The sequence below is a fragment of the Plectropomus leopardus genome, chromosome 9, assembly GCF_008729295.1.
Source record: "Plectropomus leopardus isolate mb chromosome 9, YSFRI_Pleo_2.0, whole genome shotgun sequence".
Lineage (NCBI taxonomy): Eukaryota > Metazoa > Chordata > Actinopteri > Perciformes > Serranidae > Plectropomus > Plectropomus leopardus.
In genome coordinates this window covers 7,009,004-7,081,092 of record NC_056471.1, presented here as the reverse complement: position 1 = coordinate 7,081,092, position 72,089 = coordinate 7,009,004, and positions in this window count along the sequence as shown.

Here is a 72,089-nt window from a genome sequence, read left to right as displayed (position 1 = left end):
ATTTCAACACTGCAAGCATGAAAAGAGGGTTTGGATTCAGGGAGGAGAAATGATAAAAAAATGATGCTTTAAAGCCTTGAGACAGTGCAAAAAAGGTTTAAACTACATGTCAGAAAGCATTTTTAGCACTGTGCATATTTACATTTAAGCATGCCAAGGGTGGCGGTTTTACACCTTCCGTTTCTCTCTAAATTACACATGCATCCAGAGAAATTTTAGTGAAGAGCGTGTTTGCCAAATACAGCATTTTAAAGCATTATGGAACCTTTATTTAACACTCCCTTTCTTATGTGGGTTGACTAAAGACATGTTCGTATTTACAGAAACAGCCCAGAGGACCAAATTAATTTCCCTAGTTAATTTTGGCATGTTGTGCCAATGTGTGCCAGCGATGGTAAATCCACTGTGAGCCTTTGGTGTTTCTCAGATATTTGGCTCCAAGCTAATTTGCATAAATTTACATGTTAAATAAGATGCCTCAAATAAGGGCAACATTATGCAAATTCCTCAAAACTAGTTATTAAAGCTGTTTTTTCTTGGTTTAATTTAAGACAAGCCTTAGTTCAGTAACTGAAAGACTGTCATATACTGTAGGTCACTGCAACAATGAGCTCCCAACCACTGTACACGTTCATTTGACTCATTAGTTTGACATGATTAAAGGAACCCTGTGAAAAGATGAAGGAATGAAGTATAGATGAGAGAATCACGGTAATACTATGAGTGAATCTCTGGATAACTTAAAGCTGCAGTAATTCTTTCTTTCTTTTTCTTTTTTTTGTGGATAGATTTTGTTCTGTTTTGGTCTCCACCAACTCTTGAGCCGAGCATGGCAGAGATTCCAAATTCTATACAACAGAGCTACCCACTTGAAGATGTGTGCTTAAATGCTCATTTAAGTTCAACATAAAATGGCCATGGATGAAGTGTTACAGTCTGAGAACCGGAGGAAATGGGAGGACCCTGAAGTGAACACAGACAGAGTGAAAGGATAAAAAATGGGTTTAATGGTTGTAGGTGGGGAGGAATGGGAATGGAGGGAAGGGGATTCCAGGAGGTTGGTGAGGCTGGTGAGGCTGGAGGATGGTGGAGTCCAGAGTGGTGGGGAAAACAAGGCAAGATGGCTAGGCCATGGGATGCTGGAGGTCAGAAGGCACTGGAAAAACACACACAAAACACGAAAGACCTTAGTTCCAGAAGAAACAACACAGTTTGTAAAATGGAGTTACAAAAAGTGAAGCAGCCGATCTAACCACAAGTTAGGCTGAACAATCTGGCACCGAAATCAAGTGCAGCTGGAGAATATATGCCGGGGTTGATTGCAGATGAGATGCAGGTGAGGAAGTGTGCCATGAGCTCCAGTACTCGGAAGTCACGCCCAGCCCCTGCAACACAGCCACAAAAAAGAGAGACCCGCCACAAGCACACAAAAACAAAGTCCCAAGAATTCCACCCAAAAAGTAAAACCACGACATGGAGCCCTCTTTGCATACCCTGCATTCATTTTGTCGTGGAGCACATTTTCTGAAAACTAGAAGTTCAAGCAAGATATAACCACAGGATATGATGAAGGCAAGGTAAGTTTATTTATATAGCACCAACAAAAGAATTTTAAAAATGGTGGAATAGAATTAATCCATAATATAGAAAAAAAAATTCTCCATCCGCATGTTGCAATGTATGTCATAGCCTCACAGACCACCACTGTCTACAATTCTGCCTCCATTAAAAAGTACATTATTACATCCTCCTTCATGTACGTGTGGGTGTATCATGGAGCCTTAACTGATGATGGACTCTTTAGTCAAGGACCTCTAAAAGTATTGTTATCTTTAGTAGTGTTTACTATTGGACTGTGCAACGGTTCTTGGTAGCCACGTTGTTTGAATTTTTCTTGGTACCCACCGCTTCTTGCAGAAAAAGAGGGGATGACAAACTGGATCATTTTACTAAATATTGACAGTGAATTATCTCTGAATGATGATACTTCACCGCTTCAGTGTCACCGCAATCTGCTTGGAGGTGGTTGGGCATGCTTTGATCCAACTCCGGAGTCTATCTTGGTTGCGAAACTCACAGCATTTCAGCTGGTAATGCAACTGCAATTCAATGCAGCATGGTTTGACTCTGCACTCTCAAAATGTGCCAATTGAAAAACCCTATATGCTTGCCACTAACTTTGTCTGCTGTGTAGTGCCTGTAGAACCCAGCAATAATTAATGAACATCTTAGTGTGCAACACCATAACCAAAAAGTTCTGATTGGATTTCAAGAAATCTGTTGGCTTTTTAAATATATAGGCTCACTGACAACTATGTCAGTATGGGGAGTTAAGAAATCACATACTGATATACTTCTGTTTCCTATTTTACATTTAATATTACTATTCATTTGATGTGCAAATTATATTACAGGTATAGTTAACATTTTGAGTTCCACACCAATCCTGTTTTAATATTATGTGTCTCTACATGTTAAGCTGGTAAACGTTCTTCAAAGGTTGGTTGTCCTTTTCCTTAAAAAGGCAATTATAAAGCTTTAATTTGAAGAACATTGATTGTAAGGAACAAAACACTGACTGGTTAAGTCTTCTCGAGTTCCTCCCATTAGATACATTTTATTTCAGATTCCCCCTGTGGCCACTCTTTGGGGTGCCACTGTTTGGTGCTGGTCATGTAGTGTACCATGCAGATATCACAGCTTTTCAGTGGAAAACACTTGTTTGTTGCAGCTAACAACACGGCTAATGTAGTTAGGATACATGCTATGAAAATAAAACAATGAGGTGAAATATGCTAAAGCTCTTAGAGGTGAGAGACACTGCAGAGTCAGGTTATAACTCTGTGATGTCATTATTGTGAGCGAGTGCTCTTACATTTCACTTAATTCTTTCATACATCATTTATACAAAATAGGAATCAATACTGCTTTAAGGGAGCACACCCTCAATGATTAAAAGCTTGCTATGTAAGTTCTTTGCTACACACTTTATGTATGTTTCAACATATGTGAAATGGCTTTCCTGTGACTCACAGGAGTGTATAAAATGCAACACCAACAGACTGCAAAATTGATTGAGTCATGTAAGTTGCCTCAATGAAAACTGCTTTTGTAACACCTTTGACTTTTTAGACAATATGTTCTCCACAGGTTGGGTATTTAGCAAGGAGTATAAATCCTGGGTAACTCTGTTGATCATGTGTTTCTAGTATTTAGTTGCATATAACAGATAATATACTTTTAATAGACAGCAGTGCTGCCCAATATCTCTCTCTCAGATACAGCATTCAGTGCCAGAATGGTAAAAAACAAACAAACAAACTTAACAAACAAAATTTAAAAAAATGTAATTTATCTATAAGATAAATGGGTTAGAAGAACTACATATGCAATTAGGAATAGGATGCAAAATTATTGCAACATCTCACGGACCTATTTTTCTTTCAAAATACCTGCCAGGGCTAAAAGAAAAAAATGTATTTAGTTTATTTACCTACTGTATTTAATTTGCATGTGACGTAGTTCTATTAGCACATATATTGTATTTCACTTATGATAGAACCACGATTCCCACAGTTCACCCAAGCAATTTTATTGGTCAAAGATTTGTGCTGACAATGATGTTTGAAAACAAGAACCCCCCCCCGTTTGTTAGCCTCATGTGTGTTCCCCGCTTCAGATACAGCTTTACAGACAGCACACATGTGGTGGTAACTGTTTTCTAAAAGACGCATCATGCATGAGGGTGTTTGTCAGGGTGAACTAGCTGTTGGTTGCCTCACACGTAAAGGACGAAAAAGAGACACACAGAGAGATAAATAGACCCCGGCATTTTACCAACACACACACACACACACACACACACCCCTCCCCATGCACACAAATCCCTGCAGGCAGGCACCGTACGTGTGTGTGACAGCATGCTGTGCGTCATGCTGCTGTTGGGCTATACCCGGGGAGAACTGCAGCAAACACACAGAGTAAGCTCTGAGGATGAGTCACCGGAACCTCCAGCAGGGATTTGACCTGCCACGCTAGTGAAGTTACTGTCTAATACCTTCCATCAGTTAAAATTTTACAGCCAAAAACACACATTGGTATAAGTGATGGTCAAGACTCCCAGTCCAAGTGTGGCTTTGATGAAACATGGACCCACCTGGTCCATCGGGGTACTTAAGGAATCCAGCGAAAAACAAGTGTTGGAACAGGAAACTTAAATGTTCCCATTGGGCAAATAAGGTCCCTGCAACATCTAATAGAGATAAAGAAACTCCCACAAGGGAACAATAGAGATACATTCACAAAAGAAAAAGAACATGCAGGCTGGATTATGAAAACATATGTTATCAACAATTTCCACTTGATAAGTAAAATGTATAAACAGGAGTTACAGGGGAAAAATGTATCAAAGCAGCCACAGTAGACATTAGGTTTAATCAGCTGTTTCCTTGAAGGGGCTCTGGGGCAAAATAATAATAATAAAACTTGAGATAAGATTCAATAAAATCAAGCAAGGCAAAACAAAATCCAGCATTTATTATCATTGAGGTACCATTTCCATTTATAGTCAATTAAGTCAAAGGTAAACATATGTAGAAAATGTTCAATATAAATAAAAAATGCATGTGAAAAAAAAAGAATTTTCTGTGCAACACAAATTCGTGAAAGTATTACAAAAAAAGCAACAAGCCACATGTAGCAGCAGAAGTGGGATGTGCAAATATGCGTCATATTCACGTCTCTGTTTGGCATAATTCCTCCAGGGGTTGCAGATATGACGTAAATGTAAAACCACATTTTTATCTGGTTACAGTGCATCCCATGGGAAATTAAGCAGTTTCAGAAAAGAAGGTTTGTTGAAGTAAATGCAGACATGTGTTGCAGCAGGATATATTTGGCTGCATAGCTTTTTGGTTGCTAAGTGCTTTTTTGTCTCAAGCTGTCTTGGAGGATATAAACAACTGCCTGTGATGTGCATGGAAATGTGTGGTAGGTTGCTCATCTTAATATTATTTGCATTCATGAGTTTGGGATGGAGAAAATCTAAGTCTGATCTGACTGACCTTATAGTTCCTATGTATAACATGGTTGGACAGCTAGTGCTGTAAGTGAGCAAAAAAAGTATATAAAAAGTATCAATACACTAACTCCTGTGGGAAGAGTTTCACAGTGAGAGCTCTAATGCATCCCCCAAATGCCAACTCCCTCTGCGAAGATACCCTGACCAATCAGTAAGTCATTTGTGCCATGACTGTGCTGTGACAGGGACATAATCCCTCAACAGCTTTCCACCCACAATAGAGTACACAGTTCACTCTTCTCTGAAACCTACCTGCAGGTGTCTGATTGCCTTCTCATTGCTGACTGTATCCCCTCTGCACCATCATTGTTCAGATAAAAAGCCAAAGCACTTAAACTTAATGTTGTAACCAACTCTTCATGCCAACCTACTTGCAGGGTTATTTTGTTGGTCAATTGCTGTAAACCTACGGATGGTTATTAATGTAACTACAGTTCTATGAATCCAAATGTTGGAATCCAAGATTGTCATTTTCACATTCCCAGGTTGTCAAATACTAACACTTTGTCACGCCCCCCTTTGCATTTAATAATAATGCGCGGCACAACCTTTAGCATCCGTAGGAGACACACCGCTGTCTCCTGGGTGAAATCCATTGTTACACATGATTAATGTGAAATTTGGAGACTAGGCCTGATCGACGCACAGAAACCATGCTCAGAGATATCTACATTCATGGTGCCCCATTAGGCACACACTTCAGAGATAAGAACCTAACTAAAACTACTTTGTTGCAGGGGGTAGCCTCTATACAGCTACCTGTCACAGGGTTAAGGGCTCTTACTGTTGCATCTATGCACCAAAAAGTAGCTGGTCTTGCTAGGGAGCGCTCTGTCTAGAGACATAGTTCTGCAGGGGGACCTTACTGCTCACATGGGTAACAATGAGAAAACCTGGAGGTGGGAATGGATTGGCCTTAACCAGCACCATATTTGAGCATTAGATCCATTCTAAATGTACTTGGTAAGGATTGATGATAGATATATATTTGTTGTATCATCATAACCATGTCTTGGACACTGTTAAAGAGAGGATTAGAGGTGATGATTTCACCTTCTGTCTTTTCCCATGTCCAAAGAAAGTCAAGAAAAAAAGGTTTCCGAGCAGAAATCAGTCTGTGTTAACTCTTCAAAATATCAGTTCTCTTTTATGTACTGTACAGACAAACACACATACCAGTGAAACACATGTATTTAGAGTGTGCAAAGACAAAAAGTATGGGTCTTGCCATTGATATTCTGCAGGGTCAGTCTCTGCTTTCATTTGTATTCTCTGTGCCACCCCCTCATCATTGTGTTGTTGCACCAGGCTACCTATCAGCAAAGTGGCCATCAGAAGAAAACAGTGCTTTGCCTGCTCCTGATCCTAATGGAAACAAATGACCAAAATAGCATCTAGGTCCTGGATATTCGAGGACAAGGCAGGGTGACATCAAAGGTGAAAGAGAAAAAAGGTATGAAGGGACAGAGTTTGACAAAGAGAAATTACCCCAAACAAATGTGTTAAGCATGTCATTCAGTAAATATACATGCTTAAAACATAAAGCATTTGCTACCATACATTTGGTATGTCATGTTCGTAGTTATTAAGAGTTTTTTTTCTTAGTTTAAAATACAGCCTGTCTGGGTCCACAGCACATCGGGGAGGCTTAGAGGGGAACAAACAACAAGCAACTTTTTTGAAATTGACTGTTGTTATTGTTGCCACCCTTCTAAAAAATATAATTGATACCTAACATGGAAGTGCTACTTAAGTTACACACAAATTTTATTTTTTTTAATTGTTGTGTGCCAATTTTGCAAAGATCAAATCTGTCAGTCTGGACCATAATGAGGGACAGACTGATCAACAAATATTTCCATTCCTAAAGACTCACATGGAAAAAAAAAGACTGCCACCGTTCCTGCTAATTAAGCTTCGAAAACCTGTGAAGCAACAGATGAAGATGTAGAGTGTATGAGTTAAATTGCATCACATGGCAAAGAATACACGAATGGGTGGGTGAGAAAGATGAAGTGCAAGAAAAAGACATTAGGGTAGCAGAAGATAGACATCAGAGAGGAGAAAGAGAGCGACACTGCAGACTCAGATATGCTCCCACACACCATCACCCTGTTGCACCGGACCACATACTAGCAAAGACCTGACCATCGACAGGAAACAATGATTGCTCCTGGTGGTTATCATGACGAATTAGAAAAAAAAAAAAGGATAGAAAGCCTGATTCATGGACAGAGGGGCCACAAATTAGCTCTTACTCCTCCATTTTGCACATTCATGTGAAGGCTGTCCCAGTTCATGTTGAGATAGAGGGGTAGGGCAAAGTGTTAGGGCTACACGGCCCTTCAAACAGAGGTTTTTCAAGGGCACACTTCAAGAGTGTTTTGAGAAATCACTGGTAAGATGGCCGCACAACTAACAAAATAAATCATATCCTCATTGATAAAAATGTGAAAATTATAATAACCATCATATCATCTTAGTTTTATGTGTTTTATCATGGACTCAACAACAGAAATTGTTAGTATTTAGATGTCTCTGTCATTAATTAGTAAGCTAGATAATGCTACATTGTTATTGCAGATTTGTGCGTGACAGTCCTGCCTTTTGACACATTTCAGTACAGTGTTGCACCCATCCCTCTTTGATGTCAAATGACGCCCCAAATATAATGCAAGTCCTGCACCAAAGTTGCTGCACTTGTTACTGCTCCTCTATCAGTGCAAACGGCACACTGGCATGGTACGCAGGAGCCCAGGTTGCTAATGTTAAACTGCAGAGCACCACTTGTGGCCTAGTAATGGAGCAGTGTCCTCTTTTTAATTTAATAACTAATTTGATCAATTAATAGCATGAAATGTTTGGACAACCCCAAAAGATGTCTATAACCAATGCATGAGAAATCACCACAGCAGAACACAGCTTATTCCCAGTGTCCAGCAACATTCTTTTTTTTTTTTTTTGCCTAAACGTTGTTTTACCTAAACGCCAGCATTGGAAAATTAATATCAATGACATATCAGGGTCTTTAAGGTTTGTCCGGTTTCATAGGGGAAGATCTCAACCACTATCCGGTCTTACTCTGGTCTGAGGGAAAGCATTGCATGCAAAACCAATGAAATAAGAAATAAGAAATGGGCCTGGACCAGAGATGTGAAGGGAGGAAGATACAAAATATAACTAAGTGGAAAAAGAAAAAAAGGGGGTTTAAGCTGTTTGTGTATGAAGAAAGGGGCAATCATTCCCCTAAATAATGGCAGTTGATTGTCTCCAACAGACAGAAAATGCATCCTTATGCTGGGATTAAGTGAAGCAAATTTTTATTAACAATTAAATATCAAAGCGCCCAGAGATCAAATGGATTGTTCAGTTCCTGAAAAGAAACAGACTGGAAAATAAACAACTTACGTTTTTATTTTTTTATTGGATGTTGTTGATGAAAAAGAATAAAGGTTATATCTGGTCTTTGTACGCTCAATTATCTGGAGGCAAACTCTGAATGTGTCTTCGATGAGTGTTTTTGAGTGTGCTCATTCTGGTGAGATGTCTTCTGCCAAGTCCTATAAGTCTAATAATTTGATTGTTGCTCCCTTAATAAAGCGAGAAGTGAACCTGTAATAGGAACAAATGGATGTATGAGAGAGCTTATCTCAACTTTGTAATTGGAACAGAAAATTCTTTTCACTGTCAATTTCAAGTTGTTTGTGTCAGACAAACAGCTTTTTATTGGACAATCAAAAAAAATTGATTTTTATGTTGGTAGAACATTTTTTTATAGAAAGTCTTTGTGCTCACACTTGAGTTGATAGTTTTACAGACTAAGGATTAATACTTGTATTTTACATTCATTTATGCTTGTTGTATAGAACTGCTGTTTGTTTTAAAGACAAATGACATGAATCCAATTTGTCAAAACTGTAAAGAGATTCGAAGAATCCATTAAGACCAAGTGCACATTCACCATTGCGTGCACACTATATCACACTCTGTCCCTCTCCTACAAATCCCTTCTTCATCTGCTCCCTACTCTTGTCTTCTTCTCTTTATCCCTGTTCTCCATCTGCCCTTTTACTTTGTCCATCTTTCTGCCACTAACACAAAGCAGACCAAGGCTGCAGGGTGTCTATTCTGAGAACCCCCAAGCCAACTTTTCCACAAAGAAAGTTTACTTTTTTTTTTTTTTTTTTAAGGTGTCCATAAAGTTTCTCTGTGTTTCAAATCTTTAAAAGGCTCTTTGGAAAATGTCCTTTAGTTTTCAAGGAAAGTAAAACAGCGTTTGCATCTTATTTTTCTGCCATATCTCAACATAACTGAAGGTGACACCAAATTAAATTGCGCAGTGAAGTAAGAGTCGTTTTCCTAAACTGTAGGCACAAAATTTGTGTGCTGGTAATCGTGAAGTAATACACATTCTATACCAGATGAAAAACTTCAAGTGATACAGTGATACAAATACAGCTTGTAGCTTAATAAACACATAAACATATACACCCAAAGATAACCTCAGCAAAAGTCTATGGATAGACATACATTACATTCACTTCAGATGAGGAATTACTTTTTTGTTGATATGAAAAAAGATCACTGGAATTTTCTGGCAAATTTCATTTAAATTCAAAACTAAAGATACCAGGAGCTGGCCCTCCTGTTATCATTATTGATCTAACTTTAGAATCTCAATTAATCACCTCATACAAATCTTTCCCTCCCTGTTTCCTGTTATGGATTTCACAATAAGGAATGAGTTGAAATGAACCTGTAGGCATGGATCACTAGACAAAAGCGTTCTGCGTCCTCTGACTCTCCTTCCTTCTCTACCTTTAATCTCTCTATCACTCACTCTCTTCCTGCTTTCTTTTTCAGCAGAGCGCCACTTTCTTACAGTATCCATAGCAACATGGATTACCTTAAATCTAACTGTTGAAATAAATTTTAGGACCAAGCTCTTACAGCGCTGCCTCACACTAGCAACATCTTCATCGTCCTCAACAATGCATATTCTTGCTGAGCTTTTTTTTTTCTTTTTTTACCATCTCTCTTCTCACGGCTTTTCATATTTCTATTTTAGAGCATGTCCTTGATTAACCAGTGTGAAATACACAATTTATAAGTGAGCTTTTTTCTAATAGAGAAAGCTTTTTTTTTTTCTTTTTTTTCTAATAAAGACAGCAGATTTTTAAAAAAAATTTGGTGAAAGGACACATCAATTTTGACAGTTTTAATGAATTTTATTCAATTTTTTAGTAAATACAAATTCTCCTTAAATGAATGAAACAAGAATTTAGAGTTAAGCCTGACGATTATCTGTTTTGTTCTTTCAGGAAACTCTTGAATTGTGTAGTCTAAATCAACAAAATGACAGAGAGGACAGAGATATAAAGGAATGTGGGTTCAAACAGAGGAGCACAATACCTACAGGTATTTATTTATTTGCTGCATTAGCATTGTAGCACGTGTGCGCAAGTGTGTGCAAATGGTGCATAGGCGGGGACTGCCTATTGGTCTGTTGGTTCATGATAAGCCCAGTAGTCTGAAACATGTCCCATTGGACCAAAAGTCCACTTATTCAACAACCCAGAAAAATAATTTTCATTTATCCAAAGGTTCCAATGACAATTATTATCCAGGATGATGTCGTCAGACCTTCAGGCCTGACCTGGTACTATCCAATAATTGTAAAAGTTAAGTCAATTTCAAGTCAATTTTATCACAAAACATGATTTGCCTCAGAGGACTTTACAGTGTACAACATCCCTCTGCCCTTAGACCCTCACATCACCCAAGGAAAAACTCCCAAAAAAGAACGCCTGTAACAGGGAAAAAAAAAGAGGAAGAAACCTCAGGAGCGCAGCAGAGGATGATGAGGGATCCCTCTTCCAGGATAGACAGACATGTAATGGATGTCATAAATATCACCACAGTCAGGCACAGCCAAGGTTGCGGCCAGGATCCGGGAAAGCTAGGAAACAAGGGAGCAGGAATGCTCTGGAGAGGCAACGGGATTAGCATAGTGCAGTTCAGGCTCCGTAGTGACAGTCCCACATGGCTATTACAGATGCAAGGCTAAGCTAAACTACTGAGGCTTAGCTATGCTAACAAACAGCTATCAGATATACAAGGCTTAGCAAAGCAGTAAACGTAATGCAGTAAAAAGACATGCGTGATTTTCAGATGGCAGGAGTAAGAGAAAGAAAAGGAGCTCAGCGTATCATAGAAATCCCGGCAGGTTAAACCTATGTCAGCCAAACTATGGGCTGGTCCAGGCAACCTGAGCAAGCCCTAATTATAAGCTTTATCAAAGAGGAAGGTCTTAAGTCTACCCTTGAAAGTGAAAATGGAGCGTGGTAGCTGAAGGCTCTGGTTCCTATCCTACTTTTGGACACTTTGGGAACCACAAGTAAAGGAGAGATTAGATATCGGTCTATAGTTAGCTAAAATCTCAGGATTGAGAGTGGGCTTTTACAATAATAAAAGTCAAATTCATGGTGGCGCCACAGGAAAGGTCAAAGGATCATGAAAATCAAAGTTAGTCATCTTAAAATACCTATGTAGTACATAACAAGAGAAATGGGAGCAGTGTAATGCAGTACATTTTATAGTGCATATCATCCAAACACACACACACGCGCGCACACACACACAAAGAACTTGACTTGTGGAAAAAAATAAGTGCACCATCTGGGTGTGCAGAGGGGATGTTCAAGCAAGTCTTGTCTGGGTGTTGACTTCAGGTGCTCTGACTTCCGGAGAGTGAAAATAGCTTGACAGTAGCTGTGTCACACTATGCTCTCTCCCCACACGTGTGGGTGGAGTACACAAGTTGTGTGTGTGCACCTCTATCTTTTTTCTGTTACGGCGACTGCATGCTGTGTGTGTGTGTGTGTGTGTGTGTGTGTGTGTGTGTGTGTGTGCACGTTGCAACCTTGTTATCCCTGCCCACAAGACCTGTGTCTTGAAAATAGACAACCCCCCCAAGTTTAAATAGCTCTGTCTCTCTACCTTATATCACCTGGTAGTTGGTGGCGTGTTTGTGTTATGTGTGTGAGATACTGTGGTGTTAGCCCAAGGTACTAAAATAGCTTTACTTAATCCCTTAGGTTTCAATAGCTGTCGCCATACTTTATATCACCTGAGCTGAGCAGGGGGAAGAGAAGCAGGAAACAAAAAAAGAGGAGGGGAGGGGAAAGACAAAAGCAAATAGGAAAATGGGAGAGGAGATGACAGATGATGTTAGGGCATTAGGAAAATAACGCAAATAACAAATCAAGTGAGTAAAGTTAACACAGACAACAACAGGGCCACAATCTAAATCCATCTCTCTTGATTCGTCTCCTTTTCTCTCAGTGCAGGACGACAGTCAGTCACTCAATCCTTCAAACAGTGAATCTTTATCAATTATTCACCCTCAGCCTTTGTACTTTCCACTACAGATTGCAGGCTTATTGCGGAGCCCTGTAATCACATCTCCCCTGAGCCAGCTCCAGCTGAAATAGTAATGGAAGATACGTAACATCTAAAGCCACAGCGTGTTTGGATGTCATCCTATTGTCAAGCCATCAACACCTACAGGGCCTCTCATCCTGCTATGACTCACTCACAGTGGCCTTGCCTTTAAAATAGCCTATAATGGCCCGAGGAAAGGCCTGCTTAACAATGTCACACGCAAACAGCCACAGTCGGCGTATGGACAAGTGTAAACAAAGGCCAAACAGATCTGTTGAGTTTTATTTCTGCACCGTGGACACGCAAAGGGAGAAAAAACCGACACGGCCGCTGACACTCCTCCAACTCACAGCTCTGTCAGATTTTTACTTCTGCATTCATCTATCTCTCCTCCTTTCTGAACCTACTCCTCAATTCCTCGTAATAATATGACGTCATAGAGTCAAAATTTTAACATCTATAGCAGCCGACGAAAATCATCTTTCTTATTGGCTGAAACTGAAAGAAAATCTCCATCTTCACTGATGGTGAGTGGCAGTTAATGAAGTGATTTTGCTACTAGGTAGATGTAGGTTATTGTGGAAGAAGTGGGTATACTCTCCAGTAGCTTTTTGGCTGATAGGTGTACCCTGTGTATATTCTCCACTGTCGGGCAGACCAACCCATTCTCACTCGGAAATCTTTATATACTGCTGCTTTGTCAGTGAGTGTTGAGAGCAGAGTGAAGCACAGTGTGTCATAGATTTATCACACATTTTGGGGGATTCAAGTGGACAGAATGAATTTATGTGCAAAATAGTAGCGAGATACAATAATAAAGTGACTGTGCATATCATTTATCAATTGAAAAAAATGTAATTTGTCAAATTATTCTCTTAACAGCAACTTTGTTTAAGTGTCTTTGGCTTAAAGCTGCAACTCGTGAAGTATCCAACCAATGGTCGCCGTCTCCAAACTAGCCGTGGAACCCTGGGGCTACTTGATGCTGTTTTTTGATGTGTGCCCAGCTGAGCTGTGAGCAACTGCAACCAGTCAAGCAGAGCTGGCACAGCACGAGTGATTTCCTTCTGGATAGCTCAGCAGAGGGAAGGTGCTGTTTACCTCGAAGACATGTTGGATGTGCGCTGGTTCACACAAAGTAACAGCCCGTGGCGCCGAATTCTAACATCTCACTGTGATCATCTTCCTGTCTCATTCCTCCCAGAAATGTTTAATACTAATCTAATGTTTTAAATTCTGATGTAGAGCAGATCATTTTTTCACATGTACTCTTAAATACACATATTTATGAACATAATGTAGGCACAACTGTCCACACACGAACATGCCTACACACTCAGCTTGTGTTTCAACAAGTGGTGCATTGACATAAATAAACTAACAAGCCAGCGTGTGTGCGTGTGTGTGTGTGTGTGTGTGTGTGTGTGTGTGTGTGTGTGTGTGTGTCAGCTGTCAGTGCAGGGTTACGGAGTGATGATAGATTGTCCAGGGGTGTGTTAAGGTTTTGTTTGAACCCCTTTGAGCAGTATAATTTTACACAAACAGCAGTGTGTTTTGTGTGTGTGTGTGTGTGTGTGTGTGTGTGTGTGTGTGTGTGTGTATGCGTGCATGTGCGCATACTTTTACTTTACCGTACCCTCACTGTCTCTAAATGTTATTTAAATTAAGTTTCTGTAGAACAAATTACGCTCTGAAGCTATTGCGCAGATTTGTCATCATAATAGAGGCTCTATCTCCACCGCGTGCTTGTGTTGCTTTTAAGGAGGAGCCGCACAGCTTCCTTTGAATCTCAAATTGCTTCGACAAATCACAGCTGAGTCGAGGAGGCACTCAGACAAACTTCAAAAGCAAAGTGAAGGAAAAAATGTCAGATTTTTAGGAACATTGTGGCACTTTATGGGTGACTGTAAATAGGAAAGTTGCTGAAGTCATTGTCCTTCACCCCGTTGTATTTAGATTTACAATGAAAAGAGCACAGCAGCGACTGGAAAGAAAGCACTCCTTCTAAGCACTGTGATTTCTCATGAGTATGCCAAAGAGCAACCTTTTTTCATCTCAAGTTGTGAACTTCTTTGGAATGACTGCAGTATACAAGAAACCTACAATACTTCCTGTATTTTATTAGCAAAACAAATTATCTTCTCAAAAAAGACACAACACAGTCGGCCTGGTGGTCACAATATTAAAAAAGAGACAAAGTTCCAAAAAATGTTGTTGTATTTTAAACTGTATTTAACGGTAAAAGTGGAGAAAAATCGTATACTTAAATTCATACCATACTTTAACAATTGAGATGTACACTTATATATTTTTTTTTTTTTTTTTGGCCGGTGACCACTCTTCTAACATAGCCAATGGATCACAGAATGCTGGACTCAAAAATGCACAGCTCACACAGGGGCAGACACAAAAAAAAAACAGAGTTTAATAACAGTCCAGGTCAGTAGGTAACTAAAAAGTCCAGAGAAACAAATTCAAACAAGAGCAGGCTTGAGACAAAGATTTTAAAAAAGGCAAGCTATGGTCACATTCAAGGAGTCTTATTAGACAAAGAATGCAAAGACAAGGATACACTAGGGAACACTACAAACTGGCATGAGGGAGAACACACAGGGATTATACACAGACAAACAGGGTTAACAAGATGCAGGTGAGGCCAATTAGGGCGGGGTAAGACACAAAGGAGCAGGATCTGGAAGACAGAGACCAGGGTAAGTACTACAAAATAAAACAGGAAATGGTGATGACAAAATAAGCAGAACAGACCATCTCAGAGCTGATTTACACAAAGTTTATTTTGGTTTGTGGTTAGTTCTAGGTCCTAAAATAGCACATAAAACACAACTGACTCTGGGATAATACAGGACACACAGTGTTCCAACAGAGTGAGTGTTAATACTCTGCTCATCATGTTTGCTTGCATACAGGGGGAAAAAAGGGGGATTTACTTGACATTAGAAAATTGGGCATGGAGTAAATATAGATCAATTTGTAACATGATTACCAGCACCAGCAGCTTTAAATGATTGTGACTGGTGCCTATATTTTTTTCTTGGGCCCTTGCATGGAAAAGAGATAAATGGGGCTCGAGCAGTCCGCTGCCCTAGCACACAGCCTCAGCTTGGGCGGCCTGCACAAGTAAATCAAATCCAAATTTCAGTTTTTACAACTGGTAAGTGGCCCACAGCAGGTTAGCAGGTCTAACCTTTGTAACAGCAACAATAAAATGTTTGCTCTACTGGTGGGAAGTCAGGGTGGTCTGGCCTCCCATCCTGGAAACCAGCCATTGATCAGCACCATGGACAACAGCCTAAGTTCCAAATATATCAGTCTAAGCTGATTCAAGAGCCTGCCCCAGACTTTAACCACCACATTTTCTCAAAAAAAAAAAAAAAAAAAAAAAAAAACAACAAACAAAAACACCTTCCTACTTGAGAAAGCATCTGGGCCCTGGTGCGCTTCCCCAGTAGTACCATAGATATTTATGTGATTAACTGACAAAGATATCAGCAGCAAAGACCATCAGCAAGCAAGAAAGATGTTACATTTGCTGCCCCGTCAGATGGATGACGACCAATCAGAGGCACATGAATGGAGACATAAAACTGAATTCTGATCTTGTTGAGGTTTTTCAACCAGTTATTTTGGAAAACATTAATGGAGAAGGATGAGTGAGTAAATTCAATAACATTATTTATCCTTAATCAGCAAACTCAGTAAAAAATCTGTCACAACTGAAAGGTAGCATATTTAGTTAGATCTTGTCTGTCATTCCCAGCATGCATTTGCAGCCCCAAATCAGCGTGTGTGTTAGGCTGCTTGTAAGCATGATAAAGCACACTAATATGCTGATCTGGGCCAGCTTGGGGTTAGGAGGTAGAGCGGTCATCCACTTATCAGCTCGATCCCTGGCCCTTGCAGTCAATATGTCAAAGAGTCCTTGGTCAAGATACTCAACACTGCTTTGCTGAAGGTGTGTGTGTGTGTGTGTGTGTGTGTGTGTGTGTGTGTGTGTGAATGTTTATCTGATGAGCAGGTGGCACCTTGTATGGTAATCTCTGCCACCAAAGGGTGAGTGATGACTGACGTAAAGTGCTTTGAATGACTACGAAAGCTCTATATTAATAGTGTCCTTTTCAACATTTTTTAAATATACTGTTGGTTTTTCTTAAACAATTTTGCTAAAATAATATTTATTTATTTATTTATTATTTTTTTTAAGCAGCCATGTTAGTTTGACCTCAAGTCATGACTGACAAAACATACCTGACTTTCATAAAAGAAGCTGATATTTGACAGAACGTCAATCCCATTTTTTCAGGTTGCTCAGTTACAGCCTATAACCGAGTGCAAGATTAGAATCTAACTGAGGTCCACTGACAGAGGAAGGCACTTTATTTTAGGCTAAATAACAAGATGTAGCTTTCAAAAAAAGTGCATAATGCAGACTCAATGTCAATATTTTCTTAAATAAAAAAAGGCTTACATCAGAGCAGATTCCCTCCAAAGCAGCAGTCCTCAAAATACTAATGAGGCTGAAAAGTGGCTGCAAGACGTGACTGAAGCAATTCAAGGAAATAAATAATCCCAGGAACATGGAAGTAAATAAATAAAGAGTTTCCAGATGTGAAACAGGTTCCTAACTGAAATTAATTGCCAAGCAGCTGCAGAAAGTAGAGAAAACCCTCAAAGTGTGTGTCTGTGGTGACTTCAGGTAACGGGGCCGTGACATTCTCGAAAGTTCAGAGGTGTCTTAATGAGATTGAGGTCTGCACACAGAGCCAGCAGGAGAGAGAGGGGGTAAGTTACACACACACACACACACAGGGCAGAGAGGTTTGGGTACAAAGACACACGATAAGAAAGTAAATTAATTACCCTCCGTATTGTCCAATGTGATTCAACACCTCACACATACACAGTACCATGTACACACACACACACACACACACACACACACAGACACACATGCACAACCCAGCAGTATCACATGATGCTAGAGGAAACACAGGTGATCCGCTTAGTTCCTTTTTGGATCTACTTCCACTGTAAAGGATAAGTATCAATTAAACAGCAGCTGGTTAGATCAAATGTTGTTTCTGTGTGTGTGCATGGCTGTGTCTATGAGAAACCTGCTTTTGTGAACACTGACCTGTGTTAATACTTGTGCCTACATGTCTGAGTGTGTGTGTGTGTGTGTGTGTGTGTGTGTGTGTGTGTGTGTGTGTGTGCGTGTGTGCTCATGCAAGCGTGCGACGTGCAGCGTGAATGCGTGCAAACGTGCGGTCTGCTTGTGGTCTTGCAAAACACCCTTATGACAATTTAATGAATTAATCAAAGCTTATGGGTTTCTTGTTGTTGGATCATGTTCAGCTTGTAGCAGGTGATACGGGGCCAAGAAACACTGACCTAAAAATAACAAAAGGAGCTGATCCACTGACATTGGGCTGAGGCTATCATGTTGATTTGCTCTGGATTGAATGCTGGCGATGGCAGGTGGGACTGTGCATCAATTGGAAGCATCATGCAACTGTACGCCTGCCTTTGTGTATATTCTCAGTCATTTTTTTAGCAGCAGGGTCAAAAAATTATTATATAAATTTGACCTCCAACCCTTTCAACCACATGGGTTGTTTGCCTCTTCCCAAATTTGACTCACTGGCAGATCAACACAAATATGGCATATATGACTGTTAATAGTTGCACTTCTAAACACACAGCTTATGTCGCAGTGGCCTTTTGCTGTTTGTCGTCCCCTTTCTCTTCCCTTGTCACTCTGTCTGTCCTATCTAATAAAGGCACAAAAAGCCCTTAAAAAATATATTTAAAAAAACAAAAAAACAAAAACAACAACAAACTTAAATATGAGACATATTAAGTTTGGACAGTTTTGACCATTCATCCACTGAAGCTTTGAACACCCTGATTTTCTGTTTCACATCAAAGGTGCTAGACACAGAGTTAAGTTGTTAAGGTAAAGGCTTTTTTATTTTAATGTAGCCCGGTGTTCAATGGCCTGTCAACTTAAATTTATAAGGAAATTCAGGTTCAGATGTTTCATTGTCTCAAATGTGATTTACAGCATTTATTGAATTTATTGAACATCAAATTTACAGGAGCATAAGCTCTCACACTCCACTATCTTACTGGTATTATTATCATCAGTGTCCATTTTCATGAATTATAGTAGAATCTGAATGCACAGATGAAACACATAGGCTATTTTTAGATTCAGTGTGACTTACATTTTTGGTTGAAACCTTAGCTCTGTTGTCCATTGTGAATACACGTCAACAAATCCACATAGAAATCATAGTAAAAACATGCTCCTTATAACTGCAGACCTTCTGGAAAATCATCACATTTTTAAGTTTTCTATATGGGTAAACTGTAAAAAACAACTGCCAGTGACTAATGTGACATACTATAACCAAAATGTAAACAAAAACAGGTTAAATCTGACTCACTCTCTCATTTCCCCAGGTTTGCCACACGCTTTTCAGAGAAGCAACAATTTTATTACTTTTGCACCCTGGATTGACAAATGTGAATTCCATGTAATTTTTCTCCTGACTCAAAGCACTGTAAAGGACACTGAGTCCCATACAATGCAATGGAAGGAGCCTATTTCCTTTGTTTTGCTAATGTATCTTAAGATTTTCACATCCTGTATGATGCACTAAATAAAGCAAAGATTTACAACATGACTATTATGTGTTACCCTTTACCCTTAATACTTTTATTAGTGGGAGTTATATCTGTGCCACAAAATGGTTACCAATGTCCCATACTGTCCGTCTCATCCCTTGACTAGCCTTTTTTTTTTTTTTGTAATACGGCACGTTTGGAGTCAACATAAGAGGCAGGACTTCACCTCTCTATTGGCCAATGACTAAAAATGTACAGGCTTATTAGCCATGCACAAAGCACCAAGTTGTATGTAATCATGCAACCCATAAAATTTGCTCTGTATTCAGTCTGAACACGTCTTTATCCTCTGAACATAATCATATACTATATTCAATTCACATTCACAACAATGATAAATTAATGGAAATGAAAGAAAGTTCATTTATCACATCAAATGCTTATAATTGATACTTTTCAGAGCAGCTTTCAAGAACTAGCTCACTTTGGCAAATTGTTCACATGGAGACGGACTTGGAGGCACTGTGACCCCTCTGACCTTGTATGTTTTGCAGTTAATTTTAGATACAATGTTTTGTTGTACTCCAAATGCCTGCCATCACTTAACACCCTTTCACCTACAATGTTTTCAACTGCACATGCTCGTGTCAACTTGATGTGGAACTTTTAAAGTCAGGTTTTCTTTACTCATAAATAAACCTTGAAAACAAGTAGACGACCTACTTAACGCCTGCTTAAGTATCACCACTTTTCCTTTTTATGGCATGGATGTTTGTGGTTGTGTGGGCTGATGATGATCGTGGTTACAAGAGTATGAAGAGCAATGTGGCCCTATTGGAACAGCTTATTCCTAATATCGGAATCCATCTGAAACCTCTCATTTGTAATTCTAAACATCGCCAGTGGGCCATCGATGCAGTCATTAGCCTTCCAGTATTAATATGAATGAAAGAGGGCAAATTCTCAAGTGAGAAGAATGTGATTGAATCTGAAATCATCCGGTGAATAGAGGGTTATATCTGTCAGTCCTGTTAGTAGAAGTAAGGCTACATCCACACTAGTACCTTTTCACTTCAGAATTAAACTGGTCTCCATACAAACAAGTGTTTCAGCACTATTTGAGGAAAAAAAATCTGTCTAAACTATGAATGTTGTGGAATGTTCATGCAAGTGCATCTTCAATTTGTGCCGATGTGAGCTAAAACACCAGAATTGTGGAAAAAGGTCAGACTATGTCCAAAATAAAGCTACATCAGTGCTACATTGACCCAGTTGGGAAAATCTAATTCCAGTGATTGACAGCCAGCCATGCTGCACTTTATTAGGGCTTGTGTATTTATTTATCTTCCCTGGCGTTCCAAATAGTTCACAAAAACACATATGAGCAATATAAGTAAGGACTGAAACTCATCCTCATTTTATAAAATGTGATGTTCTTGTGAACTCTTTGAATCTTGAATTAATGAGGGAAAGAGGTAGGTGTCTTTTAATGCAATATCCAGAGGAGACAAGCTGTAAAACTGTGTCACATGCAGTTCATTTTTTTAACAGCCTTCTGGACCTCCATCCCAACCTTTGACTGCAAGGATGTTAGCAACAATCAGTCATTGTGTTATCTGTTCAATAATACACCTTATGTGTTTTCAAAGCATGGTATAAGGGGTTTCTTAAGAGGGGACAGGAGGAGAAAACACAGATAGGGGTTCTGAAATAGCTCATTTAATGTTGAAATCTTACTTTGCAAGTAATTGGCTTTGTAAGACATTTGCTTTTAGAACTTATATTGATTTTTTTTTCTTTCTGTATATATACCCTTTTTGTCTGGAGTGAATTCTCGGCCACACACAGTGGGAAAGACAGGCCTGCTCTGCCTCTTTCTCTCTACATCTGGTTCATAGTATTTTAAGAATGCATTGATATGCGTGGCACTGCTCTGCTCCAGCTTCATTCATTCTCACTACATTGCTACAGCAAGGAGAGATAGCCAGAGGAATGAGGCAAGAGAGAGAGGGATCTATGTATAATGAGCCCATAGGTGTGTGGGTTTGTGTCAGTTGCATAAGAGATATACAGCAGAGCAGATGTCCGAGCTTCAATCTGAGTTGACCTGTAGATCAGAGTTGATGACAACCAAGCAGCAACCTTGAGGGCTGGAAAATCAAGCCAATGCAGTTCCTTGAATGGCAACTTAGGGCTGGCTCCAAGAGCGAATCCCCATAGACACCAATGCTAAAATGCCCAACTTTACAGCAGAAAGAATCATGTTACGGTTTTCGTCTCATTAGCTTATGTCCCATGGAAACTGTATGGGGCTGAATATATGTATAACTCACACAATTACATGTTATTTAGTCTTAAATGTATGCAGAATTAAGGTTGTGGCTAATTTGAGTGACAGGTGGGTGCTGTCTGTTGAAAAAATTTTTTTAAAAAGTTAATATTTTTGTTTTGTTTTGGTCACCTAACAAAGTCTTATTCAGTGTTTGGTTGTACTAAAAGATCCTCTAGAGAGTCAGAAATGTTTTTATTTATTTATTTTTTTCTGGTAGGTACATTTGTTTTATTGGTTTTCAGCCTTATTTGAAAATCATCATTGTCATCTACGTTTGTTACTACTAGCATAGTCTGCTACCTACACTACCACACTGCTTTGTTATTAAAATACTCACCATCAGCCACCATGCTGACTTTTTCTTTAATTTTTATCCCATGGTAGTTGCTTGGAGCATCAAAAAATGCTGCTGCCCAATGCATTTCATTCCCCTGCTAAAGGATGCCTTAGTGCATCAGTGCCCAACACCAAGGGCCCCTGACCAAGCGTCAATATTTGATAGTTTGGTAGTGAGAACAGGTAGTGACAATTACCATCCACTTCTGCAGGTCCCCTCAGCAAGTTTTAGCACTTGTTCCGCTGCCCCAAAGTGGCAAAGTTAATGCATAGTTAATTTGATTGGTGTGACCATCAAACAGAATCCCTTTTGAAGTAAGACCAGAAAATACAAAAGATGAATACAGAAATATAAATACAATAAAATATGGCATAACACATACCATAAAACAGTGAAAAAAGAGTAGAGATAACATAACCCCATTCCATGAGCACACACAGAAAAAAGTAAGTAAAAGACTAAATAGAAACTATAAATACAGTGGCATAAAAAGTGAAACATAAAGACTCAGACAAAAAATCCCAAGAAAACATGTGGGTCTTAAGTTTAGCCTTAAAAGTCAATAAATCAATTGCCATAAATAATCTCAATTGACTGATAAAGCCATGACAATGGCTCTGTAGGAGGGAGGATGAGATGAACAAATATTAGACAGTGACAGTCATGATTTACTCTTAAAGAAGTTTGCCAGAACTTACAACTCAGAAACACTTACATTGGGTTTGATACCTGGCTGCCTGGCCAGCCTGCATTGTGAAACTCTTTGTTCACCCCTGCTCTGAACCCCAGCTGACATGCTGCGTACCCTCAGGAAATGACAGATACCTGTTGAAGACATGGCCACTCACACTCTTTGTCAAACCCCAGAGTGCACGACAGGGACGCTGTAATGCTCAGCAGTGCCTGGCTCCCTCTGGGTCAGCGGGAGCCACTGGCGCAATGAAGGGGAAATAGATTTGCCTCAGTGCCACAGGGGGAGACTGCTCCGCCACCCAGAGAGCGCCTGCAGCATTATTAGGACATGCAGTCCTACACAGTCCTGCAATTAGAAATGGATTCCCTTTTCCCAGTGAGGACCAAGGCTTGATGACCCCCATGAGCTACAACCCAAGCCAACAGCGGCAGTTATCCAACTGAGTATTACTGCAATGCACCAACTATATTGCTTAGGATGGGTAAACTACCTGGCAAATGTGGCTGTTAAGGAACAGGCTTGGTTTTGATGCTTTATTATTGCAAAACAATCTTTTTTAAGTTAACAAACTAGTCATGACCTGCTCACTGCAACACCTTTTAAGATTTCCCCATTTACCCTCCATTACAGCATCTGTTATGACTTGCCCTTGCAGCCTACAATTTCAGGTTCACTGGAACACTGTCGACACCTGCTGCACCTGGACCAGAGTGCCATATTTTTTGTTACAGTCCCAGGTGATCAGGTGCCAGTAGTTCTTTAGACCTGCTACTTTACAAATCATTGGCACAACTTGCAAAGAGCTGCCAGATTTAGATAAAGATTCTCAGGGATGGAAGCAATTCTCTTTTTATGTGTCTTTTCAGAATAACTTTTTTTTTTTTCCACAAAAAAATGTACAGTTTCTGGGCCTGAAATGAAAATTCATATCTGACCAGGTGTCAGTATTTGAAAAGTTGGGAGTGAGACTGTGTGGAGCATTCAAACCAATATTAACTTGATTTCAGTGACAAATTGGTGAAGACATCCATGCCCCCAAGATGAATAATAACTTTGCTAATACATTTTTTATCTCATGCCATCATCAGGTCAAATGATAATGTGATCATTTGTCCAGTAGCGAGCTTGGTTTATAACAAAAAATCAATAAATAAAACAAAATCAATGACTTAAGCTGCTTATTAGGTAACATGCAAAACAAAAATTATAAAGAAAATAGCTGTTTGATAGTAGCATGTTGGCATTGGCATTGGCATGCTGACATTATCTTTTACCTGAAAAAACTGCTTTGCCAGAGTACAGGGCTGTAAATATTCTTAGTCTTGATTGAATTAGATTTTATTTTCTAAAGTGGATTCCGGCTCTTCCCATGCTCTCTATAAAGTAACAACTTCACATTAATAGCTGTGACTTTTCCTCACTGTTTCCTCATTTTGGATAAATGATCTGAGAGTAATATTAATAGTATGCAGGTTGATTGAGGGTGTTTCAACATCCATTTATGCCAAATTGCAGAAGTAAACATGAACGGTTTCACATTTGCATAATTTTATGTTGACTGCCTCATGCTGTGATTTATTACAAAGAGGGGTACATGGTGCAATAAAATATGTGATGTAATGTGAAAACCTATGCTTATCTTAGACTTTAATCTACACAAACCATTATGAATTTCAGGACCTTGACACTGCAATGCAAATCACACCCACAGAGTCACCGAGCGTAACCAGGACCTGGCAGAAACACAGTCCACGGGGCATTCTTGTCATGACTCTGAATGGATGTCATAGTAGAGGAAAAAAAAATTCTTGAGGAATAATCTGAAATTCTGACATGAGCCATGGCAACATGTACAACCCCAAAACATCAACTGTCAAGCAATGCCACTTTTTGTTTTTTTTCTTTTAACAAAGTGGAGGAAATTAGGTTCAAGTACCCTCTGTGATATTAACGAGCAAAACAGATAACTTTTGGTTTCTAATTCCTTTACACCCTGCTGTAAGCTGGCTGGAACAAGCTCATACATAAAAGAAAGTGATTAAGAGAGAATATTTTAAATAATGTTTAAGTCCCTCACTAGTGACCTCATAGCCCTATTCAAATGTCAAAATTCTTATGAAAAGTTCATTTCTGAAACCTATGTGTGACTTCCTCCAGTGTTAACGATTCCTGTCAAACTGATTTTCACTCTGGTAGTTTGCATTATTTTTTATATTTAGGTTTTAGCCCTTTAGTGTTTCTAGGCTTTTTAAAAAAAATCAGTTTCTGGTTTTTATTAGTTTTTTTTGTCTTGTCGTCTTATTCTGTTTACTGCAAGCTGCTTGGCCCTCCAGTTTCCTTTGCAATTAATACAGTTAATCTAATCTAATATAATGCATATATTTTTACACACAATATTTTACTTTTATGGCCTGTTTTAGTATAAATTCAGTGTATCTCTATGGTATGTGCAGCATTGTGAGGAAATACAATGTGCAATTGTTAATTTTTTTTAATCATTATAATTCTGTGCTTGCATTAATTCAATGTAACCACAGAATTATAATGATTAAAAACAAAAATAGCAAATGGCATGTCACACAATTTCAAGAATATTCCAGTAATTAATAACAACAGCACCAGCATAATATTGACAGCAGGCCCAGGTACAGGTGCAACAGACAATCTGTACAAAGGGATTACAGACTAAGTGCATGATTTACATGCTCACAGGAAAGCAGGTTATTGGGAGGAAATTGGAGAATTTGCTTACATGCACTTCAATAACCTGGTTATAAACCCACGTTTCCATGCAGTAATCAGATTTTCCCCAGCCCCCTGCTATAAATTGGTCTATTTTCAGTCTCATAGTGATAAATGACACTGCAGCCTGAGAGTGAAAGATCCTCCTAATAAGATCACTTTTACGAATATTACCTAAAATGTACTTACTTAATCTTTAATATGTTTGTTTTATTGTAACTTCATGTTTTGGTCAGACTTGGATCATTATGGTTAAAAAGCAATGCAACACCATCCAACAAAGTGCCTCTGTGACAAATCAAATATGTGAAGCAGTGCTATTCCTGGTAGATGACATTTTAATGATGCATTTCTACTATTAACCAACATAGAAGTTGGTTGCTGCAACAGAGAAGGACAGTATCTGTGTTTTTGTGGCTTCAATCTAATGGATCTATTGGATCTAAGTGGCCTTCTGGATATCATTTCCTCCATTAACCATTTTATTTTCTACACAGCCGTTTATATTCGCCAGATATTGCTGAAGAAAACCAACACTAAACAGGTAGCATGGGGTGGATATAAAGCCAATGTCTGTCTTATTAACATATATTGCCTAACCCTTGACAGATATGGTTTGTCAAGCAGCAGCATTAAAGGGTATGTTAAAGCACACTTAGTTGTAAAATTATGCAACATAATTTGTATATGACCCACGTCATCATCATCATGCGTATAACCCATGTAATGAGAAAGGCTGCCATTACATGACCAATGCACTGAAGGGAATACAGAAGGAATAGTATAGAGTGAAAGTCTGCTTAAGGACTTGTGTTTGGGTGATGGATGGTTTAAACAAACGCATGACTTCCCCAGGAGACAGCTGTTCAAAAGCTATGTGAAGCCAAGTGATCTTTGAGTTATTTTAAGGCACACTGTTAACATGTTGCTTTTCTTTAACCCAACCACAGCAACTTTACTTTCTGAAACCTTAAGACGCCCAACCATGTATCTTTCCAAGTCCCAATCTTTGTAACTTCACCAAGCTTTACCAACGTAACGTTATGTTAAGTACATAACTTTACGTCAGTATCATGTGTGGTGTGCTAATTTCTTGCCTTTCATACAAAACAATTGTTCAGTCATTTTCATAAGATACACTTTTGTATAAGGCTAAATTAATCTGCCTGCCATGGTAATGCAATATGTCTGATTATTAACTACATTCCCATTCTCTGTTTGAGAAAGAATGTTAACTGAAAAACACTGGATGGATTGGGATTTTAAATGCACTTTCTTCAGAAATGTGTGTATTTTTGTTTCATCCAACTGTGATGCTGTCTTCACTGATGCTTTATTTTTCAACCTTTATTTATTCACAGAAGTTTTTGTCAGAATACCCCGGCAGCGGCAGCGTAAGGGAGCTGCGAGCAGGGCTTTTTTTTTGATTTCCTGCCCATCTCCATTCTACCAGTCCAGGACTGAACAGGCATCCCTGAGGTCACAAACCACTATTCAAATCTTGGTCACCACTGTCTATGTGCTGGTTCATGTTAGATACACACTTGCAGATCACTGACAAGTCTACTCTGTTTAATTTCCCATACAAAAGGAGATATGAACTGTCAGCCAGACCTATCTATCCTGACACTATAATTACAGCACAGTGAAGAGCGGGAAAGCTTTAAAATACTGAGTAATCTACAGATACGATCACTTGCCCAAAATAATATGAAAGAGGCCTTCATCTACATTTTATGTTATTGAAAATATATATACAAGATATCCAGTCATAACATGTGGTGCCAACAGTCTGCCCAGTATAAGCATCAGCCCCCTCTGTTTTGATTCACCACTGTCAAAAATAGTCTCATGGTTTTAGCCCTTTCTCCGTGATGATGACTCATGTAGCCGAAGGGGTAGGGTTTGACCCTCTCTGTCCATTCACATTTAATGACAACCAAGTAACTAGACAGTGAAAAACACTTCTTTGCTGCATTATAAATAAGTGGTAAATATTTGGAAGTCATGTAACAGCTGCAGTATATATATATATATATTTATATATATATATAGCCTCTTACTTCTGTGCTCCTTAAGTCATAAAAGGCAAACTAAAGTGGGTAAGTGGAAGCTGCTTTGCATGTATGCATGTATGTGTTTTTGTGTGCTAGTGATGACTAAAAGATTAGGGAAATCAAACGTGGTAATTATTGCCTGTTACTTTGGGGAGAGGTCAGGGATGACATTAAAGCACAGGGTTGACAACATAAATATGGCTACGGGACTGTATTTCTCTGTGGCACACATATTTGACAAAGCCTGAATCTATTTTTATTCAATCTGTGTGATAGGTGACATCGGCAGGGCAGCAACACACTCACACAAATACTCTGAGGAAGCTGTATCTAGTTATTATCTGTCTCTGACCCTCATCATTAGCTGCCTGTTCTTTAAAGTGCAATGCATTACCACTCAAATCTATTATGTAAGTACATACAACATATTGCATTACCATGAAAGTATTTATTCATTTTTTATCAAGCACCATACACATTTATGTATGTGGAGATATAAACATGCAAACACGTGTGTCATTTTTAAATGCATCATTTCTGATCTAAACATAATTTGTTAATAAGCGTTATTAACAATTAGCAACCTTTGCCCCAAGGCTAAAAAATGATGCAAAGTGGCAAAAACTGCAGTCCATTGACGGGCCACTTCAGGCTAGCTCCAAAAGTGAGTCGGTCCCAACCATTGACTGTATATAATGATGGACAACATGACAACTGCCCCAAAGTGACATGACAACTGCCCCAAAGTGCCCACTGGTGTCTGACTGCAGTGCAGGTCCTAAGGCATGTTAGTGAATGGTTATAGGCCAAACTAAAAACTAAAATAAATTTTTCCCAAAGACAGTTTATGTCCCTGAAGGTAGTTCGCATCACCCTGATGTTTGTTTTTATGATAAGTGCGGTTTTAAGAGTTTTGAGAGTTTTAAGAATTATTAAAAAATACAAAAGGGGCAATGATTTTGCAATGATTGACAAACGTGACAGCCAATCTGTGCACTCGCATACAATGAGGCTGCTCACAGTTGGTAGGATGTGTGTTTGGGCGGAAACTCCCCCACCACTGATATTGCACAGATAGTGCAGTGACAGATATTGCATTTATTGACTTACTATTACAAGTACTATCATTATAAGTAATTATCTTTGCTTTTCTTTTTGTTGTGCTTGTTTTTTTGCACTGTTTTTATGCATTTCCAGGCAGATAATCCACACTAACATATCTTTAAACCTCTCCTTCATCTGCTGGAAAGTCCAACAGTTCTCTGCTTCTGTGTGCTTAGTGATTAAAAGACTATTTTTAGGTTGATGAGTCGTGACAGAAGCATAAAGACATGTTGTCAATGTTGTCCTTGGTGCTGAGCACAACAATGTACAATCTTTCTCTATCTTTCTTTCCATGTCGTGTCTCCTTCACCTTTTCCTCTTTCTCTCTTTCACTGCAATATTCTGGAATGCCCCCCGGAAGTCTGTACGTTGTGAAAGAAGGCAGCTGCTTCAGAGGTTTTGATAAAGCGATTCTTTATTTATTCCAAGAGGGTGGTCTCTCACACCCACACACTGAATGATATTTCCCAAGGTAATCTGGCAGCCAGACTAGTACACCTAACATATTGCTGTATGTTTCATTTTAAATATTTAGCTGACTGTCTGATTAACTGATCCAGAACAATTTATATTGAGCGAGCTGATAAAGCTTCATTGTCTCACTCACATATATTTTTGTTGTTAAGCCTCTTCACAGGTCTTTGTGTTAGTGGAAGTACCTGGAAGTTGTTTGGTGACTTTCTGGTTCCATATTATTTGGGACTGTTTGCTCTTGATTTTTCTTGATTTAGAGTCTTTCTGTATACAAGGCAAGTTTCTAATGATAGGTCGTTTTGTAGTTTGTACATATATTGAAACACAAATGTGCAGTTTGTACTTATACAAAGAAATTAGACTTGTTTAGAATCATCTGACCTTTGACCTCCTAAATTACAAAACTTTACACTGGGGGCAGAGGTTTTCTACATTAAAAAAATATCCCATTGCCATATAGGCAAATGGAAAATACATACATGTATTGCTTATACAGTGACCCTGTGAAGTATTTTACAAAAGAAAACATCCATTTTTCTAGTATCACACTTTAATGCTGATTGACATTTATTAACAGTAGTGCACAGCGTTGAAGGCAGGGGGGAAAAGACTGCTAGTCAAAAATGTGTGTAAGCCAGTGATACTGAAATTGTGGCCTGTTGGCCCACGATAGGGTGCTGGGTGACTCGTTGACCATTTTCTCAGTTAAAATAATGTCAGTTATTTGGTGCTGGGCAGGTCATGTACAGTAAGTTTATCACCCCCCCACACCCCCAACGGCTGCCTGCAAATGAAGTTGGGTACAACCGTACTGGTTAATGCAGCTTTAACACATACTTACAGATGGAGATAAATGTTTACAACCACCATAACATATTTGACAATGATTTTGCTGTAGGCCTTTTGCTCTGAAAAGCTGGAGCTTTGTTAAACTTGACGTAGAAACAGAGGCCGTCAAATATCAGAAATTACCTTGTTTACTGTAATTTCAACAGTGTTTCAACATTGAAATGATCACTTATTGGTATCAAGAGCCGTTACCAAAAAAAAACAGAAAAAAAACACCATCAGTATATTTCAAGGTCCCCCTTTTTTCCTCTGCCCTAAAAGATGAGTAAAAAGTTCACCAAACCAGCTGAAAAACTGCTTTATTTGGCACTGAGTGAAAGTGAACTGACTCCATGGTCCTTGTTACAGATGATGGAGAAGGAGCCAGCAAGATGTTTCACAGCGTTTATGGCTGTTGAATGTTTGATGTTAGCCGAGGCAGCTGTGGCAACGAGGAGAAAAAATCACTGTGTGCTGAACTGTGTGCGTGATAGACATCTCACCCTGATCTGACCCCTGTGTGAGCCAAGACTAATGCTTTCACACACACACACACACACACACACAAACACACACTCATATACACTGACTGTGACCTCAGGTGTTTGTAGATTGATACCAGTGACTTGCTCCACGATTTATTCACGAAAATGTCAAGTGCAGGAAAACATACGGTGGTCCTGACACACACTACTTGATTAATAGTAGCTGCATAAACCTGGCGGTCAACCGCAAACATGATTGTGTGTTTGGATGTGTGTATGCATTCCTTAGGAGTCTGGTCTTTGTGTCCTGCATACAGTATCCCTGTGTGTATGTGTGTGTGTGTGTGTGTGTGTGTGTAAAGCCTTTTCTGTCTGTCAGTAACAGTGGTAATGCGAGGCGGCAGGAAGCTAAGAGGTTTCCTACACTCCGCCACTGACCATATGTCACTACATACACTGACAGAGATGAAGAGATGAAGCAGAGATGGAAAGAAAGGCTGAGGGAGCAAAAAAAAACCCTCATGCGTCAAGATGCCAGTAGATGTTGGGATGGCCAAGTGGAGCAGAAGTGCAATGGAAAAAGAAGGGAATTCACAAGCGGAATGGAATAGGAAAACACTTTAACCCCCAAAATCATATATAATACAGTTATTGAAAATATATGCACAAATTCAGATACCATCAGATATTACACACTGCATTACAGGAACTTTTATTATGCCTCTGCCTGTGCCTATTTCCCTCAACTTTTGGCACCAACCATACATTGAAAGAATGTCTTCACATTTGGTGCAGACATTCACTTGGATAAACTGATTAGATTTGGTGGTCAAAGGTCAAAGTCACTGTGACCTTGCATCCTTCTCATTCTCTTGAATTAAATATCTCAAGAAGGCCTTGAGTGAGTTTCCTCAAATTTGGCACAAAAGTCCACTTGGATGCAAGAATGAAATTCAGCAAAGGTCACTGTGACCTCACAAAACCAGTTTTTGGCCAGAACTCAAGAATGCATACACTAATTTTGAAAACACATCTACACATTTGTCATGTTGCTATGGCACATGCAGGCCCTCTGCAAGGTACATTTTTGACAAAAAAAAAGGGAACTGATCTTGAGGAATCAACTTGTACCTGATGATGGCCAACCAAATTTCAGACATGTCAGATATTCATCCTAACCTATGACAGCTGGTTGGGAACTGTTGATCTGGCCAAAATTAGTACTGCCCCCGCACCCACCCCTTTTCTGCTTAAGTTTATTAGATTTCCCCTCTGTTCAGTTGGCATAGCCTATTTTTTATTGTTGTTTTTTTTTTTTTTTTTGTGGTTGTTGTTGTTGACCTCTTCTATGAAATTTTCCACCTGAGTCATGCCTGCTACCTTGGTCCCTCACAAACTGCTGAACAAGGTTAAAGAAAGGAAGCCTTAACCCAAAACTGATCATTTTTGTATCAGTTACTTCTTCCCTGTAGCCTGGCCATTCTAAGTGTCATCCATAAGTGAGTGTTTGTGTCTGTGACTGATAGCACATGGACAAATATGTGGTGCTGTTGGCAGAAAGAACTGAAAGCTGTAAGTAACACACCCACACACACACACCTGTTGGTTGGCAATGGACCTAACACAGGGCCTCTATGGCCATGATATCTCCTGTGATCATTTTTCACAGGAGACAGCTACAGGGAAAGCTCATCAAACAGAAGCTGTCAATGTTGGGAACAAAAATGTGCTCCTAAGAACAATGATGGACGGATCAGTAACCAGGAGCATTGTAAAACAGAGATTACACTGGATTATAATGGCACAAAGTTATGACAGACCATTCAGACAAGCAGCTCTCCTGCTACCAAAGAAATGTTAAAACTAATTGAATCAAACTCAGCCCAGCCAATAGACCCATTAAATCGGTCTCAATGACGTTTAGTGTGGTGAAAGCGGTAGTGTCGGTAAATGTATTTGCATTTATCTATAAATGAATATGAGTAATTCAGTTCATTAAATCCCTGCAGCTCTCTGATGGTAGCACGACACCTCTGTTGATAAATCTCCAACCTCTGATTTGAGAGGTGCCATTACACATGGCCCTCCACTGTGTTTACCTTCATTAAATCACTTGCAAATGACACCAGGCTGCTACAGAGCTACCACACACACCTTTACATACCTCAGCACACCCCACACCGGTCCGTTACAACTTGATATTATGTTGTTTATGCGGCAGATGTCAGATTAAAGCAGCTCATCAATCCTGTGACCATTTACAACCTAAATACAGACTGATTGACACTTATTAATGCAATCATATCAACGGTATCATCAGCATTTATATCATTCACTTCTATCATCTTTGTACAAGGAAAATAAACAGCAATATCATCTGCCTCTGGCCTCAGATATGTGGTGCTGTGTGTTCACATCGTGCTGCTCTGCATCATCCAAAAAACACTTAATTTCATGTGCACTTGAGACAGTGCAATGCAATCATTGATGTGATTAGTTGTGTGGGTATTTATTAACAAACAAATCCCTTCAGCCAGCCCTTTGCACCTTATGTTGCAGCACCTACACAAGCCAAAATAGCAGAAGAGTTGGAGTTAAGGTTACACAGTGTTTATGTTTGTTAAAACTTACCAGAAAATCTGCTGCAGTGGGGTTTTTGATAGACTGTATAAGGAAGCTCCAGGGATTGGTTGATGTCCAAAACTGCACACTCTACCATGTTTTCTGTAAGAACTTCCATAACCTCATTTAGTTTGCCCATTCGAATTTAGTCATTACCAAGTCAATATAGTAAAGGTCAGACAATTTCAGGGATTCATTTCTGTTAATGGAGAGGTTTGGTAGGATTACGTGAAAATAAATAAATAAATAAATTAAAAGTATGTAATGTTAAATAAGAGTTATTAGTTTGTCCCTATACTTGCATAAATATATGTTATAAGCCACCTTACATTTATTAAAGACGGTAATTTTTCTCAGCCTCATCTGTCCAATTCCTCCACCCGGCCGACACAAACATACAATAATTACCTACCCAAACCACACACTGCCAACTATATCCATTATAGTTACATCATTGTCAAAACTGAGGACTTAGGCAAGGAAAGAGTCAACAACGGACTTTCATACAAACTGCTGTTTGTGTCTCGTTTGAAACCAATACGTCAACTGAGTTATTTTGAAAATAACGTAAAGATCTAGTATATGTAGCAATGCATGCCATGATCATAAAATGACACCAATCCCTGAGCTTCCAAAACTGAAGCTGGAGGGGTACCTAAACGGTCAAAGTTAGGTGTGTAGGGCCACAGACCAAGTGTCAGTATTTGACATGGGAGTGAGTTTGCTCAAAGAGAATGTGGAAGGTGAACTACTACACTCAGTGTTTCTGGAAGTTATTAACAACTTACTGGAAATATCTGAATAATTTCTAGTAGGTTTACCCGAACCCGATTGTGTCAAGTCAAGTCAATTTTATTAGAGCCCATTATCACAAAACATGGTTTGCCTCAGAGGGCTTTACAGTGTACAACATCCCTCTGCCCTTAGACCCTCACATCACCCAAGGAAAAACTTCAGAAAAAGAACCCCTGTAACGGGGGAAAAAAAGGAAGAAACCTCAGGAAGAGCGGTAGAGGATGATGAGGGATCCCTCTTCCAGGACGGACAGACGTGCAATAGATGTCGTAAATAATAAATGAAACAAAATCATGACAAAAAGGAAAGAGAAAGAGAGAGGGGAGGAGAGGGGGAGAGAGGGGAAGAGAGGCACAGCAATAATAGAAACAGATGCATGTCATATTACAATAACGGTAGGTGTGAAATTAGTAATTGCACTCTATGATGATGTTGAGGGTGATGATAACAGTCTCATGCACATGTTGATAGGGAAGTGTCCAAAGGTGAGATCACAGCATCGGCGCAACCAGGACCACGTTCAGGGCGAGCAGGGGGCACAGTATCAGTACAGCCACAGCACGAGCACAACCAAAGGCAGGGTCACAGCATCAGCACAGCTACCACCACGATCAGGCACAGTCAAGGTTACGGCCAGGATCCAGCGAAACTAGGAAACAAGGGAGCAGGAATGCACCCGAGAGGCAACGGGATTAGCATAGTGCAGTTCAACAGACCCAGGCTCCGTAATCGTGAGCCCCAGGTAGTGACAGTACCACATGGCTATCACAGATGTAAGGCTACGCTAAACTACTAAGGCTAAGCTAAGATTGCAAATGGCAATGCAGTTAACAGACATGCTTGATTTTCCGATGGCGGCATTGAGAGAAGGAAAAGGAGCTCAGCGTATCATAGGAAGTCCTCCGGCAGGTTAAACCTATGTCAGCCTAACTATGGGCTGGTCCAGGCAACCTGAGCCAGCCCTAATTATAAGCTTTATCAAAGAGGAAGGTCTCAAGTCTACCCTTGAAAGTGAAAATGGAACATGGTTTCATAAGAGAGGAGCGTGGTAGCTGAAGGCTCTGGTTCCTATCCTACTTTTGGAAACTTTGGGAACCACAAGTAACCCTGCATTTTCAGGGCGCAGTGATCTTGAGGGTTGGTAAGATGCTGCCACGCATTAAATACTTGTTAAAGATAAGCAGACAGATGCATTTATAACATCTTTGGTAAGTATTTGGGGTTGGTAAATCGTTCCTCATATACAAAACAAACAAACAAACAAAAAAAACAATCTCAATTGTTTTTGGGGTAGCATACACTGGTAGCAGTATGGGGGGAAAAAAGCAAGATATCCTCAACACTGGAACACATATTGCCCCGTCCTCACATTTTACCAAATTCATCAATATTCTTTGGACCAAATGAGAAACTTTGGCAGGCCAAATGTGGCCCAAGGACCTCCACTTGACAATCACTGGTTTACCGAAATAAATGTTACCACTGGTGCACTGTTGGCCAGTGTTAATGAAAATTACATGTAATTTGGCTGGAGGTCAACTGCCATCATGCAGCATGACTTGAATGAAGTTGGCATTTTTCTGAGGTTGTATTCAAGATACTTTGTGATTGATTCGTGATGAGGAGCATTACAACAGGAGAGACATTGAAGGATACAGCATTGTCATGAAGAAAGAATCTGACAAAAGGAGGCCTGGCAAAGCCGGACAGTAACAAGAAGGATTGGTGGGGAGAAAGGGCAATGACACCGTCAGGAATAAATAGATGAAGAAGGTACCAATGGAAGGTGCTTAGGAAAGGGATGTGACTCCCTAAACAAAAATAAATGAGGTCCGGAATAGGAGCTGTCATAATCTTCAAACTACATGCTGGTTCTTGTTTGGTGCTGTCACAGTCACATTCATTTTCCCATCCTTGCTGTCTATCATTTTCTGTTACGTTTTCTCCCTGTGGGTTTTGTCATTTCTTTCTCACATTTGTCTTTGTTGTTCATCCCCTATCGCTTTCTTCTTTTCCTTCCCTCTATGCGTCTCTCACACACAGTCATAATACCCCTTCCAGACAGATGTTGTTATAAATCCTGCTAAGATGAATGAATGCACAGGCGGTTTTTGCTGTCTGAGACCTCAGACTATGGAACCATTGTTTGTATTATTTCTATGTCCATGGATCTTACAAAATGAATTCCTTAACATATAAAATGTTGAATGGCATAGGAGTCTTTCTTCTGTGATTACCCACTCCAATGTGTTTTCTGCTGTTGGTATTATCCAGGTGACGGGATTCACATGTATATTTATACATGCATGCTTCTCCGTATTCAATGACAAATCTCAGTAAATCCACGAAACTGACTCCTTAAGATGTTGTAGTTTTGTCAAGAAGTTCTACTTGTCTTTTTTTTAACCCGAAGCCTCATGGTTGCTCTGGAAAGCAAAAACGTCCTTTACACAGCATCAGCTGATCCATAAAAACACCGATCACATTTGGCATTTCAAACAAGCCGCTTCATTTATGTTGTCAGTTCTACAATCACCCCTGCTGTTCCTGCTGTGCTGCAGTTGAGTGCTTGTTATGCTTGTTGTCAAACTCATATTTCTATGGAAATCCAACATTTGTTCATTATCTGTCATAGAAACTGTTGTTTGTGGTGCCTTCAGCTCCCCCTTGTTCTCGGGAGTCTTGCTTTGAGCCTGTCGTAGACTGTTCCAAGGCAGGAGAAGTTATTCTGGGTACTTTGGAGAATGAAAAACCTGCTGTTACAGCTCTCGTCTGGCAAATAAAAGTTCCCTCCTACCGTCTGGAGAAGGCTCTGTCAAAGCAAAGCACTGCAGTCTCGCTGATTCGTCTGCTGTGACTGCCGCTGTTGCTCTGACACCTGCTAGGAGTACAAGTCCAAACTTTTATAACTTCAACACTAAGAGCTGTCATAACATCCAGACCTCTCATGGTCATGCTTTCAGACCAGAGAAAGGTTTTACACTGTGCTGCTGCATTCCAGCATCCTTTGTCACCGTGGCCTTCAAATGTAAGACTTATTTGACCTTCTGTCCCTCCACCATTCTGTCCTGTGCAAATGATGTCAACTCACCATTCATGCTGGAATCTGCAGCCCCAGCTGCCCAAACTTAAGTCCAGTGCCTCCACTAGTACTGAATATTAAGGATGAATAGTTGTTCTATTGTCTATTTATAGCTAAGTGCACTTTTGACTCAGTCTGAATCATTAATAAGAGGTCGGCTTCATTTTCAGTTGCAGTTACTTCTCTGCAGTCAGTGTGCATTTTGGCCTTTGCATGGATATTTTGACAAGCGCCTTGGTGTCACCTCAGTGAAAAGCAGGTGCATTAAGACCTGAAGCTTCCTGGGCTGTCCTGATGGCATGTCTGTTGAAGGTGCATAGCATTTTACTGTGAGGACACTGGCTAAAAATCTGACATGTAAAGGTTTGCATCCTGCTCTCACTACTGGTTAAAAGCCATGCTGAAAGATTGAATACCCCATACTGCGCAGAGCGCACGCCACCAAAACAAACAGTGTAGGCAAAGGGTTTTTTTATTTCCATACAAAGAGTGGCTAGTAGTCGGTTGTTAAGTTGGTTGGTTAGTTGGTCCGTCCCTTTAGTCCAGACTGAAATATTTCAACAAATGTAGGATGGATTGCCATTAAAACTTGCAACATTCAAAGTTTTCAGAGAATGAATCTCATTGAATTCAGTAAATTCCTTTTAACTTTTTGAATTATTTTACTTTTTTAAACAGTTTTGGGGAAAAAAACATTCACAGTTTCCTTATGGTGCATCTGAATGATTTTGGATCCCCAAACTGATCCTCTTGCATCCTGACATGACATGTTTGGTTTAAAGTGGAATACCTCAACTGTAGGATTGATTGGCTTAAAATTGGGTACACACACAGATGTTTATCAGAGAATGAATTGGGATAAAAGCTAGCTAGCTGAGGTGATACAAAATGGTGGGGCTAAAACACTGTACATCATTGATTGCACAGAGAGAACTGTCACTAGAATTGTCACATGCAAGATACAAGACACCCTACACACACCTGCTACCATCAATAGAAACCATTAGTTTTCTTCATTCGACCCAGATTAAAAAAAATCTTTTAAAAAATGCCAGCCCACAAAACTACATCGCAGTGAACTGAAAACTTATAGAGGTTTCTCTGGTTGCTAATGAACAGCTCTACAGAGGGTGCACACTGTGTTTGTGCCCTTTTGAAGATGTTGTCATGATAGTTTCATTTAGTGTTGCTATGACAATCACCTAAGATTCCTGGTTACATGAAGGACTTCTATCTGTAGGAAAAAACAAAATAAAGAAAAGGACTTGTTGCCAAAAACAAGTCAAGTCTACCCATAAGTTAAGGTTGGCATAGCATGGCTTTAGACTCTTTGTCTCAACAGGAACCCAATCAGCACAAGCAAAAATGCCACCAAGCATGAATATGGTTATAAATCTTCCCTGCTGCGTAAATCAAGATGCCATGAGCACAAGTCAACCTCCAGATGCTAATGGCTGGGGATGGTGGGTAGAATTAACAGCAGAGAAAGAGCACGAAGACCCAAACCAAAACATAAAATGATGATCCACATCACTTAAACAAGGTGGTTTATTTAAACTGTCAGCATCTCATTCATCCTTGCTTGCCCCACTGATGCTGCCTGCTTGATGTTTACTCCCTCCACTCCTGTTTGGTTCCTTATCTGTCAACATCTACTTGATGTTTCTGTAGGCCTGTCTCCTGTGATGATGTATTTTTCATATCTCAGTGATTAATGTTTGCTGCTCCTCTTCTGTAGGTCCCTGGGGGTTTGATTGCTCTCCCCACTGAATCTTTAGCATGCTTAAGAATTGTGTATACAGAAAGTGTACCACCAAAAAACAACTGCATGAATATTGGAACAGCACTTATATCAGAGATCATGGGAGAGTATGTCTGACAAAAGCACTGAAAAAACACCCTATATGGCGTACAGTATATGCTGCAAACTGCGTGCAATATTTGTGTGGTAGTAGTAGTAGTGCAGGGGTACAGAGGTTTCAAAGTTTTAAAAATGAAAGTAAAGGAAAGGATAGGAATATGTAAAAAAAAATATTTTCTGTAAGTAAAAACCTAAGATTTAGTTGCCAAGGTTTTTTTTCTACTTTTGAGACAAGCTAACATCAGCTAGAACTCGTTTCTTTATGTGGTCATCTGCTCTAAGCTGCTACTGCAAGTATTTGCATGGAATAGTTTACACTGCTACATCTACATCTTAACATCCCGATTTTGGATCAGTCCTACTAGAACATCTTTGGTTGTGGAGATTTTAGTTTAAAATATTTAATTAAATGATTGATAAGCCCCACATATTTGTGATGGCCTGTCAAGCTATCAGAGCCAGCATGGTAATGTAATAATAATGTAACTAAGGGCATTACCTGAAGAAATAATGTCTAAAAAATGAAAAAGCAAATCCACAAAGGAACTGGCTGATGCTATGCTATGATTGGCCAGTTTTCTTTGAGGGGTGGGACTTAGTGGAGGGTCAATTGGTAATTTTTCATGGTAGAAAGGGCCACTTTACTCCACAATAATTATTCACACTGTCATAGTAAAGATGCAGAAATGACAAGAGTGAATATGAAGATATGGAAGACCCCAAAACGCTAACCAATCAGTGCAGACTTTTTGTTAGGGTGGCTTAAAGAGACAGGTGCTTAAATGGAGCACTTCAGACAGAGGTGTGTATAGATGTGTGCATAAAAATTGTAGATCTGAAAATGGGTGTAGTATGTCCCCACTGACTTAAAACCAGAAATGTTAACCTCATGAGATGGGAAAAATCAATGCATCAAAGTGAATGCTAAACATTGTTAGAAAAAAAATTAATGTCTGTGCCACATTTTGTACTGATCCATTAAATTAATTATTGAGATATTTCACAGGAGAAGTGAACTATCACCTGTTCATGGCACAAGATAAAAGATCACCCAAATGATTGGGATACATCCTCTGAGGAAAATAAATATATTTATTGAAATGTATGGAAAACCATTGAGATTTTTCAAGTTATTAACTTAAAGCCCAAACTGTAACCCTTACAATGGCACTTATGTGACAGGAGACAGTTTATATATTTCATCGTGGACCAGAGTGGTGGAATGATCAACGACCATTACCATTTCAAGAGTCATACCACAAGTTTGGCTATAAAACTTTTAATATATTCAGCATTTTAGAAAACAGATAATTTTGACTGCTTTCCAAAGCAACCGAAGACACAGAGGGGTATTTCAGTTGATTAGCAACTAATGTAGAGCAACAGCTGTTCCAAAGTTAAGAATAGATTAATATGTTGGTTTTTCCAAAAGCTGAAGTTGCACTAATGCAGTGTTTGCTGATTGTAGCAGGTATTGCAACTACAGTTGTCCTCGTATGAAAAGAAAGTGCTTGGCTAACTGTGTTCATGATCAGCACAAAATGTGATTGAGGCAGCTTTTTCCTTCCCTCTCTTTTGGCAAAGAAGAATGTTGTGAACATGCCCTAGGAGACCTAACTCTAACATATCTAAAATAAGATCTTTCAAATTTGAGTCTTGAGATCAAGGTTGGACTTGACTGCCCCTGCCCCACCTCCTCTGGATGTTCTCCCATCACTGGAAAGCCTTCCAACCCTGTAGCTGCTCTATCTCCCCTGTGACAGCAGCAGGAGTGGCTGCAGTAATCCAGTTAGAGGAAACTCGCTCACTCTAAATAGCAGCCACAGAGATTATTCCTCTGGGTAAAATGGCACTGTGCGCATTTGTGTGTGTGTGTGCCAGTGTGTCGTGGCATGTGTGTAGGTCTCCAGGGAACATGCAATGTAATCACAGGAGGCGATTACTTGGTAGCAGTCAGGTGTGTGTTGGTGTGTGTGTATAAGCCCTAGGAGAGCAACACAATGTAATCACAGGAGACTGTTACTCAGTGGCATTCAGGACTCTGTCTGTGTGTGTGTGTGTGTGTGTTATTTGGGTCCAGTGATAAGAACATATGCACTAAGATAAAATTACTGCTCTGAAGATAGGTCGGAGAGGCTACAGCACTACACACACACACACACACATACACACACACACACACACACTCTCACACAGAATCTCCCCCCATCAGCACTTTGTGTCTAAAGTGCACTTCTGTTTGCAGTTCGGATTGAAACTTTCTCTTGGAACATAAACACAATTTTCATTGAAATGACTCTAAATGAGTCTCTCTGAACCCCAGTTGCAGGAGGTGTGATGTGTGCATGAATATTGGAAGTGACACAGCCCCTCTGTTTGTCAACCAAAAAAAAATAGGTTGTCTGGGATTTTTAGAGTTTTCATATAGGAAGAATTGGATAACACAACAGTGTCTGAACCAGCTGAAACTGACCATATGGCAACTCTGATCTTTGAGTAATAAGCTTACCAACCATGTAAGCACGACAGTTCTGTCATCTCTGTTATCATATTTCTGTGATAATTTAGCCAGGTCAGGTGTTCTCTTTCCATGTGAAAATGATTTATGATAGATTTTTTTCTTCACCTTCACCTTCACCTTCACCTTTTTTTCTTCACACGTGCCTTCTTACCCTAAACCTAACCAGATGTGACCTTGATTACTAAACCTAACCATCCGTGCCAGCATGTGCGTTTGCTGACTTTCTGGCATGGGTTGCCATGTGCTGTTGTTAGCTAAACGTAAGCACATGCAGTTTAATCCCACCATGTGCATTTGTTGACATCCCATAAACTAAATAGTAGACATAAAAAGGATACCTTACTCATAATATAGAGGCTGGGAAGTCCACTGACAAAGCGATGGCAAATATAATAGAGTGTGTAGCAATTCACAGTTGTTTTTGGGATACTCGGCTGATTTGGGTTTCCAACACAGTCTCACTCCGAACTTGTCACATGGTGCCGCTGTCAGGACATCACTTATCTACCTAAGATGTTTTAGGTATCCTTCTGCTGTTTACACTCCGGGATGCCGTTACGGTGATGTCAACAAATGCACATCGTGGGATGACATCATGGTGGGATGACGGAGCCCGTTACCGTGATGTCAACAAATCCACATGTGGTGGTATGAAGCAGCACAGTCTCTATGTTTACACAGCAGTGTGGACTGTCACAATGGTTGCGATTAGGCACCAAAGTCAGGGATGGTTAGGTTTCAGCAAAAGAGGCACATGATAAGGTGCAGGAAAAAAAGCACCTAAAAAGCAGTGCTATTTGACGAGTTTTGAATGACAATGGGCGGGGTTTTTACTATTACTATCTTTTTACTATTTACTATTGCTGGAATTATTAGTGATTGACACATAAGACAAAATACTGAAAGTAAAAATGTGCATGTTATATTCTGCTCAAGATAACTTTGTGCAGTCACTTACATGGTAAAGATGCACTTTATATTCTGTAATGGCGTGATGCGTGAAGATTTAGGTGAGGGCAGGGAAAATTACCAGCATCTTAACAGTTTCTCTGAAGGAACATTTCCGCCGCCCACTTCATGTGTCACATCATGCACAGAAATGCTACAAATTCATGGATTTGTCTGTGAAATGTACGGCTCATTCTCTCCACCTCCACCAGCACTACTTAGTAACACCTTAAACTCTTTTTTTCTCCTATTTTTCCTCCCCTTTGGTGAGTGCATAAATGTCAGTTATTTTCAGTTTGCACAATTCAAAGCCATGAAACGTGACTTCATAAAACGTGGTTTTCAGTCGTGTTGTCTCCTGAGTATTATTACTTTGGGGTCCTTTCTCTGAGCGCATCTGAACGCTATTTTTGAAATCAAATAACATGAATAGCGCTGGTTGCGGCAGTGATAGACGTGTAAAAACCTCTCTGCAAACCTTTTCCTTACTTCCACTGTCGACTTTCATCTTTAACCTTAATATCTCATTTTCCTTTCCTTTTTCCCCCTTTTCTGTCCTTTTCCTTCCTTTCTTAGATCCTTACTTTCTGACTTTTCTTGTCTTTCAGCCTCTTTCTTCTCTTTTCTTTTTTCTCTCTCTTTAATGTTACTTTTCATTTGTCGTGCAATAGATATACAACCATACCTTAATCATAAATGCTAAGTATTTTTGTCTTTTAGAAAGACAACCAGCGCCATGTTTTTACCCTCCTCGGATGCACCTTAGAAGAAAAGCTCAAAGCTAAGGACAACCATTGACTGTGTTCCTCCACAAAAAAAGCAATAAAAGTCACAAATAAACCATGTGCCCCAGTGAAAAATAAGGAGATTGCACAACTTAGAAGGATACGCCACGGGGCAGGACACAAGTGGAGGAAAACAAAGCAGCAACTGCATTATGACATTTTAAAGGACATCCTTGCAAATTTCAGCATTAGAGTATTCGAGCTTCCAGGCAACCATTCTTCACCACACTGGGGTGACTCTGCTAACAGTGTCTCAGGTCTTACATTTCACATGCAAACTAAAGTATTGTTTTTTATTAAACTTCAAGTCCATATTTTTACACACATTTTTTTTTTCAGGATTGTTAACAAACACCCTGGAAACATCCTGACAACTTGGGTATCAAAGAAAATCTAGAGCCTGGAACTTTGTGAACAGGCCCACACTTGTGTTGATAGTGATAATAACATTTTTAACAGCACTTGATGACACATTTTCCATTTTATCTTGATTCTTTGTCATTTTCTGGGTATAAGTTGATAGTTAGTTCAGCACCAAGGCACTGGGTCACATCTGTTGAACTGAGATGTAGGATGTAAAGTAATTGTGTGTATGATAACAATGTGAAACTTTTACTATTAATGTGAGCATGACTAAAAGTATTAAAATTATTATTTTTTTGAGTGTCAGAGCTGCAGGTGGCTATTTCACCATGTTCTTAGATATGACGTGAGCTAGCGTCAACAACTAAATTTGTTTAGATACATCCTTTTGGACTGTCCAAACTGTCCGCAAGTGACACAGCACTATAGGGTGCAATGTGGAATGCTAATTTGAGCATCACTCTGGTTGCACACTGCATTTCTATTTTATTCCTGTAGCTCTGATGACTGACTAACAGGACAACAGGGAATGGTTGTTTCACAGGATTTACCTTAAAAACACCTGTAGCCAATTTCTCCATGTAGTAAAATAAACTCTAAACTTGTGATGATCTTTTCATAGAGAAGGACAACATGCTTTTTGTGAAGGTTGAAAGGTCATTCTGTATACCTCCGGGGTAATAGTACTAGCCAATACAGGTGTTGTAATGAAAATTTACAGCCAACTCTCTTACGGTATAAACTATAAAGTAACAAAAAATGACAATAACCAGCATAAACTACCATTTTCTGAACAGAGACATTATGGAAAATGACATAAAGCGCCATTTGGTTCGCCATGTGCTTTGGATCATAAACAGCAAACCGAACCACAAACTACTCAGTCCAGCACTAGGCATGATGGGAATGTGGGCGTCGCTTCAAAAAGATGGCTTATGATTGGATGGAGAGCACCAGGGAGGTGAATGTTTCCATAGCCTAAATACTGTGTGGGATGCTCACAAGCTAGCTTGTATTACAAAGTGGAGATGATGGTATGATAAAGTGTGGAAGCTACAACAATGATATCCATCAGTTTCCCATGGTAGCCTGGTTTTGAATATGAAGAATGAGGAAGTGAGTTCTTACTCTTACCCTTTTCAGCGCACAGCTGACAGGTAATGGTTGCCATTTTAATGGACGCAATGTGGACAAAGAGGGTGTAACCTAATGCGATGGGGCGCAATAGTTTGATGCCCGCATCCACTTAAAACAGTGTTAACTCAAATAATGGGTATGCTGTTCCAAAGCTCTAATCTTAGCCAACACACAGTGACCCTTAAATGCCTTTATTATGATGAATTCATGTAGGTAATTATCACTAAAAGCCAAAGCACATATATTTTATCACATTTGATATGACTATTTTATCAACACGCATACCCATTTTTTACGACATAGTAAGGACCACTGACTGGGAGCAGCCTGATGGGATCCAACCTTTCTAAATGGTCAAGAGACATGATTTTAGCTACTCTCCATTTTAAACCTGGGGAATACCAAGGATGCTACTATTTAGAGTTTCTAGGGTTTGTAGTGAAAATGCTACCTGAAACTATCAGAAATAATACAGTCAATATAAACCAAAACCCATAATTTTAACCTCATTATGTTCGGGAAGATGTTTTTTTTGTGACCACACAACTTTTCTCCCACTCACAATTAACCAGTGTGATGCTTTTCTGACCACTGGAAATGTCCAAGCTCTTTGCTGACACATGGACTTCCAGTATTGTCTTTGGCAGTTGCAGCTAAGATAAAAAAAATATACCAAAAATGTATTTTTCTGCACACCAAAACTGACTTCAGATATTATTTGCCTTATTGTGGCCGATCTGTCCATTCCTCTGATACTCAAGCTGTTTTCACCCACAGACTCAGTTATGACTGGTAACATTTTGCTTTTCTCACCATTCTTGCTTAAAACTTGAAGTTGTGAGCAAAAAGTCAAAAATGACAGCTGTTTGGAAGATGCTACAGCCAACATGCCAAGCAACACTGAAGGTACAAAAGTTTCTTATGTTGCGCATTTTCAAAAACTCTGTTAACTGATGCTAGAAATACTGGTCAGTCTGGCAACTTTCCACTGTCAGAACTTATAAAACAAAAAGCTTAATTTGTAATACTGTACCTGACAACATAAATAAAGGCAGCATATCAACAAACAAATCATAACCTGGATAAGCAGAGACCTAAGAGGTGGGTGGCTAGAAGTTTACTGAAGTTGAAAAAGTATGTGTATTATTGACATAACTAAGATTTATACAAAAAAAAGAAAGGAAAAAGAGAACAGAAGAAACGGAGAGTAGCCAAGCAAGACAGAGTGTTCTTGTCACATTGCCAGATGCTTTCATAAAAGTTATCAAGACCATTCTGAAGCCAATCAACACATTTCTGCAATGAAAAGCCCACAATAGTTTAAGTTATATAACCACTACACTTGCTTGCATCTACTACTTATGGCTAATTAGGAGTAGGATGTGGCATTATTACACCTAATGAAATTAAGGCAACTCAGAACATCCTTGACACTTAGACATGTGAATATTATAGCTAGAGTTGTTACATAAGATGGAACTCTTGCATCAAGCTACATATACAGCTAAAACGTTTTGCACTGATTTGTAAAGTTTTTGCTGTGTGTGTCTTGATGACGTGTGATTGAATTTAGTTGTTTCAGCACAAACCAAGAAATAGGTTTCTTTAAGAACAGGAAACTTAACTTTAACTTTAACTTTTACCGGTCTTGTCAAACACATGCAAACACATGGTACATGCCCCTGTTTAATGTCATAAAGGCCTTTGTAATGCAGTTACTGTTTTTATATTCATGCATTTGATTAGCCTTATTGTATTACTGTGTCAGAAATAGTAGTTGCATTCAATACCTTACTCAAAACCCTGTGGACCACTGTCTTTTAAGAATCAAACCTCAAACATTTACAAAGTAGCACAGCAGATTTAAGCCACTTGTGTATCTTCCAAAAGAGATGGAAACACAAACATGGCTTTTTTTGTCCTTGGCTTTTTAAACCAGAACAGTACAGGGTAAAATCCTTTGTGGGCTTTGGAAAGTCTTTCTTGTATCTCTTGTGGGGGCTACATGTCCTTCTATTTGAAACATTTAGGTGTACATTGACATTGATTACTTTTACTTGTTGTGTCTGTTTTCAAGGTTTTCTGTAAACCAATGTGAGGAGTCTTGTATTCTAAAGGAAAACTGCGGTTTATTTGAGCTTAGGGTAGTATATCTGTACCCCGGGCATTTGCTCTAGTGGTGTGATAACTTTGTACTCAACAAAGTAATTGCTGAGGATCACACAGACATCTCTGAAGAACAGTGTCACAAAGGGCAAAAAAACATTAAGCAGCCAGTCGAGGAGGTTGCAAAAAAAAAAAAAAAAAAGTTTTAATGTTTGCCTCTTGATTATCACCTTAACTGTCTGTTGTAAACATCCATCACAGTTTACAGAAAGACCTCCCACCAAAGTTGCTGTAGTTGTTGGTCTACCTCAGCAATGTGGGACTATGGGTGTGTTAACTTTTAGTTTTCCTTTCAAATCAATAGGAAAACTGTTTTTTCTGGCTTGTTTCCAGCTGGTAAGACCATCTTAATGCTTGTGTTCTTGCCATGCTGGACCTATTTTTAGCGATTTAGCAATTGCATTACTGGAAAATGACAACTTTTCAACTTTTACCTCTTAGCATTTCCAGGTGGTATAGTTGTCACAAAGACTACTGGGTTGCCCTCTGTTTCCTCAAAGCAAGTTAGCCTACTTTGGTTGTTCCACTGTCTGCCACTTCTGCTACCGGGAATAGTAACTGCCAAACGCTTTCATTGATATTGGAATAGCTACTGATACAACGTATCTTCATACAACAGTTCATAATTAGTGCCCCACAAATTACATTTTGTACATAAACATAAAGTTACATACTTATCCTAAAGTTACAGAAGTTAAGTTTAGGCAAGTTAAGTTACTGTGGCTAGGTACAGGAAGAGAAACATGGTGACAATGTACCTTAAAGCTACTCATGAGTCGCTCAAAGTTCACACGTCTCCAAACACTACTCTCTTCTCCTCTGTGTTTTGTGAGCCATCCAACACCCCACCCTACTTCCATAGGAGATCACTTTTTTCTTTATTCCTGTCAGCACATTGGTCACTTGATTACAGCCTTCCAAAATACGTGGGTTATACACAAATTACTGGTTCATGATTACATGGGATATGTATAAATTTTGATGGATTGCTGTTTGTAAGAAAAAGTACAAACAGTGCATGAGAACAGCCTGACCAATAGCTACTGAGGAAAACAAAAATGCTATCCTCTTCCTATTTGGCTAATGCATTTCTTTTATGCCATAAATCAAGTTTTTATTTTCCTGAGAGATCATACCAGATGGGAGACAGAATTGCATCGTGAAAGTAAGGCTTATACGGAACCCATCTAAATGTAGATGGTGCCATTATTCTATAGCCATTATATAGTGCAATCAACATTCACTTCATAACGAAAAGTTAAAGCAAAAAACTCATCTATTTCCACACCAAATACCTCTAAATTTGTTATAAAGTGTAAGAAACTATGAAAGTTTGAAGTGTGGGAGTGTGTCCTACAATCTAGTAGCTCTTGGAGACCTGGGGCCTCATGTACAAAGGATGCGTACGCACCAAAACGTGGTGTATGCCCTTTTCCATGCTCACGTTCAGATGTATCGTGTAAAATGACCGTGGAAATGTGCTGCGCTCCACAACAACTTCATGACTGGCGTGCGCACGTTTCCACTGCTTTTGATCTGTTGGCGACACTCGGTGATGATCGGAAACTTTATGATGTCAAAACAATTCCTCTTCTGAGTGATGTGCATATCACAGACACACTGATGAACTTTGAACACATCCACCTGTCGGCAATTAGATGAGAGTATATAGAGGCGTGTGCAGAATGGTGCAGACAAAAATGATAACAAAACTGGCAGCTATGGCATTATAAGAAGATATTGCGAATTGCGCAGTGCTAAGAGAATGCATTTTTAGAGACCGGGAGGATGTTATGACTACACGAACGCAATCTTGGAACTTTGCGCGGGGCTGCGGACTGGTGGTCGGATTAACTGGCGATAGACACAGATGTGTTTGTAGCCGTGGCCCCTGAGAACAGGCCAACAAACCAGGAAATAAACCTTTTAAAAATCTATCTCATTCATTTGACAGTGTCTGCTGCAGGTGATCAATAATATGAAAAAATGTCACACACGTTTCCGTCGAGCCACAAGAAGCAATGGACAACAAAGCCAGCCAGGTGCCTACAATCCTCAGTACTACTGTGATATCCTTATGAGTAAACATTTCATATGATACAATTTCAATGCATCTAAAATGTGAGCGTATTTATGTATATTGTGGCCAAACATATAGCCTGCCACTTTTTAAAAACCCTGATAACGTTATCTATGCCCCCGATCATTTCACTTTACGACACTGGTGCATACTGTCATCCTCATTGCAAAACAATTTAAGTTAACAATCATGTCCTATGTGAATAAAAAAGTATAAATGAATACAGGAGAATGTAAATGGGATGAAATACATGCACGTCTGTAGCCGTTAATATGCAACATGATCGGTGATAGTATCACAAGATAATCTGGGCAGATCACGTTACCCACAGCGAGCTTCACATTACACGCCAACACGTCTGTCTGTATGTGTAACTGTATGAAAGCATACAGGGAAAATTTAAATGAATAATTCTTCCTCTTCCCAGTTTTACTCATCGCTTATGTTTGTGTTATCTGATGGTGCAGAGAGGGGAATCCTACATGCAAGGCCTGTTTACATCAGTCTGCATGTATAAATGGTGGCGTAGAGAGGGAGGAGTCTGGTACTCCTAAACGTGCGCTCAATTCCATGTTGACTGGGATGTACAAAGGAAATGTGCTTGGATTCAGCCGTGCGCACAGTTTCGTACATCTGGATTTTTTTATGCATACGATGTTTTCTGGATTTAACCGTATGCCATGTTTCAGTAGCAAATCCACGCAAGTCTTTGTACATAAGGCCCCTGGGCCTTGTTTTCATCAATTACAGGGCCATATTTTGCCACCTTCAGAGTTTTTACTTTTTTGGTGATATTTACTTTTTGTCAATTTTTAATAGCCACTTTCAGTGGTCTGGTTTGGTATTTTCAAGATAGTTCTTGATAGATTTATTTTGGTTTATCTATCTGACAAACAGGGGTCTGAAGGACAAAATACAGAATACTCAAAAGTAAAGGATTCCACTTGACCTGTGTCTCTTGGCCCATATGACAATAAACCCTCTGAGCTTCAACAAACCAGCACAGCATGGAAGATGGATTGGTGTGGAAAGATATTTGGTTTATTTCAAAGCAATTCCCTGCCAATTCACAGGTATCCAGAGAAAAAGCCACACTGACAATCAGATGGCAAGCTGAGAAATTCCCATTGGAGCAAGAAATTCACACTCACACATTTACTCTTGATTGCCCTCAGTCATCCATGCGAGAGCAAACACACACTACACAAAACTACACACTCACTCACATTGCTCTTGTTCATCCCGGCATACCGTGTCCCTGAAGGTATTCAGGAAACACACATACACACACCCCCCACCTACACTATCTCTAGTGGTATCTCCAGACTGTGGGGGAGACTGTCTGACAAGGTGCCATGAGTTCACTTGTCTTACATCTGATTGGGTGTTGGGGGTGGCAAGGGCTCTGCAGTGATTGCAAATTTGTCTTGAGAGCTGTGCATGAGTGCTAATAACCTCAGTATCACCTAAATAAGTCTGGGTGAATGTCAGACCCACTACAACAAGACATCTGTAACAATTAAGTCGAAGTGTCCTTTCCTTTAATTTTGTCCAACAAGAGTATATTAGTTAGCCTTTTTCATTTTCAAACATTCTAAAAAAAAAAAAAAAAAGCCACTTAACACTTGGGTGGCACTGTTTTACAAAATGTAACTGGCACCATTAGCATTAGTGTGTTCTTTTAGATACCACTGAGGAGGTTAACTATGATGTAGGAGTTCCCGTTTGAGTCGAGATCTATGAGTATCAAGGCTTATCAGACACTAAGAGCCTGTTTTCTTGTGGCATTGACATGCGTTTTTTAATGTTCGGAACACAGGTGGACAGACAGTACACACTGTTCTTCACACCTACGTCTTTACCTTGTGGACCAGTTGTGTTCAGATTCCATTACTACCTCCTTAATGCTAGAAGTTTAAAGGGTCCCATGCACAATCATTGCGTCCAAACTCTTGCTGCTCGCTAGCATGCCCGCTAGTCAAGTTGGCAGTTAGTTAATACTGTCAATAGAATTCAACTACTTTACTTCCATAGGGTAAAACAATGGACAGTCTTGCAACATGTCGTCCAACTTGTGCAAGTTATAGAGCATTAGTATGCTTTAACCAAAACAAACAACTTGACCTGATGATGTCATCCTTGTCCTGGTGTATAACTATGCATTAGCATTTACACTACAAAGGATATATAGTCAAATGTTTCTCAGACCACTTTGGCAAATGGTTTGAGTGGTTGGATCACAATATGTTTTGGTGGTCGTGTACACTTGTACTTAATGCTGTCAACTTGTGATTGGATTAACCAAGGCACATGTTTATACAAGTGTATAGGCGTAAACAGGTTCTAAAACACTGCAATGTGTAATTCAACTATTAATAAGGATTTTATGACTCATAATTTTCCTTGATATCACAGTGAAACCTGAAGCCCACTGCATCAGTACAGCTGTTTCATTAAATGGAATGAGAAGGCTGCTTTTTTGGCAGTTATAATGTTTAAAATCTACCTTATGCTGTGCCTGTTATTAATTTTTACTGTGAAATTGATAGTGCAGATGGAATCAAATAGAATTCAAAGTACCAAACACTTAAGTAAACATTTGGTCATTAACCAAAGCAATGAACAATTGAAACCTCTCAGTGGTTCTAGAGGAAAAAAAAAAACAGGATCACAGAAGTATTACACTACCTTCTGAGGGTAACGGTAATGTGCATACCAAATTCTATAGTATTCCATCCAATAATTGTTCAGACTTTTCAGCACAACCTCATAGTGTTGCTGAATGAAAAGTCAGGAAGTCACCTATTTGTCAGGATACAGTCGCTGAAACCAAAAATGTCCATCCATTTTTTTTTTTTTTTTAAATCCTCCTGGTAGTTGTAAATATCCTTTATTGGATAAATGATAAGCCTAACCTGTCATCGATTGGTATCACTGAAAGTCTGGGAATCACCAGTATTAATAGGATTCATCCTCTGGGGACCATGAATGTATTATGATGATCAGCCAGCACCAAAATTACAATCCCTAAAGACCTGCTTTTATTGAACATGGCAAACGCTTTTTTTCTGTTTTACTTAGATTTGATATATTTTGTTTCCTTTTCTATTTTTTTATATGGCTTATTTTACTGTATCTTTTACCAAATATTTTGTCTCAGCTAATAATGTAAAAGCTCTGACAAGTTTTTACATGGCTATGCATAGTGTTATACCTTCCTCTGACCAATTGACCCCTGTGGTCATAAGCGTACCTCTTTTTTGGCTGAGTCAGTTCACAGCTGCTCACATCAGTACCACATATTCTTCCAGCTGTGGAATGAATATTTTACTGTCAGGTTTGAGCTTATTTCACAGCACTGTGTCACTCTGCACTGCAAGACATGATCACTTACTGTCAGCAGTCATTTTGAAGATTGCTGAGGGCAGTTACAGTGGCACAGTTGTTTAGGTGTGATCTAGTGTACTCAATGTGCCCTACAAAGTAACAATGGGTTATATCGGACACCTTGCCATCACTATTTCCACCAAGCTGTCAGAGCTCTTTCTTCTTACTTTACCCCACTGCCTACAACATAAAAAGAAGACTTGAACTGGAACATTTTACCAATCTCCTTGATCTGGAGAAAAGTAGGAGTAAAAATGTCCATACCTACAAAAATAATTTTCTTTTTTTTTTCATGATCCATGTCCAACCCACCTCACACTGGCATAACACCCTAGACTCCATCAGTCACAAATTTTGCAGAAAAAACAAGAAAGACTTTGAGGGCCCAGCAGCGCCAAATTTTAGATTCTACCATCATGCCAGCCATCTACAACACATAGGCATCAACAAGAACCCCTCCCCTACTACATCTGCTATATGTCAACATGGCTATTCTCAACAAGCTCTACATATAGAGGAGGAGGAACAGGTTCATGTTCAGACCTCGATACATTGAGGCATTGCAATCACCCATCTGCTGGATGCTTTCATGACTGTAGATAAAGATTTTTGATCCTAAATAACCTCAACCTGTGCTGCAGTGCTTGTATTTCCTGGTCGACATCCCCATGGACATGTCCCCTAGCAACAACAGCCTTTTCCTGGAATATCGACACATTCTCATCCCAACTCGTCACATGGTGCTGCTCTGTCAGTGACCTTCTATGTCTACTTATGATGTTTAAGGTATCCTTTTACGTGAGCTATGCTCCGGGGTTGCTGTTTCGCTGATGTCAACAAATGCACATGGTGGGATGCAGCAGTACGGTCGTTATGTTAACTCAACAACCTGGACTGTCGTAATGGTTAGTATTAGGCAACAATGTCACAGATGGTTAGGTTTAGACAAAAGTGGCACATTGTAAGGTGAAAAAAAAAAAAACACATCCTCACAGGAAGCAAAGTCCAGACTCGCATGAAAGTTAATAGTTTGTGGGACCCATCCGCCCACTCTATAAGCACACTTGCACTCCTTATATAACTTGCTTACCGGCAGCATCATCACCTGACTATGTCCTTCAACATTTCATTCACACAGTTTTGTCCAGGAACATTCTAAAGTGGCGCCGCCCATGCACAATGCATGTGGACACCATACGACCATCCACTAGCATATGAGAACAATGCCACAGGTTCCGTCCAAGCATGTTTTTATCTGATGCTGTCCACTAGTGTTCTGGTCAGTATTGCAAGGTGGCTTTTGGAACGATTTGACGAGTTTGGAGTGAGAATGCGTTGGGAATACGCCAAGATACCTGCTGCTGGAGTTTCACAAAAAAGGCCTTTCAGATTCTCTGTCTACCTATGACCCTATGCAGTTCCACTACACTAAGGAACCCCTGATGGCGGAGAACGCCAACGCAGCCCAGGTCTTCAAGCTCAGTACCTGCATATATGTAAGAGATCTCCAGGAAAAGTGATCTGCTGAGCACCTTGTCTCATGAGAAAATGAGCCACTACCTGGGTACTGACTACCTAAAGGTGGGTCCATAGGGCAATGCCATCCATGGGACCCATGTGACCCAAATCCATGAGAATCCATAAAAGAAATCCATAGAACATAGAACTCACAGTGAGTTATTACAATGAAGCCAGTGGAGGTTTTTAAACCTCTTTCCACCGAGATTTGATTTGCAAAGGATTTGACAAATCTATGTTCTGACACTGGCGATATTATCATCTTTGCATCAGTGTTAGTACGTTCTGTAATCCTTTTGCTTGTCTATCATCTTCCTCCCTGCTTGATCTGTTTGAATTTTCCTCCCACTGTTCGCTTTGACTCCGTGGCTTATTCAAAAACTCACTGCCAATTATCAGAGATACCGTCGGAAAAGAAGTTATTTGCTTTGCAGAAAATGAGCAGGGAAAATTCTCACTGATATGTGATGGGTTGGGATTGATGAGGATAACTATCTGCGACGGAAAGGGCAATCATGTCAGGGGAGGTGCTGGAAAAGCATTAGTCAGGCTTTAAGAACAGTAAATATTGTGGTCTGACACATAATTACTATGGAGAAGACGGAGGGATGGTTGGAGGAGGAGTTTGAGGTGGTGGAGAGTAATGGGGCAAAGTCATGAAGGCAAGGGGCAGATGGGAATGCATGAGGAATAGAAAGAAGGGAGATTCATGAATAAGAGGTGAACCAGGCAGAAAGAAAATTAAACTGAGAGGGAAGTGAAGGAAAATATAGCGATGACAGAAGGTAAAGATAAATGTAAAAAGACATAAAGTGGAAATTAAAGATGACATAGGCTTCTATGGACCTTTAGTAAATCTACATATTAAGAGTCTATTAATTAAAATTTCAATTAAACTAAATTGAAACTGAGATGACAGCAAAGCAGCCAGGCCATTTTTATCTGTGAAAGCTTTTTACTATGTATCTATGTAATGGGGGGTTATGGATAAAGTTGAATGAATAAACCAGATGCTATTGTAAACCTTTGAATAATGACCGGGTGGAGCACACTTTAAAATTGCCAAGGAGGACAAGAGGAAGATGGTTAAAGTAAAATAATTTAATACAAAATGTGACTAAAAACAAGTTAAAATGCCCACAAAATAAAAAATAGTATTTATGCTAAAAGTAAAAATTTATATAAAACAGGTGGGCTAAAAATGTGCAATATAAGAGTTAAAAATGTTTGAAGAGAGTTAAAACAGCACCGTCCTTGAGCGGGGGCTAAAGTGCAGTCGGGGGTACAGGCAGCTGGTCCTTCCGATCCAGGTCGGTGGATCCCTCGGTCACACGCACCAGGTCACATCGGCGTGTGTGGGACACGTCCGGCTGTCTGGCCGTGTGTTCGGCTCGCGACACTCCTTCACTCGTCTCGAAATCCCACCCGGCTGGCTTCCCCTCCGGCACGCTGGGAACCCTACGTGGACACAACAACAAGCGGCAGTACTCGTTCTTGTACAATCCGACAATGTAATTAGCTTAGCTTGTGTCCGACAAGTGCTACTACTTCCTTCTCGGTACTTACACGACAGGCAGGGACTTCGCCCTGCCTCTGCGTGTTGATCGCGTCGTAACACTTGCGGCCCCAGCGTGCTCGTGGTCCCCGGTGCGTGTGCCTTTCCTCACTTTTGTTCCCCGTGGTGCAGCTCGGTCCTCGGCGTCTCGCTGTGCGACCCTCCCTCTGTTTGGTGGCTCTTTTGTCCTTTAGTTTACCGCCACAACACAGGCGAGGCTGATTACTCTGCCTCAGTGATTGGGGGAGAAAGTCATGTGATTGTGGGTGGTCATGGCAACGGCAGGTGGGTGGTGAGAAAATTATTAAACATGCAGATGCACAGCAACCCATAAAATCATAAATGCACAGCAAATAACAAAATCACAGCAAACAAAGTATAAAAATATAAAAATACAAGGATAAAACACCACACCCCCTTGTGCCGGATCACATCCCCCCACATTCTGAGGTTGTCAGTCCCTGCAACATAAAAACAGTTCAGTCTCTATACCGAGATGGAGGCTGTCCGAGATTGGGTCGATTCGATCTCCTGGGGCCAGAGTCTACAACGTCCTGCTCATTCGGTGCTGGGGCAAAGGGTAAAAATCCGTAAAACAAGGTAACACGGGTACTTGCTCCTGGGATGGCTGCTCTTCTGCGGGCTGTGAAACAGCTGGTGGTAAAATGCAAAGTTTTAAAGAGTTTCTGTGCAAAGTCTGCTCTCGACCGCCTTGTTCCGGGCGGACCCTGTAGACCAGTCCAGTGTCTCCTACTTGCTCTACAACAATAAAAGGTTCTGGAGACCACCAAGGTGTCAATTTACCTCTGCTACGCCTATTTCTGAAACGAACAAGTACTCTCTCACCAGGTAAGAAAGGTAAGGCTTTAGCGGACTTGTCATACTGTTTCTTTTGCTGTGAAGATGCATGACCCATCCTCTCACGAGCAATACGGTAGGCTACAGACATTTTATGCTGATGGTCCTGAACCCACCCAGTGACATGGTGACGAGGTTGTTGGGGACTCACAGAAAGATCTACATCAACAGGGAGACGCAAATGACGACCAAACATTAAAAATGCTGGAGCATAACCAGTAGCAGAGTGTACAGTGTTGTTATAAGCGTGTACGAGTTCAGGTAAGTATTGCGGCCAGCGACTTTGTTTCTCTTCCTCTAAAGCGCGTAACATTTTGAGCAAGGTCTGGTTAAAAACGTTCCGTCCCACCATTGCCGGACGGATGATATGGCGTTGTTCGGCTCTTGGTTATACCATAGGTATTACACAATTCCTTCATTAAGGACGATTCAAAATTTGCGCCACGGTCTGAGTGGAAGCGAGCTGGACAGCCAAAATTTTGAATTATGTTTGACCAGATTACTCTAACAGTAGTTTGCGCTGTTTGATCGCGGGTAGGAATGGCCCAAGCAAAACGTGTAAACTGATCTGTGGCAACCAGGATGTTCTGATAAGCATCGTTGGGACGACCTAGAGACAAATAATCAAGAGATATCACCTCTAGGGGATACGAGACAGAAATGGGGTTAAAGAGGGGCTTTTGGTTCGACTCTGCTCCTCTGCAGGCTACAGGCGACACAACCCTGGTGGAAACGACGCACCTCCCCCTCCATGTCGGGCCAGTAGAAGTGCTGGCGGAGACTGGCGAGGGTTTTGTCGACTCCAGCATGGGCCCCAGCTTCATGGACTTTCCTTCAGACTTCCTCCCGCCTGGAGCTTGGACAGAGTGTCTGATAGTGCACTTCATGGGTCTTTGACTCAATTACTTTGCGGCACAGAATGTTACTTTTCACCTCAAGCCTTTTCCATTGCTGCAGAAGCTTCTGGGCTCCACTGGACAGGGCCTGGCGCTCCGGTTTCCCTGGCAGCTCCTATTTCTCCACGTAGCTCCTCACCAGTTGAATGTCTGGGTCTGTGGCCTGAGCCCCCTCCCATTCACTGCCCTCCGGCATCAGCTCCACAGCTGCAGAGAGTGGAAATCTGGAGAGGACATCAGCGTTCACATTGCTTTTACCTGATCTGTACTTGATGTTGTAGTCGAATGAGGCCAGTTGGGCAACCCAGCGTTGTTCAACTGCTCCAAGCCGTGCCGTCTGCAAATGAGCTAGAGGGTTATTGTCAGTGAAAACAGTAAACTGTGCCCCCGTCAAATAGTCCTTGAAATTGAACTTTTCTGTTATAGCCCATTTGAGTGCCAGCAATTCCAATTTGAACGAGCTATAATTGGAGTCATTTCGTTCTGCGGGATGTAAGCTTCGGCTTGCGTAGGCAATTACACGTTCCCTCCCTTCTTCCACCTGAGCCAGAACAGCACCAAGCCCATTATAGCTAGCATCAGTGTATACAACAAAGGGTTTGTCAAAATTTGCATAGGCCAGGACGGGTGCCTGGGTCAACGCAGCTTTGAGAGCATCAAATGAAGCTTGGCATTCAGGGGTCCACTGTATTTTGTGGGCTTGAGATCTTTTATCAACGGGTATACCAGTTAGCAGGGAGTTCAATGGACGAGCAATTTTAGCAAACCCAGACACAAATCTCCTGTAATAGCCTGCCAGTCCCAAGAATGCTCTTACTTGTTTGACTGTAGTTGGAATAGGCCAATCTAGCACAGAGCTAACTTTTTCAGGGTCAGGTCTTACCCCTCGGCGGTCAACTACATGTCCCAGAAATTTGACCTCAGACTGCAGGAGCTTGCATTTGTCAGGGCGCAGTTTTAGTCCATGTCGCCACAGCCGGTCAAAAACCTCATCAAGATGCTGTAGGTGAGAGGAAAAGTTAGGCGAGAAGATAATTATGTCATCCAAGTAAACAAGCAAAGATTCTGCGATTTGACCACTGAGACACTGCTGCATTAGACGTTGGAACGTGGCGGGGGCGTTACAAAGGCCAAACGGTAAGCGCTCAAACTCAAACAATCCTAGTGGTGTCGAGAAAGCAGTTTTTTCCTGGTCTTGAGGATGCATCTCGACTTGCCAGTAGCCGCTGGCTAAGTCAAGTGTAGAAAACCACTCTGCTCGGCTCAAACTTGTCAGTGTCTCTTCTATTCTTGGAAAAGGGAATGCATCTTTGTGTGTAACCGCATTTAGCTTTCTGTAGTCTACACAAAGCGTAAACTCCCATCTTTCTTTCGTACCAAGACGATCGGTGCGGCCCATGGACTATTGCTTTCCTTAATGACTCCTTTCTCCAACATACCAGCTAAAAGCGATTTAACCTCTTTGTAGAGGGAAGGTGGAAGCGGTCTGAATCTCTCACGGATGGGCGCGGCATCTCCGGTGTGGATGCGATGGTGTACAGCGCTGGTCCGGCCAAAATCCTCGTCGTGCTTCGCAAACACCTTCTCCCACTTCTCCACCAGGGCACAGAGCTCCTCCCGCTGCTGGTTGGACAAGTCAGAACGATCAGTCAGATGGCTCACCTCCTCTGATAGGGCTCGTTGTCCAGGTTCAGACATGGTGTGAACCAAGGCCACTTCCACGACTCCATCTTCCTCCAGGGACAGGCTCACATCATCGGGGCCGTGCACATCAGCAGAGTCTATGTGGTAAAGGCGCCCAAGCTTCTGGTAGCGGCCAATCGTCAAGCTGTAGGGGTGTGGGTTACAAACACGTATAGGGATTCTACCATTTCTCACCACTCCGATGGTCCGGGCCACTCCCACTTCACGAGGCTCAGGCAGCGTCTCAACCAGGGCACAGTAGTCAGCACCGCCAGCCCCATTTGGGTCTTGCCCCACACAAGCAGCTCGCTGTTAGGAGGGACAGTGAAGGGCCGCTTATCAGACAGCCGGACGTGTCCCAGAAACCCGTCTTCAGTTGCTGTAGTGGCTTCCACACGACGACAGGTGGCGAAGGCATCTCTCCAGGGCTTCTGGAAATTCTGAGGAGGAGGGGCAGACTCTCCGGGCCGCTTAAAGAATGCATCCCAACAGGCCATTACAACATTCATCCCAACAATTAAGGGCTGTGTACAATCCTTGTCTCTAACGATCACTATTCCACGTCCAGGGATTTTTACTCCCTCGACTTCTAAGTCGAGCATGGCATAGCCAACATATGGAATTTCCAGACCATTAGCAGCTCTCAATTTAAACAATACAGGCGTCCTTCCAAGCTTAGCCTGGGTAAAATGTTCATTGAACATGCTCTCAGCCATTAAAGTCACTTGTGACCCTGTATCTAACAGCCCTTCTAATTGCACCCTTCAGCGGTGATTTTAATTGTTGGGCATTGGCCTATAAATGCTTCTGTGGCCCTTGTCTGTGCTGGTGGCTCAGCAATCCCCGCCCCACGGACCTCAGCGGCAGGGACATCTAGTTTAAAGTGGGCCCAGAAGTGGGTCGGGCCCGACAGTATCTGGCTATGTGTCCGGCTCTATTACACTGGCGACAGATCGGCCTACCTTGTTCATCCCGTTGGTTGTGTGCAGCTGGCGGACGATAACCTCTAGGGGTCAATGGTGGCTCTGCAGGGGCGGCTGTTGGTGACAGGTGAGGTTTCAGCTCCCGTATCAGCTCCTGGGCCAATCCTTTCATCTCAGCTTTTACTTCTTCCATGATGTCACGCTTGAGGTTCTCCTTCCAGTCAGACTGGGGTTCCTTGTGAAAACTAGACTTATTATTGACAATGGAGCATGTTACCTCCGATGTTGAGCGGCCATATTCGTTGTCCAGCAACAGTGCCTCCTGTCTCAGTGCCGCAAAATCCTCCTCCGGATGCCGCCGCGCATATACTTTTAGGGCCTGGGCCAGAGGTCCTTCTCGCAGCCCCAAAAGCAATTGGTCCCGCAGGGCTGTCTCGGAGCGGGAGTCATCTGGGTCGTGCCGCCGCAGCCTGCAATACAGCTCCCGGAGTCTGAGAATAAAAGATTGCACTGTTTCACCCTGTTTTTGTGCACAGCTAAAAAATTGTGACCTCAAAACAGCACTTGGAGTTTGGTCCCCATACAGTGAGGTAAGATAAGTAAAAATTTTACGAGCAGTATTTTTCTCGTCGTCCTCTAGGACACTGACCTGCCTTTTAGCTTCACCAGCTAATGCTGCCAGCACAATAGCAACTTTGCGAGCTTCTGTGAGTTCTTGAGAACCCAACAACCCCTCAATTTGTGTTCTTTCCAGTCACCAAATTTTAGCTCATCCCCTGGCCCTTTAAACCTTGAGAGCCAGGGGGCCCCGGGGTACACTGGCATCATCATGGTTCCTCCTTGGCAAATAATGTGCTCAAAACCCGACCCTGCCGACAACGCCAGGAAAGAAGCTATGTAATGGGGGCTATGGATAAAGTTGAATGAATAAACCAGATGCTATTGTAAACCTTTGAATAATGACCGGGTGTAGCACACTTTAAAATTGCCAAGGAGGACAAGAGGAAGTTAAAGTAAAATAATTTAACACAAAATGTGACTAAAAACAAGTTAAAAATGCCCACAAATAAAAAATAGTATTTATGCTAAAAGTAAAAATTTATATAAAACAGGTGGGCTAAAAATGTGCAATATAAGAGTTAAAAATGTTCGAAGAGAGTTAAAACAGCACCGTCCTTGAGCGGGGGCTAAAGTGCAGTCGGGGGTACAGGCAGCTGGTCCTTCCGATCCAGGTCGGTGGATCCCTCGGTCACACGCACCAGGTCACATCGGCGTGTGTGGGACACGTCCGGCTGTCTGGCCGTGTGTTCGGCTCGCGACACTCCTTCACTCGTCTCGAAATCCCACCCGGCTGGCTTCCCCTCGGCACGCTGGGAACCCTACGTGGACACAACAACAAGCGGCAGTACTCGTTCTTGTACAATCCGACAATGTAATTAGCTTAGCTTGTGTCCGACAAGTGCTACTACTTCCTTCTCGGTACTTACACGACAGGCAGGGACTTCGCCCTGCCTCTGCGTGTTGATCGCGTCGTAACACTTGCGGCCCCAGCGTGCTCGTGGTCCCCGGTGCGTGTGCCTTTCCTCACTTTTGTTCCCCGTGGTGCAGCTCGGTCCTCGGCGTCTCGCTGTGCGACCCTCACCCTCTGTTTGGTGGCTCTTTTGTCCTTTAGTTTACCGCCACAACACAGGCGAGGCTGATTACTCTGCCTCAGTGATTGGGGGAGAAAGTCATGTGATTGTGGGTGGTCATGGCAACGGCAGGTGGGTGGTGAGAAATTATTAAACATGCAGATGCACAGCAACCCATAAAATCATAAATGCACAGCAAATAACAAAATCACAGCAAACAAAGTATAAAAATATAAAAATACAAGGATAAAACACCACACCCCCTTGTGCCGGATCACATCTACACTGGCAATAGTCATGGCCAAGGCATTACGTTTACAGGTAGTCCATTTGTCCGTCTGTCCTATTCTCATGAAGGCAATATCTCAAGAGAGCCACCATGTGCATTTGCTGACATCATGATAGCAACAGCAGAGGGATACCCATCTTGTAATATGTAGACATGGAAGTCCACTGACAATGCGGCCACATGTGACAGGTTGGAATAAGAACGTGTTGCTAATCCACACACTGTAGACAATATGACCCACCTGTATTATATATTTGAAGTATTTACCTTAAGTGTGCAATTTAACAGTAACAGCAATTCCATATTTTCAAGTCATATTCACTATTATGCTGTGACTGAGATGACTCTTCAGCAGCAGAACTTTCAAGAAGGAACTAGGACAGAACACACACATTACCTCATTACCTCACAATAACCTAATTTTAGAAATCAACTTTATCAGATTATTCACTTTCACTACAAAAATTACCGAATTAATTGGCATCAGCACATAGGCAGTCTCCCTGGCTCTGTTCTTTTGCTCACAGCAATTACTCTGTAATGAACCTCCATGATGATGCTGGCCAGGGTTGCTAGGACACTGTGATGCAACTGCAAAGCCTCTATAGTGGGCTTCTCAATAAATAAACCTGGTGCATTGGCTGTCTACAGCCGTCCACTGTGCTGTGTCATGCCTTTGCTGTGGCTGGTTGGAGAGAAGTGTGAACTGTCACATCCACAGTTGCCCACTCATCCAGAGAACACCACTGTCATGTCATTTCAAATAGAGGAAGGCAATACACACTGTAGTTGTGTGCGTGTGTCCTGTAGTGGATGGATGTGATTGAGACACTCTGGTGTCAGAACTGCTAGACTGTATTATTATGCCTTCAATCTGCTGTCCAGCTGCACTTTTGATAACAGATGTGGTACGGCTTTTGTCGCTGTGTGTTCATCTTTGTCTTCATCTGTCTTACTGATTCATGACCCGCAGTGTGCCTGCATCTTTCTTGTTGCTATCCATCTTGTGCCTCACTGTTTTTTGGTATATTTTATTTTCCTCAACAAAAATTCAAATGTTCTAAACATTGGTTTTGTCAATGCAAACTGTGACAAAAACAAGGCTAAAAGTATTAAAATTACTTTGGACACATACATTTAAAAAGAATAGAATTAAACAAAGAATTCAATGCTAAAAATTTGACTAAAAGGTCTATTTATTTACATTTCATAATGGTAAATCTAAAAATAAGGTGATGAGATAGATCCTTTTTTTAATCATAGCTGAAATAAAATGCTCCTAAAATTGTGGGAATTGCAATTATTCAATAAGAAAAAAATACAAAAATAGACAATCAAAGATATTTCATTGCTTTCCTACAATACCATGCTGTTGTGTTTGACCCCCAGCTGTTATCCAATTATTTGCTTTTCAAAAAGAGTTGAAACTTGCACAGTCCAAAATCCTAATCCCATTCACCCTTGTGTTCCGATGCAGCAGGCTTCTCATTTTTCTGCACTCATTAGGAGAAACATTTTTGGCTTTGTAAAAGTAAGTTTGAGTCGATCTCAGGGTATTTATCCCCCTTCACCTCTCAGCCACAAAGAGACTCACAGCAGGGGAGCACCTCTCTAATGAACCAATTAATTCACCAGTTAGAAACATTATACACTTTAATTGGATCTTTGAAGTTTACTATTTCCTATGTCACTTTGGCCTTTTATGTCACATGTTTGTGTCTTGCTGGGAGCTGATAGAATTTGCTTTTGTATCCCAGCAAAGGCAAAACTGACAGCAAATAAAAGATAAGTGCATTAGGACAATATATTATAACTGCAGCCTTCTGTTCCAATCTACTCCCTCTTTATCCCCATCCATCAGATTGATTTGTTTGGGTTCATGCACTCGAAGCTCCAGATATAAAACTTAAAAGCAACACAGGAATAAATGCATTTAAACAGAATGAAATGCAACTTCTCTTCAAAACAATTTGCACTCCAGAGTCATTTCAGCTATGCAGTTATGGCCCTGGGGCATAGCGTGTGCTCAGTGAAAAATAACTCAAGAAGAGAAGTCATAGTCTCAACTCAGCTATTCCAGCAACCCAGTGCATCCACAGTCAGTTCTATGACAACCAAAAGTAAGCCACGTATTAAGTTAAAAAATGAAGTATTTAGATTTTGGTTTCATAAAAACCTGCTGTTTTTGGTTTGTATTAAAGTTAAGACCTCCTGAAAATAAAAGGGTACATGCATTTAAGGCACTGGCCATGATGGGTTGATGAGGTTAAGTATTTAGTGCTTTGTGAGGCAACAACTCACTGACAGTTTTGCCAGCTTAACTGTTTTCAAAGTAAAAACTAGAATTAACACTTTGAGATTTTATGCCTCCATGCACCACTCAAAGTGCAGTTATAGTTTACATCCATGTCTGTGAAAACACGGATGCTTCACACAAATCTTCAACATGGCAGCACAGATTATCTATACAACCAGCACAGTTTCAAGGTGGAAACTGACCAAATGTCTTTCCTTCTATCCCAGAGTTATGATGATGAATATAAGAATATATGATTGCTATTATATGCTATTATATATGAATATAATGGCCAGAAAAGTGTTTTTGCTAAATATTGTGATATCTCATTGAAGTTAAACTGTCATCACTTCATCATTTTATCCTAGTAAACATCTTTGTGAAATTCTGTCATAATTAGCATACAGATTCTTGAATTATGGGCAAAAACATAATTCATGACCTTTGACCTGTGACCACCAAATAGGAAACTGTTAATTCTTAAGCCCAAATAGACATTTGTACTAAATTTGAAGAAATTCTTTCAAAGTGCTCTTCAGATATCACATTCACAAGAATTAAACAAATGCAAGGTCACAACAACTTTGACCTACGACCACCACAATGAAAATAGTTCACTGTTATGTTGAAATGAATGTTTTTGCAAGACTTTTTATTTATTTATTTATTTTTTAACTTAATGTACCTTTTTAAGTTCTAAAAGTTGTAAAGAGTTAGCTTAGTCTAATGTTGTATAGCCTATGTATAGTATAGGCAATGACACTGATACAATCTGGCAGAGAAATTCCTCTGAGTTCTGAGACAAGGTGAGAGACAGGGTTTGGGGTGGTAATTTATTTCTGAAATAGTGCTTGTTAATCATTTCTTGGAAAATAGTGTCCGTCTTTGTTATCATTGGCTGCCGTTTTGTGACTGTAACTGTTGTACTGGTTAGAGGAGGATGACGTGAGGGGTTGCTGGTGAGGTCAGAAGCAGGGGAATGCTAACGATATTTGCAGAATGGGTCCCACTAACGTGGCTTTTACTTTTGGTTTGCTGATAATTCAGAATGAATACTATTTGTGCCAGTACTGGGACTTCAGGAGAGTATTATGTTGGGAACATCTTTGCCTTTAATTAATACTTAACAGTCAAAAAAGCAGGCAGAGACATGGTTAATGAAAGAAGGGAGGATGACATGTGACAAAGTTCCCCAGCTAGATTTAAACAAAGGGGTGTTGCGTTTATGTGCACGTGTGTTAGACCACCATGACGCCTGAGGGGTTCTTCCTCATGATTGACTGTTGAAAATCATTGACAGTAAATCAGAGGGGATCTCAGTTGAAGGCGGCTATTATTCAGAACAACGTTTCAGAGCCATGCAGGGCCGGGGTGGGGCCAGACAGAATTGAAATAACTCCAGGGAAGCATTAACATACCATGTTGTTTACATTGGCTGCTATCTGCTCTGACATTGGTTTGTTGGAATGTACTTCTGCTAAAGTCTCACTGTCAAATGGTAAATGAAGAGAACCTAACAGCATATAGATATTACCTGATTACTGGTAATGTCCACGTAAAGACGAACTACATGTAGAAAAGCAGAGCAGCTGGCAGTCCAGTATCCCAAAAAATTATGTCAATAATGGACAAATCTGCACATTTTGCAGTCAGTGCCAATGTTCAGCACTGTTGCAGATGGTAGTGACCTCTTCATCACAATAGTAAGTAAGTAAGGCAGGCATTGATGGAACACAGATTGGGTGTCTGATTGTCATGAGGGAGGCTGTGGTTTTTAACCTAAACCAGATTTTTTTATTTCAGCCAAAACCACAATATTCCCTGACATTAACCACACCAAATTTTCAAAATTTCAATTTTCAAAATTTTCACATTCACATGATACGCTGCTGCACAGTGTCAGTTTAGAACATAGCCGATCAGAACCATTCACGGTGTTATCATACACAAGCAGATGGCTGGACGGCACCTGTCACAGCAGCATGATACCCGAACTGTCGAGGTCCATTCAGAACACAGCCAGATGAAACCTGTTTGGTCCACTGGATGGCGTACTATGTGTCCTGGTCACCTAATCCTAACCGAGCATGTGCTTTTGTTGACATTGCGGCATTGGTTGCAATGTGCTTGTGTTGCCTAAACATAACCATGTGCATTTGTTGACATCACACTAACACCATCCCAAAACGTCAAGAGCAGACACGAAAGGATTCATGGAGCATAAAATGTAGAAACGGAAGTCCACTACAAAGCAGCAATATGTGATGACTTTGGATGCGAATGTGTTGGTTATACTGTCTATTCATAGAGATGCATGGTGCTAAGAATCCTGGTTAACACCTAAATTAGGCTTTGCTCTAATATATAATGCACAAATGATGAAAGTGCCAAGATGGACTTGGACGAAGAAACACAGGTCTGACAGAAAATAGAAAAAACAGGAAAATTAAAAAATAAATAAATAAATAAAACATTAAATTGCCCTCTGTAGTTCAGTGCACGCCAATGGGCCGCAAAATCAAATTATATTGTCATGGGTCATATAGTATTTCCCACTTTAACAATATCTATTTGACTAAAACAACACTTTTACATTTAAACATTAGGTAATAGCCCAAATCTGTGTTAAAAAGTTCAAGAAACAGTGCAGGGCAGAAGTGTGTGTCGTTCTTCACACTGCAAAACTGATGTCAGTGACACCAACAGTGTGCCACATGTAAAACATTAAACCGAGTCACACGCATAACACATCTCTTCCTCTGTATTCTCATTTCTGTCACTTAAAGCAATCTAATAAAACATGCCATTATGTTGTTTCATGGTGCAGCGGCTTCATTGTCTGATCAGTATGTCACCCAGACAGAGAAGATCTGTTTCTTGTCTGACACCCACACAGTTATATTTTCCTTCATTACTAAATAATAAAGATTACTATACAGTCTGTGGGTTGTATATAGTGTTATGTTTCATACAAGTAAACCACCATTAGACCTTGTGGGCTGCTACATATAGACCACTTGTACACCCTCAAGACATGAAAGAAACACAAACACAACCCAATTACACATTTGCTCATGTATGATTACAACCACTCATGGGGACTTAAGTGTCTTAAATGTTGCATAAGCATCAATACCATGTGTTAAATACTGGATGTTATGTCATGGTGAATAATTGACGGCTTTTTTAATGCGCATGATAAACAATGATCAGTGATGGGGAAGTAGCTGTGATGAATATACAAAGTATTGTCAAGTAATGATCAGGGCAAAGATACTTAAAGTATGCAGCAGATTCAATTTTATTATTTAGTAGAAATATAGCATACAAACATAAATGCTGCTTTTGGATTCCATTATTTATTTATTTATTGTTAAAATTTGCATCACATTTGGATGAAAACCTGACTATCGCAATATTGTGAGAATGTTATCTCAATAGAGATTTAACATAGGCTCCTCATCGATGTCATCTTTTTGTTGTTCATGCACGCTGCAGTACTGTGAAAAAGCCCAACAACATACATGGAAGATGAAAGGTAAAGTAATATATACAATAGATACATACTGGACACCAAAACAAAGTAACACTTTAATATAAGAAATAATGTAACCATTGTGTTGGTCCTAAATATAAATAGCAAAAGAGAACAAATTAAATTGCTATTGGATGAGACTGGACTTGAGTTTTTAGTAAATTAAAGTTGTCACAAACAGAAGTGAGGTCTGTTAACATCTACAAAACATTATCAGTGTTATCAGTATACAGCTGAACCTGCAGAAAGGACTCATCACCATGTGGTGAGGCTTGTGTAATTCCATTAGTAGAAACATTATGCAAAGTGCAACAAAGCTCGAAGTAAACACAGTAATGGCTTGCATCAGCACAGGTTACACTCTGTTTGTGAACTATAGATTATTACCATCAAGGTTAATCATTTGGCTTTCACATTACCGAAACAGACTGAGCTGACAAATTGGGGATGTGCATTAGTGTTTCCTAAAAGACCGACTCATTATCATAAATAGAGCCAACAAGTTAATCTGTAATCTTTATCACGTGTGTATGAAAATATGCTGCATTTATGGTTTGAAGACAGGGCACAAAATATATTAGTCATAAAACATGAAAAAAAATCATTCTTAAAGCAGGAACACAGCCAGCAGCTGGTAGTTCAAGTTCTGTATTGGCTGGTTGTTTTAATGGATGACTCACTTTGCCTTGGGTCTGCTGTCTTAGTCATTGTCTCTCTAGTTTTCACTTTGGACAATGCAAAATGAGTGTGTACTCTGCTTATCATCATCATTATAGTTTTAATAATCAGATTATTTCTTAAACCCATATACCTTCTGGCAGGTCCATCATTTGCCCCAAGGCTCAGGTTTCAGCAGTCAATTGAACTGAACCTCAAACACTTTTTTTTTCCAAAGATGGCAAATGAAGTAATTTCTTTTTTAAGGTAATGGTGCAGCAATAAAATATAATAAATATCATTTCGAGGGGGAAAGGGCAATATGATTGAAGTGGTGCTGGAAATGTTTCATACATATCACTCAGTTTTAAGAGTACTAGTCTGAAATTTTGCCAAAATGCAAACTAAATCTACATATTTAGCTGTATTAAATACTTTAAATAAAAGTTATCAACTAAGCTATAAATTAATAAATAGTAGGGACATGCCTAATGCTCATATCCATGTCTGTGAAATGAGTACAAAAATGCATAAATGAGTTAGCATTTAGGCACTCCTGATTCTCTCTTCTTGAAGAAATCTGTTTTTGACTGGGGTTTTTGGGTTAGATGGTTGAAATAAGGTCTGTGGTTAACACAAGCTTTAGAGACTTTCATGTTTTGTTCTACTACATAAATTGCCCCTCTCATGAATTTTGAGGCATCTATATGTTTTGAAAAGGCAGTTGCTAACAAGTGGCTAAATGTATTACAGAAAGTCAAAACACAGAACACAACTTTATAGTCTGGTTGTGATAGAGATCTTAAGTCATGTGTCCATGTTGTAGTTGGATTACAGCTGAACAGTAGCTTTTCACTTCTGGCAACTTAATTTAGGCTTAAATAATCCTAAAAGTGGTGTTTGTAAAGATTATCTTGTAGAACAAAATATGTAATTATCATAAACTTGTGTTTACCACAGAGTGTATTTTCTGCAAAAATCCAGAATCCTATGGAAAAATCCTATTGGCTTTTTGACAAGGGAAACAGGGCAATACTAACGTTCATTTAGGCCTACAAAAAAAACGTTATCCCAGCAATCTTTGTCTTTTGATCTATCTTTGTGATGGTGACCTGAGTCCAATCTAGGCAAGTGCACCCTCTTAAAACATGAGATGACCAAGATTGGGTTAACGGAAGTAGCAAAATCAAGTTTATTCAGCACAGAAACACGCTTAAAGCACACAAACTTACATCATATGTTTTTCCATTTGTTTTGGTTATGATACAAGACATTAGACCAGAGAAAGACACCAGATAAGTCAGACAGATTTTAAAGGAGGTAGTTTGAAGAGAAAACAAAGGGAAACAACATAATTAAGTCAATAAGTCATTAAACATGTATCACAATTTACCAGTGCTGGGTATCAGTACTTTAAGTTATTGACCAAGATATCCAGTACAAAACTTCAACCAAACAATAGCTGCATTTGACCCTTTGTATCGTTTTAAGGTTTTGCTCGCAGCCATTTAATGCAGCATGTGATTGGCCCACTACCACAGCAGCTACAACCAATACAGTCTGTGGTGTGGTGAAGCCAAGAGCTGTGCATGTCATGCAAAAATGTTAGTTCAGTGTGCCAAGATAATGCCAAAACTTTCTAAAGTATCTTTATACTAGACACCTATGGCATGTGTTGGCATTTTATGCAAATGCTTCCATTCACATGATGAGCATTGGATGAAGCAAATAAAAGGTCTCAATTAAAGGACTGTTGGTTTCGGTATCACTTTAGGGGTACGATTTTGACCTATTGTACTTGCCGTTGTAAAGGTCTCTTGTGAAACAGATAATTAGCAACACTGCTTTCAGTTCTTAACCTCTACAAAACGTGGTTCCAATAATCCTGCTAAACTGTTGGTTTGTTACAACCCATCTGGTGGGGCGACAGCTTGTGTTCCTCACCCCGTCAGACAAGAGCTCAGCAATTAACATGGTGAGTGCAGTAACATCATAAGTGATATAAACATTGGCGAAAGCTTAAAAAGTAAGACCCAACTTTTAGTGAACTAAATTGTTGTCTAACCCAGTGTGTTAAAATGTGTTCCCAAAAGATGTATTTTTAGTTTTTTTGTTATAGAATTCATTGAAATGTGAGAGGGCTGTGCTATTATACCATCCCAGAAATGTGGACACTGGAGTCTCACACAGAAGCTAGCATAGTGAGATACTATAAGATTCATTGGAGAGAAAACTCATCTTGGTCGATAGAGACATGTCACATTCACCTCAATTTTCCTTTGTATGTTCCTTCCTCAACCTCCTCTGTTATCCTCTCCGAATCTTTCTATCACTCTTTGCTTTTTAAAAAATCTTAATTCAGTTTCCAGGGACTGGGTGCAGAAAAAGTTCTTGCCATTGACCCTGTCACTCTCTTTTTTTCCTTCATGCACACTACCCCAAGTGACCCCATAGGCCACCTCATTGTAGCATTTCAGCATGTGCAGATTAATATTGTGCCACAAGCATGGCTAGAGGTTATTAAAATTCTAGGACCAGCTCATTCTCCAAAATGGTCCAAACTTTGAGAAATGCAGGTAAAAAAAAAAAAAAAAAAGTTTCACGAAAACATGAAGAGAAAGGGTGCCCAGTAGCTCAACTGGTAGAGCGGGTGTTCCATGTACATGTATTCCATATATATATATATATATGTGTGTGTGTGTGTATAAATACACACAATAGGAGAGGGATTCTGTGAGGTGTCAAAATATCGTCAGTATAAGTTATTCTTTAGCTCAGTTGTGTTAATATGTATCAAATTAACATTTCTAAAGTGATGTTGCTCAGCAGACCACCGACTGATAACAACGGTCAACAAAAGTGGGTATTTCAAATTAGACGTTAGGAAACGTTTGTTATCATAATGCTTTGTATTTTTTTAAGTGACACGTTGGGACATATAGAGCCCTGTTTGTTGTGACAAAACAACGCATCAGGATATTTCCAGCCGCGTTTGTTGTCCAAAAAAAGAAAAAAAAAAAGAAAGGTCATTTTCAACGGCACATGTTGGGACATTTCCAGCTGTGTTTATTGTGATTAAACAACATATCAGGACAGTTATATACGTGTTTGTTGTGACAGACTTTTTAAGGACAATAAAGACCTCTTCAGCTGCGTTTTTTGTGATAATCCTGGGCATTTCTAGCTGTGTTTGTGACAAAACCTGGTTATTTTTTTTCATTTTTTTTTAACAAACACATCTGGACATTTCCAGCTTTGTTTTTTTTGACAAAACCAGGGATTTTTTTTAACATTGCATCAGGATGTTTTCAGACGTGTTTGTTGAGACAAAACAGGATATTTTTTAGTGATGAATTTTCAGCCAATATGTGAGGACCACACTAGGTATTTTAAAAAACATGATCTTTTCTTTTTTGTGCTTAAATCAAACCACATGTTAATTGCAGCTTTGTCACAACATAAAATTAAAACATAAAGTTTCAAGATAGCACACACATTCATGGTTTGCAGAAACATACAATGCCAACATTTACTCTTTATTCTTCTATATGCATGATATTCAGAAGAAGGTCAAAGGACAGTTGGCTTTTAATTTTGGCAGATTAGAACTGTATCTGACTAGTCATTAAAACAGCCTGTTTTTGCTAATTATCTTCCTCTTCACATAAACATATAACAACTACCCATGCTTTCTACCAAAAAAAAAAGCACAAGGTCATTGGTTGTAAGAAGGTGGTGGGCTGAGAGGAGAAAGCCTGTTTTAACTATGCTCTAAAGGAGACACTGTTTTGTTAATGATTTCATGTTTTGTTCCTTGCACTTACTTTCATAACATAACATCGACTGAAGACGTTTGGCTAATAAGTCCCTAATGGCAAGGAATCATTGAATGGCTTTTCACACACAATGCACATGTTGTTCCTCACAGAATATGCTCTTACGCAGCACTCATAAAAGTATTCACATTTATGCAAAAATGATCCTTTAGGAGCCCCTGAGCCACTGAGGAACCAGTCATTAGGGCTGGGTAAAAAAATCAATCAAAAATTCATCAATGGATTGCAATATGTCTTTTGCCAATTCAATATCGATTCATAAAATTCTGAAATTGAGTTTTTCTGTTGTAATGATGGCCCGCTCCTGTGGGGACAGTGTGAGTGCCGCCGGAGTGTGATTGACGTTGTTCAGAGGCCCCTTGACCTTCAAACCTACCTAACCATTTGAGCCCACACCACGAAGATGTTTTGCAACTGGTTGCTAACACTAACACTGTGGAT